General features: G+C 38.7%; 8 protein-coding genes, 1 long non-coding RNA gene, 1 other non-coding gene and 1 pseudogene across 11 annotated transcripts; 4 read left to right on the top strand and 7 right to left on the bottom strand.

Moving 5' to 3' along the window:
• Positions 1–694: 694 nt before the first annotated feature.
• TRNAD-GUC lies at positions 695–766 on the top strand. The gene has a single exon. It is a non-coding gene; the product is annotated as a tRNA-Asp (tRNA).
• Positions 767–839: 73 nt separating this feature from the next.
• On the top strand, positions 840–3,729 carry LOC121801390 (trafficking protein particle complex subunit 2-like). The gene is made up of 5 exons (XM_042200872.1): positions 840–1,062; positions 1,178–1,263; positions 1,401–1,462; positions 2,604–2,689; positions 3,279–3,729. The coding sequence occupies exons 1-5, from the start codon at positions 982–984 to the stop codon at positions 3,369–3,371; spliced, it is 408 nt and encodes a 135-aa protein (XP_042056806.1). The 5' UTR covers positions 840–981; the 3' UTR covers positions 3,372–3,729.
• A 23,600-nt stretch (positions 3,730–27,329) lies between these two features.
• LOC121798183 (MAPK kinase substrate protein At1g80180-like) lies at positions 27,330–28,088 on the bottom strand. Its single transcript, XM_042197055.1, has one exon. It carries the CDS (start codon positions 27,920–27,922, stop codon positions 27,557–27,559), a length of 366 nt encoding a protein of 121 aa, XP_042052989.1. The 5' UTR covers positions 27,923–28,088; the 3' UTR covers positions 27,330–27,556.
• A 7,072-nt stretch (positions 28,089–35,160) lies between these two features.
• Positions 35,161–35,944, bottom strand: LOC121797937. Its single transcript, XR_006049993.1, has 2 exons — positions 35,817–35,944; positions 35,161–35,369 (listed from the first exon to the last, which is right to left on the bottom strand). It is a non-coding gene; the product is annotated as an uncharacterized LOC121797937 (long non-coding RNA).
• LOC121797936 lies at positions 35,400–36,828 on the top strand. Its single transcript, XM_042196719.1, has 2 exons — positions 35,400–36,321; positions 36,391–36,828. Exons 1-2 carry the CDS (start codon positions 35,710–35,712, stop codon positions 36,673–36,675), a joined length of 897 nt encoding a protein of 298 aa, XP_042052653.1. The 5' UTR covers positions 35,400–35,709; the 3' UTR covers positions 36,676–36,828.
• A 1,383-nt stretch (positions 36,829–38,211) lies between these two features.
• LOC121797935 (lys-63-specific deubiquitinase BRCC36-like) lies at positions 38,212–43,696 on the top strand. The gene is made up of 10 exons (XM_042196718.1): positions 38,212–38,493; positions 40,221–40,346; positions 40,724–40,811; positions 41,488–41,573; positions 41,644–41,862; positions 42,118–42,284; positions 42,597–42,755; positions 42,844–42,924; positions 43,007–43,061; positions 43,287–43,696. The coding sequence occupies exons 1-10, from the start codon at positions 38,383–38,385 to the stop codon at positions 43,479–43,481; spliced, it is 1,287 nt and encodes a 428-aa protein (XP_042052652.1). The 5' UTR covers positions 38,212–38,382; the 3' UTR covers positions 43,482–43,696.
• Positions 43,697–43,776: 80 nt separating this feature from the next.
• LOC121800450 lies at positions 43,777–44,601 on the bottom strand. Its single transcript, XM_042200027.1, has 3 exons — positions 44,512–44,601; positions 44,325–44,378; positions 43,777–44,234 (listed from the first exon to the last, which is right to left on the bottom strand). Exons 1-3 carry the CDS (start codon positions 44,548–44,550, stop codon positions 43,974–43,976), a joined length of 354 nt encoding a protein of 117 aa, XP_042055961.1. The 5' UTR covers positions 44,551–44,601; the 3' UTR covers positions 43,777–43,973.
• Positions 44,602–45,653: 1,052 nt separating this feature from the next.
• LOC121800285 (acyl-protein thioesterase 2-like) lies at positions 45,654–47,235 on the bottom strand. Its single transcript, XM_042199859.1, has 7 exons — positions 47,205–47,235; positions 46,974–47,061; positions 46,532–46,568; positions 46,388–46,457; positions 46,197–46,313; positions 45,957–46,110; positions 45,654–45,705 (listed from the first exon to the last, which is right to left on the bottom strand). Exons 1-7 carry the CDS (start codon positions 47,233–47,235, stop codon positions 45,654–45,656), a joined length of 549 nt encoding a protein of 182 aa, XP_042055793.1.
• A 3,493-nt stretch (positions 47,236–50,728) lies between these two features.
• On the bottom strand, positions 50,729–52,644 carry LOC121798273 (acyl-protein thioesterase 1 homolog 1-like). Of its 2 annotated transcripts, none has more exons than XM_042197190.1 (9): positions 52,560–52,644; positions 52,356–52,458; positions 52,022–52,058; positions 51,862–51,931; positions 51,676–51,780; positions 51,428–51,578; positions 51,252–51,334; positions 51,075–51,168; positions 50,729–50,981 (listed from the first exon to the last, which is right to left on the bottom strand). In XM_042197190.1, the coding sequence occupies exons 1-9, from the start codon at positions 52,588–52,590 to the stop codon at positions 50,909–50,911; spliced, it is 747 nt and encodes a 248-aa protein (XP_042053124.1). In that variant the 5' UTR covers positions 52,591–52,644; the 3' UTR covers positions 50,729–50,908. The 2 variants fall into 2 exon arrangements, with proteins under 2 accessions (XP_042053124.1, XP_042053125.1); XM_042197191.1 differs by having other exon boundaries at positions 51,319–51,334.
• A 3,135-nt stretch (positions 52,645–55,779) lies between these two features.
• LOC121801654 (putative cytochrome c oxidase subunit 5b-like) lies at positions 55,780–58,369 on the bottom strand. Its single transcript, XM_042201191.1, has 6 exons — positions 58,030–58,369; positions 57,737–57,819; positions 57,590–57,640; positions 57,255–57,321; positions 57,087–57,166; positions 55,780–56,197 (listed from the first exon to the last, which is right to left on the bottom strand). Exons 1-6 carry the CDS (start codon positions 58,175–58,177, stop codon positions 56,126–56,128), a joined length of 501 nt encoding a protein of 166 aa, XP_042057125.1. The 5' UTR covers positions 58,178–58,369; the 3' UTR covers positions 55,780–56,125.
• Positions 58,370–58,978: 609 nt separating this feature from the next.
• On the bottom strand, positions 58,979–69,098 carry LOC121800283 (annotated as a pseudogene).
• Positions 69,099–69,942: the final 844 nt, after the last annotated feature.

Below are 69,942 nucleotides of genomic sequence, written 5' to 3'. Positions count from 1 at the left end.
AAATAGACAAATAGACAAGGTTATAAATGATAGTCCATACTCCCTCCGTCTCTCATAATCCTACTTTTAAAGGATTACTTTTATAATAAAATGTACTCCGTCTCCCATAATCCTACTTTTAAAGGATTAGTTTTATAATAAAATGTGAGTGAGAATAAGTTTGTGGAATGTAAGGTCCATTACAAAAATGGTAAAAAGTAAAATGTGACAAATTTTGTGGGACGGACGCAAATGGAAAAATGTGACAAAATTTCAAGGACATATGGAGTATTTTAATGTATATTTGGCCACGTAGGACACCAAAAATAGACAAAGCTTTAATGTATAATTGGCTAAGTAAGACACCGAAAATATACAAAGTTATAAATGACACGTGTTTTAATGTATAATTAGTAAAATAAGAGAGATAGGAAAAAGTAAGAACGATTGAGGAAAAAGATATTGGAATGAGTGTTAGTGGATTGTGGGTCTGTATTATAAATGATGTGTAGAATTATTATTTGTTGAAAACTTTCTAATTTTAAACTTAGTCTAATATTGATGGATATTCCAAAATGGTAAAATTAGTCTATTTTTTTTTGGGACAGATGGAGTAATCCAAGTGACAATACTACAATAGTTAATAGAATGAGCCATAGTTACTAAATTACAAGTTACCGGTTTTAACATAAACAATTGAAACATAACAAGCAAAGTCGTTGTAGTATAGTGGTAAGTATTCCCGCCTGTCACGCGGGTGACCCGGGTTCGATCCCCGGCAACGGCGCCTTTTTTTGTTTTCCTTCTTATTTCTTCCTTCTTTTGTTCAAATGACTAAAACACCCTTCCCATTACGAAAATCAGAAATGGACCCAATTCAAATTAGGGTTTAATCGATCTAAATGCCAGCAAAAGTTTCAAAATTTCTAGCAACGCTTTCAAATTATACGATCGATCGCGACGCACTGAGGAATTATACCGAATAGGAGGAGTGGGGGATCGATGGCGAGTACTGCGTGCTTTATGATTGTCAGCAAAAATGACATTCCGATTTACGAAGCTGAAGTTGGTACCGTACCCAAAGTATGTGTTCCTCTATGTGTCTGTTTATGTCCTTAGATTTGATCGTTCCTCATCTGTTTACCTAAATTGAGTGTAATTAGGGTACTGATCACCAATCTGCGATGAATTATTGTAGAAAGAGGATGCTGCTCATCAGCATCAGTTCATTTTGCATGCCGCGTTAGATATTGTTCAGGACACGGCGTGGACTACGAGTGCAATGTGAGATCTACACTCCACTCACTGAGTATTTTGATGCATTCTTGGTTTGGTTATGAGTGATCACATTTTTGTGTTTAATTGTATGTTTTGTAGTTTTTGGCATTGATTTAGCACTTTCTGTATGCTTTGCGAATCAGGTTTCTAAAAGCAATTGACAGATTCAATGACTTGGTGGTGTCCGTTTACGTGACTGCTGGTCATATCCTTTCATTTGTTATGTCTGATTGTTTTGCATATCATTTTTAGGGAATACTTAGATAGAAATAAGATGATGATGATGGTGGTGGTGGTGGTGATTAATGCCCACTATTATGCTCCAATGTGTATTTCAAAGTGTAACTTGTTTTGGATCTAATAAAAAGGTCAATTTTTCTGTATCTGTGTATACCTTCAAAATCATTCCTCCTCCCTGATTGTAACATTAAATGTGAAATGAGGTGATTAAATTGTTTAGTGTTCCGATCCTTTGTTATAAATAGAAATGCTTTTGTTTTGCATAGTGAGATTAAATTGTTTAGTGTTCCGATCCTGTGTTATAAATAGAAATGCTTTTGTTTTGCATAGTGTTTTCCTAGCTTTTCCCTGACGTTAGATGTTTTGATGAATAAAATGGATATGATATGATTGGGCGTTGAATACTGATTTTAAAACCTTTGTAGCATAGAATGTGATTCCAAATATTCCATTGAATTTTATAATTTTAAATAATAAGCTTCATTAATGAAAATGGAGATTCGGTATGGTACTAAGGTTGGAATCATCAGCTCCTATTACAGAAATGTGTTTGATGTAATTGATGTGGGTGACAGTGTGTTTCACTTGATATTATGATCTTAAACTGATTAGCCTTAGCTCTTCTTACACCAGTTTCTACATCTGGAACCTTATTTTCTTATGCATATTGAGTTTAGCCGTTTAGGGATAACTTCTTTATCCTACATTGAGATCAAATGATTTTTTGCTCCAACCTTAGATGGCTGTAAGCTTTCTTTTGGGGTATTAGAATATTTTTTTAGCTATGCATACTTTGTTATTTTGGATTCCTTCATCTAGGTTCCAAATCTATCCATTTTTCTGTTACTGCTTCAATGTTTGTTACTTGCTGCGCCACATGGAGAGTTTTGCTGATTATGATCTGTCCTGATTGTATCTTAACTCCATGTATCTATTTCATTTACATTTGACGTTTTCCACCTTTTCTCTCTGGCTTCTTTTGAGCAAGTTCCCAATGATCTATCTTGCATATCATCATTTGTGATGGGAACTACCACATCCTACCTTGGTGACCTTTATATAACAATTCAGTATGTATTTGGTTCCTTAACCTTTAGTCATTATACATACTCGACTGATGCTGCTTCATGATTCTCGTAATGAGGATGGAATCAAGAGTTTCTTCCAAGAGGTTCATGAGCTATATATTAAGGCAAGTTCTGTTATGTTCTATAATCTGATATGATAAATTATGTTGGATTTTTGTTCTCTTGTTGGTGCATTCTGCTTATAAGATTTGTCAACTAGTTTTCCCTTAAGTAAAGCAGCCTAGTTCCACTTTAAATGTACATTCTGGCTTCCCTACATATGTTTCACATCATACACCTGTTATAATATTGTCACCTTTTATTCCATGGTGTATGGAGGAAATGTACCTTGATTTTTCATTGGTAGCGCAAATGATTTCCTCGTGTGAATAAACTGTTTTCATCTTCCCTATCCTTTATACTAAACGCAAAAAAGAAAGAAATTGAACAGAAAACATGTGATTTTTGTGTGTCTCAAATTTGAGACACTTGATCGTGGACGGAGGGAGTATAATTTGTTTTCTTTCTCTTCATCTCTCATACTTTATTCTCCCTCCACCCAACATATTACATATTTTTTTCCATGTTTTACATCTTACATATTCTACAATCATTGATGGATTAGTAAAGCAGACCTCAGTGATTAAAGACTAAAGAGACCTCAATTTATTCGTTTCATATATATGGTTGACAAACTGCATTTAATGTTTTCAGACTCTTCTTAATCCTCTCTACCTTCCTGGAAGCCGCGTCACCTCATCGCATTTTGATACAAAAGTCCGAGCCCTTGCTAGGAAATATTTGTGAAGCCGCCTGCTCTTAGTACCTGCTTTCAGGTCTGTTGTTGCACAAAAGGTATTTCTGGGAACTTCTGTTTCAATACGACAATGAGAGAATTTACATCAGATGTAATTTTATTTGAAGAGTAGTTATTAGCGCCTTTTGTAATATCTATTTTGTTAAATCAAATGCTGATCTTTTGGTCCTTCGTCGTCACTTTTATCAGTTTGTGTTGTATGCACTTCAAATTCCCAGTTAGCTCTCTCTCTCTCTCTCTTTAAACTCATTGTTGCTCCGATACATGTGTTGTTTAATGCTCCTCCATCCATGTAATTAATCACTCTCTCTTCTTTGTTTTCGGGTTGCTACGGTGCATGCTTTGTTTGTTGCTTTTGTTCTCTTTAATCCCTTTGCTTTGGTTGGTTGGTGTTTGTTGTGTCGCAGAAGGTCATTTTTCCTTTATCGGGTGCTTTTTTTGTTTTGCCTTTGAACCTTGTCGTGTTATGCTCAACGCGGTATTTGGTATTCATGACGGTAAACAAGATCGTACTTTTTTTCTCACAACCAATGGTTATTGCAATGCTACAACAATAGTGAATTGAAAGAAGAGTTTAAGCAAAGAGTTGCTGAGATTAGATAGGTTTGGTAGTAATCAATCTCACAATCTGTAATAGTGAATGTTATTTCGGTAAGTATTTTGCTGTAATATAGCAAACAAATTAAATTGATAAATGGAGCAATGGTCTAATCCATTTCTGTATCTGTGCCCAATTAACATATCACTGGCTTGATATCGCCCATGTATAATACTGTATATTGGCTTTGAAGATGTCATATTTATAATTCTTTTGGACTTTGTTCCTAAGATTACATGTGATTAATTTTGTTAAGATGGGATGATCAAGACTCATGAGTAAATAATCTTATTTGTCATCATCCCAAGATTAAATACTGTCATTATGGACCCTATTTAACTAAAAGATCAATATTCATAAAACTCAATATTTTTAATCCATCAAAACAAACACAGTCCAAAGAAATCTTGACAACTCGGTCGGCAATTATGGTAACATTATAGTCCAAAGCCTTTGTCCTAATGGCAAGGAGCTTAGATATCATTGCATGAGGTGCTTGAGTTAGAGCCCTTTTGACATCCGTTATAATTTTCTCCTTTCGGCACATATAGTAGTAGTATATTTGAAGAGTTTATCTGTTTATAAATATGATTATGATGGGGTGCGTACTAAACAAGCCCAACAGCAATGACGGCCCATCAGCCCAAAGCCCAAGGAAGAGTATGAGTTCGGCATTACCAAAGAGTTCGGCCTCAGCCTACAGCTCGGTAAAAGCCAACCTATCAAGCTCTGCTCTCAGGTCGGCATCAAGCTCTACTCTCAGATCGGCAACCAAAGCAGGAGTATGAGTTCGGCATTACCAAAGAGTTCGGCCTCAGCCTACAGCTCGGTAAAAGCCAACCAATCAAGCTCTGCTCTCAGGTCGGCATCAAGCTCTACTCTCAGATCGGCAACCAAAGCAGTTCGGTCTCAGTATTCGACCGAACAAGGAGTTAGTGGACCCATACAGGATGTCCAACACACCCACTACCACGTGGTGTCAACTCAGGCCACGATCGTAGGCCATGACCTACGCTACATCCACGATCTTAGGCCATGACCTACACGACATCCACGACTTAGGGTGGTGATGCAAGCCACGATCTTAGTCCAAGATATAAATGGAACTTAGATCTGATATGAGGGGGTTAAGCTCTCTAGAGATAAAACACCATATAGCAAATAGCAAGTTTGTATTTGTAAGCTGTAGAAAACAGATCAAGCAATACAATCTTGCCCTCCCTTTTTCCCGTGGACGTAGATTTACTTCAGTAAATCGAACCACGTAAATTCTTTGTGTCTGTATTTTCATTCTCTACCAGCATTTGCTAACATCAAAAATTCGCGGATCCATCACTGGCGCCGTCTGTGGGAAACAGAGAACAAAATTTGTGATAAAGCGAATTTTTGATCCATTTTTTTCCACCCAAAAAATGCATACCAGATCGCAGAGTACCCGTATTCCTGCCCGTGAGAACCAGGAGGAAGCCAATCCATCCCATAGGTCTGGAAAACAGCCTAGGGATAAATCCACCACCAGTTCTCATGGCGAAGGAACAGGCCGCTCCAAAAATCGTCCCACTGAGTCTTCCCAGCAGCCTGATTTGAATGAGGCTGTCAAGCTGTTCTTGGCTGAGAAGCAGGATGAGTTCTTAGCCTTCCTGCAAAAGAGCCAAGAGCCGAAGACGAAAGCGGAGGATTCTCCTTCCTCATCCAGACATGAAAGTCACTACCGCAGTAGTGCCGTGTCTTCCAGGAAGAAGAATCCTCAACCCCGACATATTCCTGCTCTTCCTCGGTACCGGAATCACAGGAGAACTCAATCTCCTCCATACCGACGAGATATCGGATTCGCCGTGTACGGAGCACTGAAGACTCCGTTCTCGGACGACATCACCCGAACTCCCCTACCGCAGAACTACCGAACTCCGTCGATGACTTACGACGGGCTCGTGGACCCTCACGATTTCTTGGGGCGCTATCAGTATAACATGGCGAACCAGGGTCTCAACGAGGTCCACATGTGCAAGCTGTTTCCCGAGCTGCTCATCGGGAACGCGAGAAGGTGGTTCGATAGCCTCCCCCAGGGCAGCATCAGATCTTACCGAGATCTAATGGATGCCTTCCACAGGAGGTTCTTTCAGAAAGCGGAAGCCCGAATCACTTCGGCTCAGCTGCTTTCCATTCGTCAAGGTCGCGACGAAAAAATCAGCGACTTTATGACAAGATTCCACAAGGAATGCCTGCAAGTAGACGATCTCAACGATCTGCTTGTCATCTCGGCATTCCAAAATGGAATCCTGCCCGGAGCTCTCTACAGGAAGCTCGTTGAGTGCGGTCCGCAGACAGCTCAGGAAATGTGGGACATTGCGGACCAGTACTCCCGGGCCGATGAGGCAGACCGTCGCAAACGGTCGTTAGACAGCTCATCGTCCCGAGGAGACAGGAGGAAGCCCGATCATAGCGATCAGGGACATCCTCGCCGAACTCCTTTTGGCGATCAGGGACATCCTCGCCGAACTCCTTTTGAAAGGATTCAAAGGACTCCGGTGCAAGACAGATTGGGACCCCGTCTCAATCCCGAGAAGCCGCCCGCTCAGTTCGTACCGCTGAACAAGCCGAGAGCGGAAATTTTCGAACTACACTCCGACCTGTTCGAAAAGCCAAAGCGGATGACGAAATCTGCCGCGCGCCGACCCCAGGATAACTACTGCTCCTACCATCAAGACCACGGTCACGATACCGAGGAGTGCAGAAACTTGGCTGCAGGTATCGATGTTCTTGTGAGGGCAGGGACATTGAAAAAATACCAAAGCAAGCAGTCAAAGAAGAATAAGAAGCAGAGAGGTGCGAACTGCGCTCCTCAGGATCCGAAAAGGCAGCCGGATCCCGAAGACGATGACGAGCCGCAATATGATGGAGTAATCCTGACTATTGACGCTCTCCCTGCCGGGAAGACCAAGTCGTCCCTGAAGTCAGAGCGCAGGGGCTCCAATCGAGAGGAGCCAACGCATAAAAGGCTGAAGCAGGACGAAGTGATTACGTTCTCGGATGCTGATCCCGTCCCGGCCATCTCTCCTCACCAAGACGCCATTGTCATCCAAGCCGGAGTGGCAAACAAACTGATCCACAGGGTGTTTGTGGATACAGGAGCGTCAGTCAGCATTCTTTTTAAAGAGTGCTTCGACAAACTAGAAGTGGACCCAGCTCGGCTCAGCCCGGCTCCGCTTCCCCTGAAGAGCTTCGCCCAGGAGGACACCCGCCCTGAAGGTATTATCAGCCTTCCGATCACGGTGGGGAAAGCGCCTACTAGCTCCAGTACGATGATTGAGTTTTTCGTGGTAAAAGCTCGGTCCCCGTACAACGTCATCCTGGGAAGAGACTGGCTCAACACAGTTCGGGCCGTTTGCTCCACCTATCACCTCACCATCAAGATCCCTACTAAAGGAGGGATAGCGGTCATCCGAGGTGACCAAAAAAGAGCAAAGGAATGCCTGCAAATTGCGCTTAGAAGTGCCGAGCAGTCAGATCGGCACCACCAAGCATAGCAATCACAGCAGCCGGAGTCAGAGGCGATGACCGAAGTCATACCGGAGCCGAACTCGATGACAGTTCAGCTGTACGAAGACGATCCATCCAGAACGGTTAAGATCGGCTTCGCGGGAACGCCTCTACTTCGGGAAAAAACCATCCAGCTCCTCAAGGAGTACAAAGACGTCTTTGCATGGTCTCCGTTGGACATGACCGGAGTGCCCCCCGAGGTAATCACTCATCGTTTAAATATTGATCCTTCGGTCCGGCCGATAAAACAGAAGCAAAGACTCTTTGCGGCAGAACGAAGTCAAGTCATCCATGACGAAGTCCGTCAATTATTGAAGGCGGATGTGTTATTCGAAGTGAAGTATCCTTCGTGGGTGGCCAATCCTGTCATGATCAAGAAAAAGGAAGGAGGATGGCGGATGTGCATAGATTTCACCGATCTAAATAAGCACTGTCCCAAAGATTGCTATCCCCTTCCGAACATAGATAAAAAAGTAGAAGCTCTGATAGGCTTTGAAATTTTTTGTTTTCTTGATCTATACAAAGGATACCATCAGGTTTTAATGGATGAGATTGACGCTTCAAAAACGGCCTTCATTACTGATTTCGGCATTTTCGCTTATAAAAAGATGCCATTCGGTTTAAAGAATGCCGGAGCCACTTATCAAAGGATGGTAGACAAGCTTTTTCGGCACCTGATTGGAAAGGAAGTCGAAGTATATGTTGACGATATAGTCGTCAAGAGCAAAAGCACCTCGGAGTACGAGCACAACCTCAAGTCCACTCTCAACGTGCTCAAGAAAGCCAACCTCAAACTTAATCCCCAAAAGTGTACCTTTTTGGTAGATTCGGGAAAGTTTCTGGGTTGTTGGGTTTCAAAAGACGGACTCAAGGCAAACCCCTCAAAAGTTCAAGTCGTTCAGAACATGGCAATGCCGAAGTCCATACATGACGTGCAAAGGCTAACCGGATGTCTAGCCGCACTGAGTCGATTCCTTTCCCAAGCAGCCGAAAAGCAACTGCCGTTCTTCAAGGTGTTGAAAAAGGCACCAAAGTTCGAGTGGGGAGCCGAGCAGAAAAAGGCCTTTGACGAGCTCAAAAGTTATCTAGCCGAGCTTCCTATTCTCTCTGCTCCAGCCGAAGCCGAAGTACTATTCTTATACTTAGCGGCATCGGATCAAACCATCAGCGCGGTGCTTGTACGAGAAGAAGGCCTAAAGCAGTTTCCCATCTACTTTACAAGCCGAGCATTAAGAGGTCCAGAAACAAGGTATCAACCTCTGGAAAAAATTGCTCTGGCGTTAGTAAATGCAGCAAGGAGACTGCGGCCATACTTCTATGCTCACAAGGTATGCGTCTTAACCGATCTACCTCTTCGGCAAGTTTTGACCAAGCCAGAAGCATCGGGCAGAATCGCCAAGTGGGCTATAGAGTTGGGAGAGCACACAATTGAATATCTACCTCGGAAAGCCATCAAGGGACAAGCCTTGGCAGATTTTCTTGCAGAAGCGAAGTTCGATCAAGCAATTCCTATTATTGCCGAACAGAAGAATTCTGCCAATGCCGAACTAGCACAACCCTTGGAATCCGAAGTAGAGCCGCCGGACTGCTGGAGCGGATTCGTAGATGGAGCTTCAAACAAGATGGGAAGTGGAGCTGGTATTTTACTTGTCGCTCCCGACGGACACGAGGTAACCTACTCACTTCGTTTCCTATTCCCCACTACTAATAATGAAGCCGAGTACGAAGCCCTCCTGGCCGGACTCCAGTTAGCGCAAAGTCTACTCGTCAAATCTCTCAAAGTCCATTGTGATTCACAAGTCATAGTAAATCACATGTTGGGTACAAGTGAAGCCCGTGACGAGAGAATGAAGAAGTATTTGGACAAAGCGCAAAGCATCAGCCGAAGTTTCTCCTATTTTCGGATAATCCGCATTCCCAGAGCGGAAAATAGCCGAGCAGATACCTTAAGTAAGTTGGCCTCAGATCCGAGCTCAAAGGCGGAAGAATTAATGCATCGAAGCATTGATGAAGCCGAGGTACATTCTGTATCCAGCTCGCCGAACTGGATGACGCCGATCTTGCAGTATCTGGATCAAGGACAATTGCCCGAGGATAAGAGAGAAGCTCGGAAGATCACGTGCCGAGCTCTTCGGTACGAACTTCATGAAGGAGTCCTCTTTAGAAAGTCTTACCTCCAGCCGTTATTGCGGTGCGTAGGACCAGAAGAGACGGACTACATCCTCAGAGAAGTTCATGAAGGATCGTGCGGTAGCCACATCGGAGCCAGAGCTTTAGCTAAAAAAGTTCTGAGATGGGGATATTATTGGCCAACCATGGTACAAGAGGCAGTGCAGCTCGTCAAGAAGTGTACGAAGTGCCAAATTCATGCAAATGTCCCAAGGATGCCGCAGACCGATCTATACACTATGCAAAGCCCTTGGCCTTTCATGCAATGGGGCATAGACATAGTGGGACCACTTCCTCAAGCTCCTCGGCAAATGAAATTCCTTATCGTTGCCGTGGACTACTTCACGAAGTGGGTGGAGGCTGAACCATTAGCTACGATAACGAGCTCAAAGGCATTGGACTTCGTCTGGAAGAACATAGTGTGCCGATTTGGCATACCCCACATCCTCATCTCGGATAATGGGACTCAGTTCACCGACAAGACGTTCAAGAATTGGTGCCAAGAGCTGAACATACAACAGCGGTTCACTTCGGTCTCCCATCCCCAAGCAAACGGACAAACGGAAGTAACGAACCGGATTCTGGTGAAAGGGTTAAAAGCTCGGTTAGAACAAGCCAAAGGACAATGGGTAGAAAATCTCCCTCAAGTCCTATGGTCCTACCGAACTACACCCAAAACCTCCAACGGTGAAACTCCGTATAGCCTGGTGTACGGCACTGAAGCCGTAATTCCGGTGGAGATCGGCGTACCCAGTCCCCGAACCCTAAATTTCTCCTCAGAAATGAATGACGACGGACTGAGAGCAGAACTAGATCTCGCCGAAGAAAGAAGAGAATTGGCGTGCATAAAAGCCTCCAAGTATAAGGAGCAAGTAGCCCGGTATTATAACCAAAGGGTGAAAAAGCTTCAATTTCAAGTGGGAGATCTCGTCTTGAGAAACAACGAAGTAAGCCGAGCAGAAAAGCTGGGCAAACTCGAACCCACATGGGAGGGTCCATATCGGGTGTCCGAAGTCCTCGGCAAAGGGTCTTATAAATTGACTCACATGTCAGGAGAACAAGTACCCCGAACATGGCACGTCTCCAACCTCAAGAAGTTCCACTTGTAAGAGACAAAGTCCGGTCAGTCCGTCTCGTGTCTAGTTCGGTCATAGGGGTATGTGTTTTTTTGTTTTTTACTTGTACCTTTTACTTGTCGTTTTAAAAAAAAAAAAAAAAAGGTTTAAAGTTTTTTTTCCTTCGTCTTTTTCATTTTTTCCCTATGTGTTTTGTCTCTATGTGCTTGTCGTCTCTTACAAATGGTACCAAGGTATATCGTTCTTTAAAGACTGATCCCCTTTTTAGATCGATTATTAAAGACTATTGTGAGTCCAAGCTTCTAAGGAGGATATAAGACCACAATTCAGCTTAACAAGCAGTCCGTCTGAAACGAACTGCAATAAGCCAACGATTGTGAGTCCAAGCTTCCAAGGAGGATACAAGACCGCAATTCAGCTTAATAAGCACTTCGTCTGAAACGAACTGCAATTAGGGAAAGTCCGATCCACGCGATAAACCTCGCCGAATTAGGACGACCAAGTTCGGTCAAAGAAGTTTACCTCATAAGACCGGGGACGACCATGTCTAGTCAAAGAGGTTTACTGCATAAGACCACTTCGGTTAACTGGGAAAGTCCGATCCACGCGATAAAACTCGCCGAATTAGGACAAGGGAAAGTTCGATCCCGGCGACAAAAATCGCCAAATTAGAACACAAACCAAGTCCGGTCAAAGATGTTTATTTCATCAGACCAAAGACGAGTCCGGTCGAAGATGTTTATTTCATCAGACCAAAGACGAGTCCGGTCAAAGATGTTTATTTCATCAGACCAAGGACCAAGTCCGGTCAAAGAAATTTACTTCATAAGACCGAGGACAAGTACGATGAAATTTTTTCGCTAAGCTGTAAATACAGTGTTAGAAGCGAAAACAAAATTTCATTTATCAAATCTTGTTCAGCATACAACTCCGCTACCCTACAAAATGGCGTTACGCTATTACAAAGGACTATTCTACTGTCCAGGGTTGCTGAAGTTAAGCCACCTATCTGCAAAATCCTCTGGAAGCCGAGTTCGGTTGTTCCGAGCAGATGAAGAATAAGCAGGTCGACGAGATGCTATCCTCGACCCAACGCCTCTTCCCCGAGCCCGAGAAGTCCTAACACCTCGGCGATGAAGAGTCTCTGCAATAAGCATCTGCTGATCTTGCTCGCTCATAGTCACAACTCCTCGGCGAATTTCAGTCCGTCCCCGTCTTGACGATTCCGGTTGCTCCTGAGCCCGTTCTCGTCTTGACGTTTCCGGCTGTTCCGGAGTTCGTTGTTGGCTGGGAGTAGGATTTTGAACAAGGGAACCAGAGGTTTGATCTGGAGTGCGAGCATCTGTTGGCGCGATATGCCGGAGGAATCTCTCAATTGAGGGACGCCGGGCAAGAACAATGTCGTACCGAGAAACCCAGCGCCGCAATGATTTCACGACTTGTTGGCAAGCCGAGCTCTCCAGCGCATTGTTCCTCCGGAGTACATTATACTCCTCCCACAGTTCGTCAACTCGTTCCTGAACTTCTGATATGGTCATCCCCCCGCGCACACGGATGTAATCCTCATACGCAGTCCTCTCAGCAATGGCCGTATTCAGCTCGGCCTCCAGATCTTTCTTATCGGACTCTAAGTCCTTGATATCGGCCTCCAGCTTCACTAAACGAGCCAGAAGCTCGTCATTCTTCGTCTGATCGGCTATAGCTCTTCTCTCAGCTTCGTCCAAAGCCGAAGAGTACAGCCGTTTCCAGTGAAGTATCTCCATCTCCTTGGGTACAAAGCAGCTATATTAGTTCGGCAGCTATACCGAGCAGATAGTAAAATACAACAGGAATAAAGGCGAGTACGAAAAGCTATACGAAGACAAATGTAGAGAATTTTTCATTCACAAGGAAAATTTTTTACACTAGGGCTTCAAGGCCATTTTACAAGGAAGAAACTAGACTAAGAGAAGGGAGACGAAATCATACTCCGCCTGCTTCGTCTCCGGCTCCTCGGTCTGGTACAGCTTCCTTCTCCTGGGCTACCTCAGCCTCGGCCTCGCCTCCTGCCGGCCTCGCCTCCGCCTCCTGATCGGCCTCCTTCTCCGGATGCCCGGCCTGATCGACTTCGGCCTCCCGCTCCAGCGGCTCGGCCTCACCCTCTCCGTTGTAAGTCGAAGCGGGTGAAACGGGTCCCACGGAGGCAAAGATAGCCTCCAGGTTCTCGTCCCGATCAGCTCGACAACTCCGGACTCGGTCTGCAGAAAGCAGGACCGAAGATGAAGCGAGCTCCTCAAGGAGCGGCAGATTCTGAAGCCGAGCTGCTATCTCTCGGCTGTACAGAGGCAGCACGACGTCGGCCCCCTGCTCGCCCTTATCGGCAATTAGCCTTACCAGGCTACCGACAAAGGCCGAGAACTGGCTGCTCAAAAAGAGTTTCTCCGTGTAAACACGGAGAGCCTCCCCTTGGGCAACCACGGCAGCAGCATCGCTCCGCTTCGCCTGCTCTCGCTGGATGACGAGCTGGTTTTTGGCAAACTGAGCTTCATCCTGGGCCGAAATCCTAGCAGCTCTGGCCTTCTCAAAGTTAGCCTCAGCCTGTTCGGCCCGATGACAAGCAGCTGCCAACTTCCTCTGCATCTCGGCATAGTCATTGGACGCTTTGGAGAGTTCGACGGCGACGAGCTTGGAGAGCATATCGTTCCTCTGAAAATGAATAAAGAAAAAAGTCAACAAAGGGACCACAAAAAATACAGAAAAAAAAAAAAAAGCAAGGCCAGAAAATCAAGAAGAGAATTCACCTCGGCGAAGTCCGTGGGCCATAAAAACGGCTCACAGATATGTTCCGAAGGAGGCGCCAAGACCACGTCTTTCTCTGGCGCTCTCGGGGGCTTCTGGGCCTTCCCCCTCCCCTTTGCCGAAGTTGACTCCGGCTTCTTCGGATCCGAAGAGGTTTTTTGCCTTTTCGGAGTCCTCTCGGCATCAGACGCCGAGCTGGTGGTTTTCGGCCTCTCCGGCTCCTTGGACTCCGAAGATTTTCGGGTAGCCTTGTTCAGCATGTACACTGCCAAAAAGCAAGAAAGCAAGGTTAGTTTTCTTCGTTAAAGCAGTAGAACATAAAGGTAAAGAGAAATCCTCACCCTCGGCCTCTTCGTCCGAAGACGAGATGTCGAACACGACGTCGCCCTTGACGAGCTCAGACTCCGTGTATTGTTTCCTAACTATGGGAATCTTGTTGAGCTCGTCATCGAGCTCGGCCAATGGTTCTAACCGAGGGTGAGGAATCACGGACTTCGGCCCTCTCCAGGGGAAGCCCGGAGCCGCTGTCCTATTATAAAAAAAGAAGCGGTTTTGCCATTTCGGCCACTTGGTTTTGCAGAATGCCCTAAAAGGCTGTAAGGGGATCAAGTAAAACCAAGATCCCTTCCTTTTAAATTGGAAAAAATTAAGGATTGCCCGCAGAGACAGATCCTTATCTAACCTACGGAGTTCGGCAGCAAAAGCCGACAAGTGCCTCCAAGAATTCGGAGTCACCTGACCTAAAGGGAGTTGAAAAAAATCAAGAAACTCTACAAAAGGTGGGGGAAGAGGGAAACGAAGCCCGCATTCTAAGCAGGCTTCGTAAACGGTGGCATAACCCTCCGGCGGATCGTTAGCCCTATGATCATCGTCGGGAACCACCGCCTTCCCCCCAGGAAAAGAGTATTTTTCGTAAAGGGATATCACAGTATCCTTACTCAAGATACTGTGAAAATACTCTACGGTCTTCTCCCCGGATTCTTTCCGGCTAGAAGACCCCTTACCCCCTTTTCTACCGCTACCAGACTCAGACGAAGAAGAAGCAGACATGGTTCTTACTCTTTGAAAGTTTGAAGAAATCCTGAGGAAATTTTTGAAAGCGGAAGGAAATTTTTCACGCAAAAGATAGAGAGTGCAGAAGAAGCCAATAGCAAAGGTGTTCAAATGATGAAGAAAGGCGGTATTTATCAGATTTGGAAAAGATTTCAAATCATCGCACCGTTTCATATCCCACCTTTTCAGGATTCGACGGCCAGATTTTACTGTCGCATTTAATGCCGCATTTAATGCAGTCACGCGCAGGGCACGTCCCCCGACTTCAGCCTCCCCCCGTATTCCAGAATGCCGAAGTGACTCGCTTCGCCGAAGTGATTCACTTCGCTTTTCGGGGGGGGGGGTAGTGATGGGGTGCGTACTAAACAAGCCCAACAGCAATGACGGCCCATCAGCCCAAAGCCCAAGGAAGAGTATGAGTTCGGCATTACCAAAGAGTTCGGCCTCAGCCTACAGCTCGGTAAAAGCCAACCTATCAAGCTCTGCTCTCAGGTCGGCATCAAGCTCTACTCTCAGATCGGCAACCAAAGCAGGAGTATGAGTTCGGCATTACCAAAGAGTTCGGCCTCAGCCTACAGCTCGGTAAAAGCCAACCAATCAAGCTCTGCTCTCAGGTCGGCATCAAGCTCTACTCTCAGATCGGCAACCAAAGCAGTTCGGTCTCAGTATTCGACCGAACAAGGAGTTAGTGGACCCATACAGGATGTCCAACACACCCACTACCACGTGGTGTCAACTCAGGCCACGATCGTAGGCCATGACCTACGCTACATCCACGATCTTAGGCCATGACCTACACGACATCCACGACTTAGGGTGGTGATGCAAGCCACGATCTTAGTCCAAGATATAAATGGAACTTAGATCTGATATGAGGGGGTTAAGCTCTCTAGAGATAAAACACCATATAGCAAATAGCAAGTTTGTATTTGTAAGCTGTAGAAAACAGATCAAGCAATACAATCTTGCCCTCCCTTTTTCCCGTGGACGTAGATTTACTTCAGTAAATCGAACCACGTAAATTCTTTGTGTCTGTATTTTCATTCTCTACCAGCATTTGCTAACATCAAAAATTCGCGGATCCATCAGATTACGTGGATTGATTTTAGAGTCCCCCACAAGATCCTATTGTCGCAATTAATGTATCATTCCCATTCCTTTTTCCTTTTCTTGAAATAATTGGATGTAAATAATTCATTGTATTATGAATCAGTGACTCGTCCATAATTCCACCAGATTTCACTTTGCAAGGTAAATATTACTAGATTTCACTTTGCAAGGTAAATATTACTAACTACAAAAGCATTTTTGTTGTTTCCAAAAAGAATATCAAGAATATATGTCTAAGCTTTAATTGATTTAGACACCAAACAAGTTGAAAAACTTATAACCAAGTTGCACATATTTTTGTCATGGAAATGAAGCTTGACTCGAGATTAAATAATTAAAGATGTACCACATTTTATTGAAAAATAAGCCACCGATTCCAAATCATAAAGTTGTGATAAGATTAATAATTTTCCACTATCAAGTCCCATAATGGTAGGTTTTTGGACAGAGACTTTTAGTTCTGGACCCTTCTCGAATTCTTACTTTCTCAATTAGATGTGTGATTATAGTTTTGTTATATGTTTTTGGTCGAGTTGATCGGGTTAATCTCATTTGTTAATAATAGTTTAGTAAAAGTCAAATACTTAATTCCTATATTGTTTTAGTATACCATAAAGTAATACTCACTTAAAATATCGTAGCTTCAAATTCGTAGGAAATATTGAATTTCAATAGGTATGAAAATATTTCTTTTTTTTTTCAAACAAAAAAAAACATATTTCTTTTTTTTGTTGTGAATAAGATATACGTGGACCTCCATTCTCAGTCACCTCCTAACTCTACTATATATGCGCATGTTAATTTTGTTGGGGAAAATAATATATTATGTGGATTAAGAATTTAAGAGGGACAAATCATATATTTCTCTACTTCATAAATAATAATCTATGTTCTCTCTTAAAATAGTTATTCTTTATGGCCAACCAAAAAATATTACGTCAATAAATTTCAAGAATGTTGGGATTGGTATGTATATCCAAATCATAACTCCCCCACCAACACATACGTACACGAAATTAAACAGTATCAATTTAATTTATATTGCTTATACATGAATTACATTTTTATCGTTAATAATCTTATTTGATGAAAAACTAAAATTATACTGTATTTGATGAAAGACTAAAATTATACAACATTTGATGAAGGACAAAAATTGTACAGTATTTGACGAAGGACTAAAATTATTTTATTGGTTTAGTAAATGTAGTAAAAAATAATAAAACCAAACTTTCTTGGAGCTTTTTTTGGCATTTTCCGAAAAGATAAGAAGGAATAGAGAAAAAGAGGATGATTCCGGGGGAGGATCCTCTGCTGTGTTGAAAAACACAGCAGGGTCTGCTGTGCTTAAAACGCAGCATCTTCCAAATGAAACGCATCCAATTTTAGAGAGACATATTGAAGGATGAAAATAATATTAAAACCACTCGCTTCTTATTCTCTTTTCTTTGTTTTTTCACATTTCCCTTATTATTAAGGGAAAAATGCGTACTGTTTTATAAAAGAAATTTTGCATAATAAAAAAATTGCGTACTGTTTTTTAATAGCTTGAGAAAAATGAGTATGATTTACTGAAAAAGTAATTAATAATTACATAAATGAAGTTAACGGTCTTATTAAATAGTATGTGTAATTATTAATTAGTTTTTGAGTGTGTTATTTCTTTAATAGCTATGTAAAAGTGGCTTGGCCCACCTGATACTAATAATAAGGAAAATGTGAAAAAACAAAGAAAAGAGAATAAGAAGCGAGTGGTTTTAATATTATTTCCATCCTTCAATATGTCTCTCTAAAATTGGATGCGTTTCATTTGGAAGATGCTGCGTTTTATGATTCCTCAAACATGATGATGGGGTACGGACTAAACAAGCCCAACAGCAGTGACGGCCCATCAGCCCAAAGCCCAAGGAAGAGTATCAGTTCGGCATTACCAAAGAGTTCGGCCCTAGCCTACAGCTCGGTAAAAGCCGACCAGTCAAGCTCTACTCTCAGATCGGCTAAAGCTGCTCGGCAATAGTTCAGCAGTTCGGTCTCAGTATTCGACCGAACTGGAAGATAGTCAACTCATGCAGGATAGTGGACCAAGTACAGAGATAGTGGACTCATGCAGGATCTCATGCAAGATAGTGGACCCATGCAGGATCTCCATGACCTCCACGACATCCACAACCATCATTAGTGGTGATGCAAGCCACGATCTTAGTTCAAGGTATAAATAGAACTCAGATCAGATAAAGAAGGTTAAGTTCTAAAGAAGCTCTCTAGAGATAAAATATCAAATAGCAAGTCTGTATTGTAAGCTGTAGAAAACAGATCAAGCAATACAACTCTGCCCTCTTTTCTTCCCGTGGACGTAGATTTACCTCAGTAAATCGAACCACGTAAATCTTTGTGTCGTGATCTGTATTTTCCTGCATTCATCACCATCAAAAATTCGCCAAACCATCACTGGCGCCGTCTGTGGGAAACAGAGAACCAAATTTGTGATAAAGCGAATTTTTGACCCTCTTTCCACCCCAAAAAAATGCATACCAGATCACACACTACCCGTAATACCGTTCGTGAAAACCATGAGGAAGCTAGTCCAGCCCGCAGGTCCGGAAAACAGCCTCGGGAGACAGCTACTTCCAGTTTTCACGATGAAGGAACAAGCCGCTCCAAAGGTCCACACACCGAGTCTTCCCAGCAGCCTGATTTGAATGAGGCTGTCAAGCTGTTCTTGGCTGAGAAGCAGGATGAGTTCTTAGCCTTCCTGCAAAAGAGCCAACAGCCGAAGACGAAAACGGTGGATTCTCCCTCCTCCTCCAGACATGAAAGTCACTACCGCAGTAGTGCCGTGTCTTCCAGGAAGAAGAATCCTCAACCCCGACATGTTCCTGTTCCTCCTCGGTACCGGAATCACAGGAGATCTCCATCTCCTCCATACCGAAGAGATGTCGGGTTCGCCATGTACGGAGCATTGAAGACTCCGTTCTCGGACGATATCACCCGAACTCCCTTGCCACAAAACTACCGAACTCCGTCGATGACTTACGACGGGTTGGTGGATCCTCATGACTTCCTGGGACGCTATCAGTATAATATGGCGAACCAGGGTCTCAATGAGGTCCATATGTGCAAGCTGTTCCCCGAGCTGCTTATCGGGAACGCGAGAAGGTGGTTCGATAGCCTCCCCCAAGGCAGCATTAGATCTTACCGAGATCTAATGGATGCTTTCCACAGGAGGTTCTTTCAGAAAGCGGAAGCCCGAAGCACTTCGGCTCAGCTGCTTTCTATACGTCAAGGTCGTGACGAAAAGATCAGCGACTTCATGACGAGGTTCCACAAGGAATGCCTACAAGTAGATTATCTCAATGATCTACTTGTCATTTCGGCATTCCAAAATGGAATCCTGCCCGGAGCTCTCTACAGAAAGCTCGTGGAATGCAGTCCGCAAACAGCTCAAGAGATGTGGGACATTGCGGACCAGTTTTCTCGTGCCGATGAGGCAGACCGTCGAAAACGGTCTTTAGACAGCTCATCTAGAGAAGACAAAAAGAAGCCCGGTCATAGCGATCAGAGGCATCCTCGCCGAACACCTTCCCCACTAAAGGAGGGATAGCGGTCATCCGAGGTGATCAAAAAAGAGCAAGAGTTTGCAGTTTGCGCTTAAAAGTGCCGAGCAATCAGCTCGGCACCATTAAGCTATCACAGCAGCCGGAGTCAGAGGCAGGCGAAATGACCGAAGTCACACCGGAGCCGAACTCGATGGTGTACGGCACTGAAGCCGTGATTCCGGTTGAGATCGGCGTACCCAGTCCCCGAACTCTAAATTTCTCCTCAGAAATGAATGATGACGGACTGAGAGCCGAACTAGATCTGGCCGAAGAAAGAAGAGAATTGGCCTGCATAAAAGCAGCCAAGTACAAGGAGCAAGTAGCCCGGTATTATAACCAAAGGGTGAAAAAGCTGCAATTTCAAGTGGGAGATCTCGTCTTGAGAAACAACGAAGTAAGCCGAGCAGAAAAGCTGGGCGAACTCGAACCCACATGGGAAGGTCCATATCGGGTGTCAGAAGTCCTCGGCAAAGGGTCTTACAAATTGACTCACGTGTCAGGAGCACAAGTACCCCGAACATGGCACATTTCCAACCTCAAGAAGTTCCATTTGTAAGAGACAGTCCGGTCAGTCAGTCTTGAGTCCTGTTCGGTCAATGTGCTTTCTTTGGTTTGCTTGGTCTTTGTTTGTCTCTGTGCGTTTTGTCTGTGTGTTTTGTCTCTCTGTGCGTGTCGTCTCTTACAAATGTTACTGAGGTATCTTGTTCTTCGAAGGCTGATCCCCTTCTTAGAACATATACAAGCCAACGATTGTGAGTCAAAGCTTCTAAAGAGGATACAAGACCACAATTCAGCTTAAACAAGCAGTTCGTCTGAAACGAACTGCAATAAGCCAACGATTGTGAAGTCCAAGCTTCTAAAAGAGGATACAAGACCACAATTCAGCTTAAGAATCAAGCACGTCGTCTGAAACGAACTGCAACAAAAGTCCGATTCACGCGATAAAACTTGCCTGAATTAGGACAAGGGAAAGTCCGATCCACGCGATAAAACTCGCCGAATTAGGACAAGGGAAAGTCCGATCCCCAAATTAGGACAACGGAAAGTCCGATCCGAGCGATAAAACTCGCCAAATTAGGACACAAGCTTAGTCCGGTCAAAGATGTTTATTTCATCAGACCAAAGACGAGTCCGGTCAAAGATGTTTATTTCATCAGACCAAAGACGAGTCCGGTCAAAGATGTTTATTTCATCAGACCAAAGACGAGTCCGGTCAAAGATGTTTATTTCATCAGACCAAAGACGAGTCCGGTCAAAGATGTTTATTTCATCAGACCAAAGACGAGTCCGGTCAAAGATGTTTATTTCATCAGACCAAAGACGAGTCCGGTCAAAGATGTTTATTTCATCAGACCAAAGACGAGTCCGGTCAAAGATGTTTATTTCATCAGACCAAAGACGAGTCCGGTCAAAGATGTTTATTTCATCAGACCAAAGACGAGTCCGGTCAAAGATGTTTATTTCATCAGACCAAAGACGAATCCGGTCAAAGATGTTTATTTCATCAGACCAAGGACCAAGTCCGGTCAAAGAAGTTTACTTCATAAGACCAAGGACCAAGTCCGGTCAAAGAAGTTTACTTCATAAGACCGAGGACAAGTACGATGAAATTTTTTCGCTAAGCTGTAAATACACAGTGTTAGAAGCGAAAACAAAATTTCATTTTTCAAATCTTGTTCGGCATACAACTCCGCTACCCTACAAAATGGCGTTACGCTATTACAAAGGACTATTCTACTGTCCGGGGTTGCTAAAGTTGAGCCACCTATTCACAAAATCCTCGTGAAGCCGAGTTCGGGCGTTCTCGGCAGCTGAAGAATAAGCAGGTCGACGAGATGCTCTAATCGACCTACCACCTCTTCCCTGAGCCCGGGAAGCTCTAGCACCTCGGCGGCGAAGAGTCTCTTCACGAAGCATTTGTTGATCTTGCTCACTCATAATCACAGCTCCTCTACGAACTTCAGTCCGTCCTTGTCTTGACGTTTCCGGCTGTTCCTGAGTTCGTTGCTGACTTGGAGTAAGGTTTTGAGCAAGTGAATCAGGGGTTTGAGCTGGAGTGTGACCATCTGTTGACAGGAAATGCCTAAGGAATCTCTCGATTGAGGGACGCCGGGAAAGAATGATGTCGTACCGAGAAGCCCAGCGCCGCAATGACTTCACGACTTGTTGGCAAGCCGAGCTCTCCAGCGCATTGTTCCTCCGGAGTACATGATATTCCTCCCACAGTTCGTCAACTCGTTCCTGAACTTCAGAGATGGTCATTCCCCCACGCCTGCAGATGAAATCCTCATACGCAGTCCTCTCAGCGACGGCAGTGTTCAGCTCGGCCTCCAGATCCTTCTTTTCGGACTCTAAGTCCTTATTATCGGCCTCCAGCTTCATTGAACGAGCCAAGAGTTCGTCATTCTTCATCTGGTCAGCTATAGCTCTTTTCTCAGCTTCGTCTAAAGCCGAAGAGTACAGCCGCTTCCAGTGAAGTACCTCCAGCTCCTTGAGAGTTAAGAATACAAAGCAGCTACGTCAGTTCGGCATTTCAGCTTACCGAGCAGGTAGTAAACCACAACAGGAGTAAGAGAGTACGAAAGGCTATACGAAGACACAAGAGCAGAAAGAAGAATTTTTTCATTCATAAGAAAAAATTTTTTCTACACAAAGGCTTCAAGGCCGTTTTACAAGAAGGAAGAAACTAAACTAAGAGAAGGAAGATGAAATCATACTCCGCTAGCTTCGTCTCCGCCTTCTCGGTGAGGTTCAGCTTCCTTCTCCTTGTCTGCTTCAGCTTCAGCCTCGGCCTCCCTGCTCTCCCCAGCCTGCTCGGCGCCACCGTAGCCGATCTGCTGCGCCTCCTGCTCGGCCTGCTCATCGCCGGTCTGCCGCTCATGCTGCTCGGTCTCACCCTCTCCATGGAAAATTGGAGCGGGTGAAACTGACCCTATGGAGGCAAAGATAGCCTCCATGTTCTCATCGCGGTCAGCTCGGCAACTACGAACTTGGTCTGCAGAAAGCAGGACCGAGGACGAAGCAAGCTCCTCAAGCACCGGCAGACTCTGAAGCCGAGCTGCTATCTCTCGGCCGTACAGCGGCAGGATGACTTCGGGACCCTGCTCGGCTTTATCGGTCATCAGTTTCAGCAGATCACCGACAAAGGCTGAAAATTGGTTGCTCAGAAAGAGTTTCTCCGCGAAAGCACGGAGAGCCTCCCCTTGGGCAACCACGGCAGCAGCATCCCTCCGTTTCGTCTGCTCTCGCTGGATGACGAGCTGGTTTTTGGCAAACTGAGCTTCATCCTGGGCCGAAATCCTAGCAGCTCTGGCCTTCTCAAAGTTAGCCTCAGCCTGTTCGGCCCGATGACAAGCAGCCGCCAACCTCCTCTGCATCTCAGCATAGTCATTGGACGCTTTGGAGAGTTCGACGGCGACGAGCTTGGAGAGCATATCGTTCCTCTGAAAATGGATAAAGAAAAAAGTCAACAAAGGGGCCACAAAAAATACAGGAAAAAAGCAAGGCCAGAAAATCAAGAAGAGAATTCACCTCGGCGAAGTCCGTGGGCCATAAAAACGGCTCACAGATATGTTCCGAAGGAGGCGCCAAGACCACGTCTTTCTCTGGCGCTCTCGGGGGCTTCTGGGCCTTCCCCTTCCCCTTTGCCGAAGTCGACTCCGGCTTCTTCGGATCCGAAGAGGTTTTTTGCCTTTTCGGAGTCCTCTCGGCATCAGACACCGAGCTGGTGGTTTTCGGCCTCTCCGGCTCCTTGGACTCCGAAGATTTGCGGCTCAGCTTATTCAATATGTTCACTACCGAAAAACAAGGAAACAAGGTTAGTTTTCGCCGCTAAAGCAGTAAGGCATAAAAAAGAAATCCTCACCCTCAGTCTCTTCGTCCGAAGACGAGATATTGAACACGAGGTCGCCCTTGACGAGCTCAGTTTCCGAGTATTGTTTCCTAATCATAGGAATCTTATTGAGCTCGCCCTCGAGCTCGGCCAACGGTTCTAACCGAGGATGGGGAATCACGGACTTCGGCCCTCTCCAAGGAAAGCCCGGAGCCGAAGTCCTATTATAAAAAAAGAAACGGTTTTGCCATTTCGGCCACTTGGTTTTGCAGAAGGCCCTAAAAGGCTGTAAGGGGATCAAGTAAAACCAAGATCCCTTCCTTTTAAACTGGAAAAAATTAAGGATTGCCCGCAGAGACAGATCCTTATCTAGCCTACGGAGTTCGGCACCAAAAGCCGACAAGTGCCTCCAAGAATTCGGAGTCACCTGACCTAAAGGGAGTTGAAAAAAATCAAGAAGCTCTACAAAAGGTGGGGGAAGAGGGAAACGAAGCCCGCATTCTAAGCAGGCTTCGTAAACGGTGGCATAACCCTCCGGCGGGTCGTTAGCCCTATGATCATCGTCGGGAACCACCGCCTTCCCCCCGGGAAGAAGATATTTTTCGTGTAGAGATATCACGGTGTCCTTACTCAAGACGCTGTGAAAGTATTCTACAGTCTTCTCCCCGGACTCTTTCCGGCTAGAAGACCCCTTGCCCCCTTTCCTACCGCTACCTAACTCGGAAGAAGAAGAAGAAGACATGGTTCTTACTCTTTGCAAATTCTGAAGAAATTCTTGAAACCGGAAGGAAATTTTTACGCAAAGGAGATAGAGTGCAGAAGAAGCTATAGCAAAAGTGTTCAACTGATGAAGAAAGGACGTATTTATCAGATTCGGAGAAGATTTCAAAATCATCGCACCGTTTCGAATCCCACCTTTTTAGGATTCAACGGCCGGATTTTACTGTCGCATTTAATGCAGTCACGCGCAAGGCACGTCCCCTGACGTCAGCCTCCCCCGTACCTTTATCCAGAATGCCGAAGTGACTCGCTTCGCCGAAGTGATTCACTTCGTCTTTCGGGGGGGGGTAGTGATGGGGTACGGACTAAACAAGCCCAACAGCAGTGACGGCCCATCAGCCCAAAGCCCAAGGAAGAGTATCAGTTCGGCATTACCAAAGAGTTCGGCCCTAGCCTACAGCTCGGTAAAAGCCGACCAGTCAAGCTCTACTCTCAGATCGGCTAAAGCTGCTCGGCAATAGTTCAGCAGTTCGGTCTCAGTATTCGACCGAACTGGAAGATAGTCAACTCATGCAGGATAGTGGACCAAGTACAGAGATAGTGGACTCATGCAGGATCTCATGCAAGATAGTGGACCCATGCAGGATCTCCATGACCTCCACGACATCCACAACCATCATTAGTGGTGATGCAAGCCACGATCTTAGTTCAAGGTATAAATAGAACTCAGATCAGATAAAGAAGGTTAAGTTCTAAAGAAGCTCTCTAGAGATAAAATATCAAATAGCAAGTCTGTATTGTAAGCTGTAGAAAACAGATCAAGCAATACAACTCTGCCCTCTTTTCTTCCCGTGGACGTAGATTTACCTCAGTAAATCGAACCACGTAAATCTTTGTGTCGTGATCTGTATTTTCCTGCATTCATCACCATCAAAAATTCGCCAAACCATCAGATGACTGCTATAATTTTTCAAAATAATGCTACTTGAACACTACTAATAATTAGCGAGTCTTAAATGTTTTCTTGCGACATGAAACTCTATTATTCAGCTCAAACATTCAATAAAATACAACTATATGTATTAAAATCATTTAAACAAATCGATTAGTCAAATCTGATACCTAACTACCGGTTTGGCTAATCCATAAAAAAGAATTATTAAGGCTTCCACGCGTTATGAAGAAAGAGACATTAAATGAATACTGTCATTATTTACTTTCATTTCATTGTCATTTTTAATGGTATAAATATGTCAAGCTATAGCTGATCATAGACACAGGGATTTGAATTATGCCCCTTAAATTACATGGTAGGAGTAATAGCATCCGATGGGGCAGAAGATAGGCTGCCCGATGCCTCGGGCGCGCAATCGTCCGCCCACTGTGGGTGCATGGACGATACCCGATGTATCGTCCACGTCCTACAGATCGTCCACGGACGATAGGGCATCGTCCGCGCCATCGTCCGCCCATTGTGGGCGACGCGGACGATGCAACGCGTTTTTGTTTTTTATTTTTAATTTCAAAAATTTTATTTATATGAATACCCCTACCCCACCTTCATTTGTAACATTTCCATTAACTTTTCCACACTCAAATTACACTATAAAATGGATTCCGGTGAATACCCAAGTCCGAATAGTCCGATGTTTGGGGGTGGTGCGCGTTGGCCGGGTACAAACCCTGACGAATATCGGCCGTTCGACTCCAACACACAGTACGATCCCGAATTCAATACGGATTCGTACGGTCTGTCTGACATGGAGCCGTCTCCAACTCGCCCCGCCGAGCCGCCGCCCCAGCCAGAAAGAAGCGGAACCGGCACCGGGCGTACAAGGTGCCACCTCCGGAAAGAAATGAAGAGTACGCCCCCGGGAGGACAAACTACCAACCGGATGAAACCCTCGTCTTGACGAGGTGTTGGGTGGATATTTCGGAGGACCCGGTATTCGCGAACAACCAAAAGCAAGTTGCGTACTGGGAGCGCATCGTCGAGCGCTACAATGAGGCGAAGCCGCCGAGCACGTACAAGCGCCATAGGGAGCAGCTCCGCAAGCACTGGGATCAGGTGAAGAAGTAAGTCAACCTGTTCTCGGCGGAGTACGAGAAGTGCTCGAGTGAGCAGGGAAGCGGCCAGAGCTTAAGCGATGTGCGCGATAGAACGTTGTTGTCGTACCAGTCAATGTACGACGACTTCAAGCATTTCAATATTTGGGCGCTTTTGAAGGACAAACAGAAGTTCCAGGGCGGGATTCTGCCATCGGCTGCGCTAAAGAGGCCGAGGACCACCGAAGCCGGTGCTTACACAAGCAGCGAAAGAGGCGCATATCCGGTGGACCTCAACCGGACGATGTACGAGGAGGAGGAGAGTTCCGGCACAACGGTGTCTTCCCGACGTCCCATTGGCGTCAAGGCTGCGAAGAACAAGGGGAAGGCGAAGGCGACGTCCTCCTCGCAAGTCGCGGCCGCCAACCGGAAGACGTTGTTGGACACGTACAACGCCCTCATGCAATGTCACCCGGCCAAAGCCGAATACCTCCAGGGGATGATCGATGAGCTGCGCCGTAAGTTAGGACTTTTGTAGAGTAGTCAACTTTTTTTCATTTCTAACTCGTGTAAAACTTTTTTTAATCAATGTAGGATTTGCCGTTTTTAATTAATCGTGATATTTTTTAATTATTTTGCATTGACATATTTGAAAACATTTAAATTAATTAATAAAACAATAGTGAAACCTATAGGGCGGCCTTTAGGGCGCCCCACTGCAGGTGGAAAGAGTAGGATGATAAAATGCTGATGTGGTGGTGCATAAGGCGGGCTTTAAGGCGCCACGCTACTAATGCTATGATATTTTTAAACAGATGTTACTCTTTAAAATTTAAATGTTCCAAAAGTTTTGTTTGCCTGGCTAGTCATGCTCCATTTACATTAATTTTAAAAAAAATCCTTTTATTTATGATTATATCAAAGCTCAAATTTATCAAAATACCATCATTTTTCCGACCTAACTCATTCATCATTTGTGTACTCCACCGATAACAAGAATATATTACTTATTTAATATGAAAACCAACACTGTATTTACAAGTCGTTGAAGCTTTTTTTTTTTTTTTATAAAAATTGGGTTCTTTAAAAAAATAAAAAAATTGACATCCATTGCTGAAGGATAAGCAAAACAAAAGGATAATGCGGTTTTAAAACAATTATCTAATTTAGAATATCCAAATATTCGAAACCCCCACAAATTTCATATACCTACCTTTACAGAAACGAAAACAAAAATGTGATAGAAATGTGAATTGGCTGGAGATCACACAGAATTCGGTAATTAGTTTGAATATGAAGAAAAAATCGGTGTAATAATCTTAAATAATCGATTTAGTTCAAATCTCAAAATCGCATTTTTTTTATTAAAAGATGCTTCATATCGTATTGGATTTGTATGTGTATATAGACAGAGAGAAAGAGATGGAGGATTAAGCATCAACAATTTCCACTGATATCTAAGATCCACACACATATACTATTATACAAAAAGTCAAAAAGTAAAAATTGAAGTAAAAAAGAAAAACGAACTATCGATCTCTAAAACCTAAAATTTAACGGATCAAATCCAGGGGGAAAAAAGCAGAAGAGAGAAACAGATTTAACAGCAACATCATCGGAATTTAATCGATTCACAATTCCAACAAGGAAGGAATCCTCACATCACGCGCTTACCGGACTTCGGCGGCCGGCGGCGCGTCTTCTCGCCCTTACCGAACGCCCCGCAGCATCCGAAAGCCGAAACCCTAGGCGAAGGCGGCTCGACCGCCGGCGACACCTTTCCGGTACGGAATCCCCTCCCGCCGTTGGATCGGCTCCTATCGATGACCAATCCGGCGGGATGCGGAGGCGGCGGCGATTTCTTCACCGCCGGATCCTCCTTGCTGCCGCTGCTGCTCTCCTCCTTCTCCTTCCGCTCGTTCGCGACCTTATTGAACTCGCCGGCGAGGAATTTGTCGTCCCACACGAATCCGGAGGAGCCTTGTCGCCGGAACGATATGGCAGATCTCTGCAAGCTCTCCATATAAGAGAAGCAGCGCTAGATTTATGTGTGTTGGGGTGAAAACTGGAGGTAGAGATTTCGTTGGAGGATGGCTCCGAAATCGGAAATGCTTTAGTGTGTGTTGTGCGTGTGTGGATTCGGTGATATATGGCGAATAAAACAATAGTAGTTAGTATTTAGACCCCTTCAATCTTCATATAGTGTATATATATTTGTAAGTAAGTTCTCAAAAATTCTCGAATATTGATTTGTTTTGCATTTTAATTTATTATTATACATATTCAGTTAAGATATACACTCTATACGCTACAAAAATTAATAAAAATAGAAATAGGTTAATTAGAAATTGCACTAATTTTAACACATAATTGGTAAAGTAATACTCCATTTGTTTCTTCATAGTTGAGTCATTTTTTCATTTTGGGAAGTTTCCTCGTAGTTGAGTCATTTCCATATATAGTAGTAACTTTTTTCTCTTTTACTTTATTCTCTCAACTTTATTCACTTTCTACTTTATTCTTCCTACTTTTTTTCCTCTCTTACTTTTTTATCTATTTATTTAACATATTCAACATCCATTTCTTAAACTCCGTGCCGAAAAGTTTTGCCTCAACTATGAAGAAACGGAGGGAGTAGATGATAAGAAAAAAATAGGTGAAATATATGTCTAGTCATGTCGCCGTTTAATAAATTGTAAATTTCCTTACATTCCCGATATTAATGGATCTGATGTTGTCACCGGTTGAATAAGTAAATTCACAGCATTCTTTTGGAATTTTGATTGTGTTTTTTTTCAATTTTCTAGGGTCATCCCAGTTTTTTTACGATTATTGTGTTGTTTTCAGTTTTGTATCATGATCGGTAAACTATTATGTTCATTCTGGTTTAAATGGTGAAAAGAGGATACAGTTCTAAAATGAAAACCATCAATCCAATTTTAAGCTGGTATATGCAATCCAAAATGTTGATAATCTCTACGTAATATATGTAACATATCTATGTAACTATGTTAATATGTTTATAAGGAGATGATATGCTACATATGAATTTCGAATATTATATCAAAACATATTTTAGTTAATTTAAAATTTTGACATTTTATAGAACTTAAAAATACTACCTCCGTCCTACATTAGATGTCCACATTTGCCATTTTAGTCCATCCCACAATAAGAGTCCACTTTCACTTATTTATAGTAAGCAGACCTCACATTCCACTAACTCAATCCACACACATTTTATTATAAAATTAATATATAAAGTGAGACCCTTTACTTTACTAACTTTTTCAACCAATTTTCCTTTACATTTCTTAAAATCCGTGCCGAGTCAAATATGGACACTTAATGTGGGACGGATACCGCGCCATCCAGGAGGTCTTGAGTTCGAATCCTGGATGACGCAACTTGGGATTAATTTCCCCTATGGGCCTTTACAAGGCTGGTTGCCTTGGGGCTTTGCAAGCTTACGAGTCTGGACCCGTCTGATGGTGCCTCACTTACGTGCTTGACCCGTCTAGGGGTGGATAACTTACATGCTTAGTACCAGCTGCGAGAGGCTAGTTCTTTTGGGGACCACGAGGTTGTATATAGCTTACATGCTTAGTACCGGCTGGGAGAGGCTAGTTCGTTGGGGCCACGAAGGACTGGGAAGAGAGCTAGTTCGTGCGGCCACGAAGGAATGGGGGAGGCTAGTTCGCTTGCCAATGTATCTCGAACTCCGATGTGTGTGTGTGAAAAAAAAAATGTGGGACGGACGTAGTATTATCTTTATTTTGAAATGTGTAAAAATCTTTATTGTTTTTGTCCCATTGTTTTGCCTTATTAGTTTCCGAGGATGTATTTTGGGACCATTGGGGTATATATTATCTTAAATTATTGGGAAGGAAATTATAAATAGAAAGGAATATGTGGATTTAATCCTTGCATCTTAAACTTAAACATTAACATAATTCCTTTACCAAATGTTATAAATATAAAACAATAAATATAAATCCCAATCCCTTTGTGTTGGGGTTTCTACCTTTTTGTATGAATAAATATAAAACAATAGAAAACGTAAAACATAGTAAATGAGTTTCAGCCTAATACTAGTCCACAATCCAATAAATAAATTAAACTCCGTATTATTAGGTAATCAATAAAAACGTTTGGTTTAATATCTTCTACATGTATGTTAATGGTTGACTGATTAATATATAAAGTCAACTTTTAGGTTTGAATTCATCGTGATGAACTTTTAACTTTTTTTTTAATTAGATTCTTTTTTCCTATTTATGTGAGCGATCTGCTTAGGATGTAATCCAGGTGAGTTTTGATCAATAATCTCCTGTTATGCATTAGGCTTTATTGAGGATGTGTTTTAATGATCTAGAAGATAATAATACCAAGATAGAGAATAGACATTTTATATATAGACATTTTTAATTGTTTGATATTGTATATAAGTTTAACTCAAAGCTCAATATAAAACAAAGTTCACCTCAATCTTGTCAAAATTATAACTCTAACCATGTTTATGTAACTCATCAATTTAAGTTAAGCCACACAAATTTAGATAATTTTTTTTACCAAACAACAACGAAAAAATTTTATCTACGCATACTTTGACACAAAAGCCTGCATTTCGTATTTTGTTTTAGATATCTTTTATATCTCATCTTTCTTGTGAGACAGAGATTCCCGAAAATTTTCGAATCTCTCAACCAAAAATTCAAACCATAAATGTAATTAGTTTAAAATATAAAAAATCGACATGTTTCGCTGCAAAAGATCCTCTATTATGGTTTATAGTGAAATATTTTTGAGATACTAGTACTATTTGTTACAAGAATAATTGAATGAATTATTGCTTACCACATGACAAAATAATAGTATTCTCCCACTTTTTGTAACGCTTGTACACTTTGACCAAGTTATCTGACCGTTATGCTCTAGCCTGCAAAATAATACTACTCCTGTAGGAGTAAGTCATAAAAAGCTGACATTTCAAAGTTTTCAATCTTGACATATTAACCAGGAGTACTATAAAACAAAATGCTTAAGGGCATCAGTAACCCCGTCCCCATTTCCGGCCCCAAGTCCCCTCCACGTCATCATTCCTCTACAGTTGCGGCCCAGGCCCAACTACTGTAACCCTGCAGGTTGCGGCCCGGGCCGCAACTAATAAATGACACTATTCACAACTCCAACCTATTTTGAAAGTAAAATAAAAAACGCTGTAAATTTATAACACGAAAAATTTAATTTCATCGAATACTGCAAAATTACAACATATAAATTTTCAAACTGAAAATAAAATACATGAAAACATAACGTCAATGCTGGAAAACGTTGTTGCGAGTCCAAATTTCTTCGATTAGATCGGCTTGGAGGCGAGTGTGTTGTTCCTCTTTGAAGTAGAATGTGAAGTTGAATGTGTATGAAAATGGTGTAGTATTTATAGAAAAAAATTTCGAATTTAAAATATATATAAAAAAAATTGGTTGCGGCCCGGCCCGTCACCGTGCAACGCTGGGCCGGGACGCGGGACTTGCGGCCCGTCTCCGTGCAACCCCGTCCCGGGCCGGGACTCGGGACGCTCCCCAGGCCGGTCACGCGTCACCGGGACGGGCCTGAGCCGTGCCGCCCTTCCGTGTAATGCATGGGACGGGCCGGGACTCGCAATTTGCGGCCCGGTCCCAAGGGTTACAGATGCTCTAATCGATGGAACATCATTTTAGGTCCACGAACTTTATCAAATTCCCATTTTGAATTCGTGAACTCTAAAAATATTATTTGAGATTCGTCAACTATGAGTTAATATCAATCGAAATACTTTTTTACTATTTCCAATTTTTTCCGGACGAAAATACCCTCAATACCTTGAAGTGTATATATTTTAATAAACTTATCACATACTCATATTTCATTATAAATATCTTTATTATATATTTTTGACCAATTTTTAAATGTAATTTGACATTCAATATTATCACTTAATTTTAAAATTTTTAAGATATGAATACTCGTAAAAATGAATGTCACAGTCAATAGACGATACTTGAATATTGTTATATTAATATTATTTAATTTTTTAAATAAAATAGTATCAATATTCAAATATCTTCTATTGATTGTAACATGAACTTTTACGAGCATCCATACCTCAAAAATATTTTTAAATTATTTAATTATAAAAAGTTGAAGAAGAAACTTTTCTTGCATGTCACAAAATTAAATGATATTGAAGGTTAAATTATATTTAGAAATTAGGAAAAATATATAGTAAAGATATTTATAAAAAATATGAGTATGTGATAAGTTTATTAAAAATGTATATCCTTCAAGGTATTGATGGTATTTTCTTCCGAAAAAACTTGGAAATAGTAAAAAGTACTTCAATTGATATTAACTCATATTTGACGAACCTCAAATGATATTTTCAAAATTCACGGACCTAAAATGAGAGTTTAACAAAGTTCGTGGACAAAAAAAATGTTCCCTCATTTTAATAAGTTCAATAGTACTACTAGTACTACTTTTGTTCGTTATATTCTTCGCATGATCATTTAAATTCTGATTTATATAGAATTTCAATCAACATTTTGACCATGGCCTCCACATCATCATGCTCTCGGTACTCCTCCATCAACTCGGCCACCGTGGACTAGCCATAAAGCAACTTCATCCCCATGATGGGCTCCACGAGCAAGACCCCAAAGTCGTGGACGTTGCTCTTGGAGGGCATTATCACATTGTATTTGAAAACAATGACAATGTAAGTAGCCCAAGGAGTCATCGGCACTATCAAGACGTGTACTCTTAGATGGCTGCCGAGCTAGTAGAGGTTAGAAGTCTGCGAGCTTGGCATCGTTATCAATGAAGAGGAGAATGTTGGTGACTAGACGTCACATCGTACGATTGGAGTATCAACTACCAAGTTAAGATAATTGAGAGTGTATATGATATCGCTATATGATTGGGATTATTTTAGACTTTTTTTAAGAGGGAACATCTTTGTTAGTACATCAACTATCTCAAATGAGCAAATTTAGTCCGTAACATTTCATAATATCTTTTGAGGTCCATTAACTATAAGTTAATATCAATTCAACTACTTTTTGGCTATTTCCAATATTTTCATTACCAAAGTACCCTTAAGGCCATGAATGACAATTCAATCTATTTATTCATCCACTTTTTTCTTTCTTCTAATTTATTTGGGATTAAATTGAATAGATCTTATACTATTATTATTAATATATACCATACCTTATTTGAATATTATAATATTACTTTCTAGTGCTAGTTAATACTTTTATATGGTTTCATTCTCAATTATTTATATTAAACTAAGATAAATGTTTTATTTTAATAAATCTCGTAATTTTATTAAACTGAAAATTTAAGTTAATCATAATATATAATATATACTCCTACTACATTGAAATAAAAATTTAATAAAGTAAAAAAATATGATTTACGTATAGTCAAGAGAATAGATATGAGAACTATGAACAGTTTTCATGATGTTGTAAATGACCTAATGATAATATTAAGACGCGACATTGTGATATTAAACAATTGATAGCAACTATTGATTTTTTATTTAATTAAACAATCATAGATTTAAATTAATCATATATTCAACTAAAAATGTCATTGTCTTTTTTATTAAATTGATTATTGACAATTTCAACTAATTTTTTTAGACTACAATTACTACATAATAGTAGATAAAATAAAACTTAACTCTTTGAATTATTTAAGATTCTATGTATGTTAATAAAATTTAATTTATTTTTAACAATCAATTTTGTATTGCACTTAAAAATAACATATTCTATGTATAGCTTTAAGATTGAAAAATTAATATTCCATCTAATAAATTGAACTACTTTTATATACAAATATTGTATAAGTATAATGTTTACATATATTTATATTTAAGTTATTTCACTATTAATATTGAATATAGTACAATAATTTAAAATATTATAAATAAATAAAACTAAACATAAATAATTAATAGTAATATAATATTAATATCATTAAGATATTTTTATTTTGAAATTAAAATTAGAAGGAACATTTTTTTGGGTACATCAACTATCTCAAATTATATACTTTAATGAAAATGAGAGGGTAAATAGATTGAATTGCTCTAATCGGCCATAAGTGTACTTTGGTCATGAAAAATATTGGATTTAGCCAAAAGTAGTTGAATTGATATTAACTTATAGTTAATGGACCTTAAAGATATTATGAAATGTTACGGACCAAATTTGCTCATTTGGGATAGTTGATGTATTAAAAAGACGTTCCCTCTTTTTTTAAAGATAAATGCATGTGGAATATTAAAATTAGGTAAATAATTTGATTCAAACATTTACTTTGGTATCACTATATAAAATTAATCCTATTATCTAGTAGTACTAGTATAGTATATCAGGATGAAAATTCCACTTAAGAGAAACAAAATGGAGACTTTTTTAAAGGGAAACATGAATAGGAACACAACACTAACAATAGTGGAACTTTTACAAAAATGGTAAATTTATGTCAAGGTAAGTAGATAACGATTCCAAGTCATTCATGTTTAGATAGTGATAGGCAGCTCGAATATACATGAGATAGAAGTCGAGGTTCCTTGATACAAGAAATTACTTTTAATCATCTGAAAATACTACTGTGATATGATATAAATTTATAATGATGAAGTGTAATAATACAAAAAAATCAAGATCATCTAGTATTTTAGTGGGTCTGAATGAATTTTGTGGGCGTGTCGATCTATGATTGGAAAAACCCATTACCATCGCTGGTTGGACAGCGGCAGGTGTTGTTTGGCTCCATTTCATGGCAAACAGGAGTATACATAATACAATAAGGTGGTGTTGAGAGATTATTTTAGTCATAAGGGGTTAGCTATGACTAATTATTCCATGATTATTCATTTAGGATTGAGTTGTGGGGTTGAATCTCATGAACCAAACACACTACTAATTTAATCCTGGATACAATCTTGCAAACCGAACACCCCCTAAGTATATATTAGGTTTACTATTTTATACTACTAGGCTACTACTAATAATTCACCTCTTATTCTCAATTAAAATTCTTTCATTGTTAAATGTTTCATTTCAATTATTAAGGAAAATAAGAGTATTAAGTTATTTTCTTTCGATTCGATCTTTTAACATAGAGGGCACTTAAACATTCTCACAAAACAAACATTTATCTTTGAAGCAAGAATCATGGTTGAATCATTGCATCAAATGAGGGAGACACAACTGCTTTTGATTATTGAATCTAGTTTCAATCTCGTATTTTAGTTCGTCAACAAAAATAAACATACTTTATTAGCACACGATACATATCAAATAAAAGAGCAAGAGGACCACAATTTTTTTATTTGGTGTAGCCTTTAATGTAAACGAGGTTTCTTTCACTTCTCCTGTGATATTATGATTGGCCAAGACCTTACCCTGCAATCACGAATCACAATGAAACATCTATACAAGACTTAGTGCATAACTTTTGTTTCCTAGTTCTTCATTTACAATAATTGCACCACCCTTTCATGTTTCCAACAAATGACAAAATGTGATTGAGTCATCCACGGCTAAGATAGATTCTCTATTGGTAGTCTATTTGCTATATATTGATGTGTAGTGAGAAAGTGAGAGACAGAGTTGTTTTCATGTTGGGAATTCTTGAGAAAGTTTTAGTAACACTTTTTAAGGGTGATTTCTAACATTCAAGAAAAACTAACTTCTCTAAGTTGAACTGCAATGCTAAACTGCAGATATAACAGTTAAACCAAGCATGTTGTTTTTCCAGTCGTTCGTTTGTTCACCTTGCAACCGCTGTTTTATATCTAGAGACATGATGCAGAGGAAAGGGCAAAGAAATCGAGCAACAGTGAGACTTACAGCGTCGGTCATCCACCATGGTAGAGCTCTCAGTGATCCGGCCAACGTTGTGGGGATACTTGGAGGTGATTACAGTCTGATTTTCGCAAAGAAACTAATCGATCATGAAAGAGAGCTGCCATTCGTCCTCTGCATGGAACCAGCGTTGGTCAACCAGCTATTATCGCTTCAAAAAGGTTCGTTACATTGCCTTTCTGGTGAACCAGAAGAAGTATGTATTGACGACCACTGGTTGATAGTTGAGAAGTTGAGGCGTAAACGAGTGATTCTTGAAAAATGTGGAGTTTGCTGCATTGTGATGCCCTGTCATTTACTGCAATGCTGGCACGATGAAATCGAAGAGGGATGCTCCGTACCTTTTATTCATATGGGTGAATCTGTAGCTGAGGAGCTGAAGGAGGCGAAGATGAGGCCGATTGAAGCTGGCAGCGCTCTCACCATTGGTCTTCTTGCCACCAGCAACTTGTTGGTGACTAGGATGTATCAGCAGAAACTTGAAAACGAGGTATTTATCGCCTGCCCCTTCGTTTCTTGATGATTCTTGCAATACTACCTGAGACTGCTACATCTGCAGGGTTTTGAGGTTTTAATACCAGATACAAACACCTTGAAACATATAGTCATACCTGCGGTTCAAGCGTTGAGCCAAAAAGACTTTGTAGGAGCAACGAATTTGCTTAGAATCTCTCCTCATATTCTGCTGGTAAGAGCTGTGAACAGAGTGGTTCTTGCTTCTGATGAGTTTCGTGAACTTTTGCCTTCGGATGATCCCTTGTGGAGAAAATGCATAGATCCAATGGATGCTTTGGCCTTCTCGACTGTCAAGTATGCTCAATCTGTGGAAAGAAGAATTAAATAGAGAAAGCTAGCAAGTTCATGTGAATGTTAATATATATGTGTGAATGTAACATTTATTAAAATTATCCGTACATGTACGTTGTAAGCCTGTAAATTTACATTCAAACGGGCTATATAAGCAATACCGGTCCTTCAAATGGCAGGTTGCACTATATATGTAGAGTTCATGAGTTTGGAATCAAGAATTATAGCAAGGCTAAGTGAGAACGAACACTCACCAAGAACTGGAACAAAGCTAATATAATGACAAAATTTGAATCATGGAATGCATTTCGATAAAAATGTAGCAATTTTATAGAGTCAGTACAACAGAAGGATCCACACAACATTGGACAAATCACATAGAATGTACAGCAATAACTAGATTTCTATTTATAGGAAAGAAATACATAATAATACTCATACGCTTATCCATTCGTTTAGTCAATTTATTGGTGTTTGCACAGTAATATCCGTAGAAGAACGAAACAACTGAAGCTAGGAGCAGCAAGGTATTAATGAGGGGAGGATCTACTGAAGCTTCATTATGCCAGGACAGGAAGGAAGGACGACGATAAGAGCATCACCATATCGAACAGGATTTGTGAACATAGCAGCAAACATGAAGCTTACCAGTGATGCAAAACAAGAAAGTTTTGAGTAACAAAGGACGCTGCTAATCACCATCTTTTTTTAAGTATCTTAACGACCTCACCAGAAACGTCGGACTGGCAAAAACAAGTAAATGGAACGAATGTATAATTCCAATTTGCATAATTAACAAAAAAATTGCATGTGCTATACAAGGATAGTAGTTTTATGCAGTGGATATCCTTGTTTATTTGATATCAAAATGATGGTGCAATTTATAGTATCGTGTGAATATTAGCTCAACAACAAACGATGGTGATTGAAGCCAGGTGACCAAAATCAGCACTCACAAAAGTGACATGAAACAGATACCTCTTTGCAAGATGGACTCACCTGTTTCCCTTTAACCGTCCTAACTATCCAACCTACATCAAGATATCAAAAGCTATATTCATGGACTATAAAAATAGCAGCTATGCATTGATTTAAGTACTCCCATACCTTCATCCCACTGCCTTATCAAGCGAGGTCTGAAGTCTTCCAGAAAAATTTGATGATTTTCCTCCTAAAACCAATCAAAGAATGCTAACAAAATCAGCACTCCTAATTTTGCTTCTAAAACCAATCTCACTAAACAAATTCTCAATTTTCTTAAATAATGCTATAACAAAATTAGCACTCACAATCGCCGCCCAGCCTCGGAATTCGAATTCCGGCACCCAATCCATCATCACAGCTTTCTTTGATTGGTATGACAATGCCCTGATAATCAAATCGGACATACAAGTCTGCAAATTGCTCAATTTGGGTGTAAAAGTGCCCAGCTCAAGTTTTGTATATAGGTATTTTGGTAAATATTTGCTTGATTATAATCAACGGCTAGGTAACGCGGGTGCAGCGGGGGAATGCTACGACCCACCACACGGCGCACTGTATAAGAACCCACAAATTTATGCATTTTCCCAAAACCCCAAACCAGACCAAACCCAATACGAGCTAGAATTCGAAGATTTCAACACATTTTTAGAAGAAAATAAGCAAAATTGTTCGGGAAAAAGGTGTCTATACGTTGGAAGATAGAGATTGAGAACTTTCTGATCGATATTCATAGAGAGAGTGTGGGAGTAAGAGAGAAGGGATGTCTCTAACGAGTGTGAAGATGTCGGAGGATGTGTGGTTGACGTGCCTCACCCATGCATTGTCCACTGAGACTGAGGAGATCATGGGCCTTCTTCTTGGTGATATTCAGGTTCATTAAGTTTCATTTTCTTTTAATTATTGTTCTTCATGTTTGCAATTTTTATGGGTTTTAGCTTTTGCGTCTCTGTTTTGTTCCAATTTGGTTTTGGAAGGAGTGTTGCGTTTGTAGGTTTTTAGTTTTTTTATACCTAACGCGTCGCAAACCTGCACATTTCTGGTATTTGGTTACAGAGCTAGCTTGAGAAATTTTGAGGACATTCATGAACTTGAATTTTTTTTTGTTTTATCTTATTGGCTTCATTTGTGAGTTGGCTTTGTAAATTTCACGGTTTGATCCTCGTTCGAGAGGATTTTGTCCTTAGAGATTATGGTTTTACTGATTCATTGATGTTTCCACCCAATGGTTCCGCAAATTTTGCCTTATTGACTTACTGATTGCAACAATTAAGTTTCTACGATGTTGCTGCCCCCATAGCTTGGAACAAAAAGAGAGTTAGTGTCTAGTTGCACAACTGGTTAGATTAGGATTGGTAGATGTGAAATTCTGTAGGAAGTTTGGATTTAATTTAGCAACAATAAGGTCTTGTGGATCCTGTCTTGGAGAAATTTTATTCTAAAGGACTTGTTTCTGAGGATATGTTGCAGCTAAGCAGTTTCTTGCCTTTCTTGAAAGAGTGCCTATAATTTGTTTTTTTTTCACATTTTCTAAGTTTGGATGATACACTTACTGATTTGGAGGATTTGAGAACCAAAAGAAGAAAAAAGTTGTTAGGATGCAATGGTCGAATTTGACTGTGGATTGTTGTAGGGTGTTGTGGATCAAGGTAATGACAAACCAGGAACTTGTGAAGTATTTCACATGAAAAAGTCAATTTTATAAAACCTTTGTCCTAGATTTATGGCCTCTTTCCCAAATGGGGGTTTTCAAATTGTTTTGACTCGAGCTCCATGTGCAAGGGAACTTATGCCTGAAAATTCTAAAGCTTCCGTGATTAGGTTATTCCGAGGAACATTTAATCAAGTGCACTGACATATGCAAACCTGAACCTGAAGATTACAGATATTAAAGTTCTGAAACATATCAAATAATAATAATATTATCTTTTTATGAGTACATTAATTATGTTTTGGGAAAATTTTAGCCGTATAAATCCACAAGTTCAGTAGTAGTATAAAATATTGCATTTCAAGTGATTTTGTTGTATCGAGGAACATTTTGCTATAGTAATCAATAATAATGCTATTCGAAATGTTCGCGTAGCATGGATTCCAACTGAATTTAGTGTATATTGCTCATAAAATTAATCATATGTAATTGGTTGCTATTTTGTATTGCACACTTATGATAGTACTATTTTATTTAACTTTTCTGTTAAAAATCACATTACTAAATTTTGATGTATTCAAGTTGGTTTTTATAAAAATAGAAAGTAATCTCGATGATTATCTTGTATCCCTTTTCTGTTTTACTTCTACTTTTAGAAAAATAACGGTAATTTATTATCTATTAGTTGTAGCAATGATGGAATTGCTGATTTGAAGAGAGCAGCTTTTTGGGTGTTAAATTATTTAATTTATAATTGATGCTTAGAGGCATGTCGGTTAGGTCAAGCCATTACTTATAGACAATTAACTGATCTTCAAAGTATGATGGTCTACTGAATCAATGCACTACTAGTGAATCATATAGATGTAGGCACTTTTTGAAGAATTTCCTACTTTATCTGATGACGTGTGTGTGTGCGCGTGCGCATGTTTTTTCTTTCTTTCTTTCAGACTTCTAAGAATGGTAATGTTACTGCATTGATTTGGGGAGCACTTCCACAACCACGTTCTGATCGACAGAAGGATAGAGTAGAGACTAACCCAGAGCAGCTGACTGCTGCATCAGTTCATGCTGAGATATCCTTTTACAACATCTTCATCTTATTGAACTTCTACGGATCTTTCTGAAAAAAAATAAAAAACAGATTGTAAAGTGGGTTATTGGTAGAATATTTGTGTGCTTTGGATTCTGAAGTACCCAAATTTTGGCTTATTGAACTTTTAAAATATTTTATATACTGCTATACAAGTTTTTTTAAATTATAAATTAGACAAGCATGAATATCGAATATTCGAATGAGAAAAATCTTTAAAGCTGCTATATTAATTTTCATATTTCCCTTTATGGCCACATATACCCAGAAAACTTGTTGGAGAGTTCGGTTAATAAAATATGCTTATGTGTTATTCTCCCGGTAACTGTTGATGACTTTGTCCAATTAACCTTATAACACAGAATGACGATGGAAACAGGAACTACAACTAGAGTGATTGGCTGGTATCATTCACACCCTCATATCACAGTCCTACCATCTCATGTTGGTGAGTTTTTTAATGACTCAAAATGTTCCTGGGGAAATAATTTGGGCTGTGTTGGCAGTTTTGATTTACCTTATGTTAAAGTGCAACATTTAAAAAGGAAAGCATGAAATATATAGCAATCTTGGTAGCACCCCATTTTCTAAACCCATTTCTTGCCTGACTTGGTTTTGGCTAAATTGGTATTATGACATTTTTAAGTCCATTGATAAAACCCTGGATTTTGGGGTTCTGTTCCCAGCAAATTCAAAATTTACTTTCACAGATCGACTTGTATGCCTTACTCTAGGCTAGCTACCTCACACTCTGAGATAGTTTTCCTATGAATACTGTTTAGAAGGTGATGAAATCTAAGAAAATTTATGCAGTTGGTATATATTACTCCTAGTATACTTCAAAACTGTCATTATGTAATAAAAGTCATTTTACAAAATTGGAGTGACCTTAGGCCCTTCTTAGTATGATGGAATGGAATGTGATTCCTACTTCCATTCTATTCATTTGCTTGGTACAATGGAATGAATGAGGGGGAATGGAATGAAAATGAAAAGAAATTGTCATTTCATTCCTACCTCCATTCCATTCCATCATACCAAGAAGGGCCTTAGTTCTTCTCTTCTGCTTGCCCTCTTCCTCATTTGCTATGCTATATGGTTCCATCTTTCTGGGATTTCTGCAGATGTGCGAACTCAAGCAATGTATCAGCTATTGGATTCTGGGTTTATTGGTTTGATATTTTCCTGTTTCAGTGAAGATGCTCAAAAGGTTAGTTCTAACTAATACAATTGTCTGTGACATAATCAGATTTCTTTGCAGCTGATATAGATCATTATAGGTCGGAAGGATTCAAGTCATTGCATTTCAGTCTATGGATGGGAAGCAGGGTCACATGATGAAACCTCTTTCTCTCACTCCTGTTCAAAAAAGTTCTGTTATAGATTTAGATTCTTCCATGAGTTCTTCAGACAATGCAATTGCCTTGTTTGGTTCTTCCAAAGGAGAAACCATGGAACAAGACACTGGAGATTCAGAGGCAGCCAGTAGGGCTTCTACGGTATGCTTGAATTGAATCAAGATAGACTTGAGTTTTGTGCATGTTCTGTCTTTGAAGTCTATGATGGCTTGCTATCATAATTCGTTGTAGCTAATCTGTTGAATATTGGACATGGGTTTTTCATAAGTTTCCTTAAGAGTCAAATATTTTGGGCTATTGAAATAGTGATATGGATTGAAATTGCATTCTTTTCCACAAGTGGGTTCGAATGTTTACTTGATTGGTCATATATAGTAACTCAACTTGTCTTGCTAGGGCTCGGGGAAATCACCACGTTTGGGAGGTTTTTTTGCTAATGCTAATGCTAAAACAGGAAACAATAGTCATGCTAACAGTTTGAATGATGCAATTCATGATTTTGATCCCATGGATATGTCTGAGGGTATGCAAGAAGCAATGCATTTGTCAAATTTGGAGATGAGGTAATGTGAGTACGAACTCTTATCTCTTCAATATTTCATTTCCCGAACTCATTGTGAAATGATGATTTTAAATCAGTAAAAGAATATATCTATGGCATTAAGAAAAATGAACTTTATCTGTGGAAAGTGAAATTTTATGTTGTCATTTCAAGAATTAGATAGAATAAGATGTTGGAATATTTTTATCTTTAATTGCTTAACTCGAGACTTCAATGTGTTCATGAAATAACAAACATTTAACTTCACCTACCAAAAGTATGTCTGTCGATTTTTTATTTGTTCTTAGAAGATATTTTGTTTGCTGGCTGGCAGTGGCGCAGAATATATCAGAAAGGAAATTCTTCTTCATGTTCTCCCTACACCATCCCTTCTGAGTCTTGATTCTCCTTTGTCATCATTTACAAATCTCCAACGGGTGCTGTATGAAGAGGAGAAGACTGCGTACAATCAAGCAATGGCACAAAACACGAGGTGACATTAAGTGACTGCCATTACTCCCATTTTCTTTCTGACATTTTATTTTTCTTATCATAACCACCCTTATTTGATGCATCTCCAGGGATGGAAAAATTCACCCCCTCTCTTTCATTCATCACACCTCCACGTACAAGTCTTCCATGTGTAAAATGATCGAATACTGGTATTGGATCATCAAACCTTTTCGACTTTGATACTTTTGCTCAATATTACTGATGTTTCATATGTTGCTCTACTCTTTGCAGCTTGAGTCCCGCCATGACTGTTCTTCAAGATCGATTGAGAGAAAATGAAATTCAGGTGAGGCATACATTGCCCTAGATGCCCTTAAAGATGTGGAGTTTGTTAGTTTGTACTAGTTTTTATATCACCCTTGTGTTGGTAACCTTGTATGTATGATTTTGGCTCTTCCTGATTCGTCTTGCCTACTTTATCCCCTTTCAGACCCCTTTCCATTTATGCTCACACTCTGTCGATTGAAAGAAGCTGAAGTTTCATTTGACCCTGAAACTTTTCTTGAAACAGTTAAATCTGCTTACGGAAGAAGCCAACCAACTGGAATCAGAGGTTGCTAGAGGGAGTCCCTCAAATTCATCCCCCCGCTCTCCATCTCAAGGGCACAGGAGTAGTTCCTCAGGTCACAGGGACCTGTATCCGACGGACTTTAGCCACCTAAAAAATGTCAGTGGTAGCCGGAGCCGAAGAGGGTCCCAGTCGTGAGAGCTGAGCTTCCCCTTTTGCCTAAATCTTGCAAGTGTTTATGCCTTTTCTCTATCTTCTATCTCTGCTTTTCTAATATCATTTTGTCTTGGGAAGAAACAACTTTGAATATGGCATATGATTAAGTTTATATCGAAGTTTCATCACCCTTTTTAGATATACTGGTGAATTTGGAACCTCCTTTGTTTCCATTTATATCAACCTCTCTTTCTCAAGGTGATTCTATTGATGAGAAAATCTCTTTAGCAACCTCCATTGTTGATTAAATGCATATTTTGAGAAACTCAACTGCTGCTTTTAGGGTAATAATAGTATTATTTATTTATTATGATCACTGAAATAGAATGAGGGGAACGATATCAAATCATCGCCATCCTACAAATCAAATAAAATCCTAAATTATTTTTCAATCACTAGCCACCTTCGGTATGCACCAAAGAATTTATTTTAAACTAAATTAAAAAATATTGCATCTAAAAAGTGCAGATGGGTTTAGTTAGGGTTGTGTGGATGAGTCGAGGCGTCCGAGCTAGCATTGCTGTAGTGATGGCTTTCAGGGGCGTCCGAGCTAGCATTGCTGTAGTGATGGCTTTCAGGGGCGCCCGCGAAGGTGTTCCTGATAGCATCAGCTGCCCCCGTTGCCGCATTGGCAGCACCTGTGGCCACGCCACGGGCAAGGCTGGCTGCCCCGAGCACGGCTCCTTTGCCCACATCAGCCGCGCCTTGCGCCATGTTCTTGGCTTGTGTTCCAGTCTTTCATTTTAATTCAAAATTTGAAAAAGTTTAGGTCGTCGATTCTTCTCAGTAATGGAAAAGAAATACTAATAAAGTAAGAATTTTTACCTCTTGAAGGAAATTCTGGTTCTCACCTTGATCTTGCGGGCTATCTCTTCTCAGCTACAATGAAATCATTAAATAATTGCTCATGTTTTTGTCTTCTTATTAACGTTTCTTTGAGATAAAACTTAATTCATGATGAAAAAACATGAGTTTATGGAACAATTTGATATATAAATTACAAAGAAAATACCTGAGCTTGGCCTGAAAATGAGTTGTCTTGACCAGCCATTTCTGTGATTTTTCAAGGGAAATTAAGAATGGCTTAGAAACTTAATAAAGCTGTGATTTAATCACAATTTAGAGGTGAATATATTTATAGTTAAAAATATGTCTTATCCTTTGCTTTACTTATTAATTTGTGCCTAAATATATGCATCACTTAACACATGGAGGGGTATGCGTAGAACTTGGGCATGGGCAAACATCTCAAACCACTTTCTTTTATGTTTGTTGTATTGAATTTTTTTAAGAACCATTTTAATTTTAATTGAACATTAGTAACATGTTTTATTTTTGAGTGCATGTTTGGATTTAAATGGGTTTTTAATGTATGGAATTGAAATGTAACCAGACTTCATGAGTTGGGAAATCAAATAAATCGACCAAAAATATAAAAAAATTTATTTTTGATTTTTTTAGTTGTTAAAATTGTTAATTTATGGAGTATATAAATGTCATAGTTTGCCAAGCACGACTAGTATAAACAACTCCGAAAGTAAATTAAAGGAATGATCTTTGACTTCTCACGATTAATACCTAATTGATCTTCTATAGACCTGTTCTTTTGTACATGCTTAATATGACTTTGAATTTAATATTTCTAGAAAACCACCTACTTGAATTAAATACTCCATAACTTATATTGTGTCAACTCAAGACAATATACTTGAATGAATATACTTTAATTCATGTCACAGTTAATGTAGGTAGGGGGGTGGTGGTGGTGGTGGTGGTGGTGGTGGATTCCAATGGTATAACTAGTAAGTCACCCTCTACTTGGAGATTACATAAAAGAAATAGTAGTGCTCATTCTAAATCATAAGTATTGATATAGGAAATTAATAATCACTATGCATCAATCAATATGATGCTTTTAATGGGTCGAGAACTGCATATGTATCCATAAATCCTACTACAACTGAAAAACCGTATTTAGCCAATATATGATATGTGCTCTCTCGTCATCAGGCGAAAGATGGTGTCCGGTCCTACAACACGAAGACGAGCAAAATGAGTCCAAAGTCCTCGAGATGTCATTACTTGTATTTAGGATGATAAAGTTGCAAGTACCCTTCATATGCCTGGTAAAATATATATTGAAAGCCGGACGAGCTAAGAGACTGCTGGGCTCTGTCCATCTGGGTTTGATGAACGAAGACATCCGCTGTTCCAAAACATAAGTAGTGAATAGTAATTGGTAAACATGCTTTTGAAAGCAAAAAAGAGGTAGAGAGATATGTACAAAGTCCGTGAGCTAGGAAGATCGGGAGAGAGGCAGCTCTGTTTCGTGATGGACGATTATGAATGAGGTTGCGCATGCGGCTGCAAGGGCAAAATGGTCAACATTTTAGTAACACCACCGCACCACACCACACCACACCACACCAAATTGTTTGGACAAAAATTAAATCAAACCTAGCTTGGGGAAGCCAACCATTGAGGGCGAGAATGGCGGTCAAATTGATAGGAGGGTAAGCGCTGCCATTATGATATTGGCCGCGAGCAAAGCATGTTGCAGAGTGAAGAGCTATTGCGGCTCCAACGCCAATACCCCCAACACCAAGTTTTACTGCAACCAAACAAATCATCCCGGATGTCTAAAATCTAAATCACTCCAACATCAAGAAAACTAGATTAATTAGTAGACACTCTTACTGCCAGCAGGCTCAGTTGAGAGCAAGTTTGCTACGCGTGTTGCTGACGCATCTAAGCCTCCCAAGTCGTCGTATGGACTTTCTTCTGTACACACAACTCCCATATCGTAATCACACCCTGACACACCCCATATGCTTCATTTTTCAGTTTTAAGTTGCATCATGTAAAATTGATCTGTTTTTCGTCCTTACATGTTGCGGCATTAAAGCCAGCTACTCCGGGAATGGGGCGAGTTGGAGCAGTTGGGCATATCCATTTTATCTTCATCATAAAGTTCAATTTTTATTGAAAAACATGAAGCCTTAGAACAAATAGCAGTATAATTATGTGCTTACATTAGGAATATTGAGTTGTTCCAACTGTGATTTCCAACTGCAAAATAAGATATATGTATTACTTGCCTTATGTTTACTTTCAACAAAGACACAACGCATTGAATGATCAAACTACTAATGAAAATTATTAGAGAGTTCAGACTGTATTTGTGGATGAAGAACACATGCAAGAATTGTTGCGTTAACCTAAGAAACATGCAAGATTAATTAAGAAGGAAATTATACTAGATTTTTGTACAACCAGATACTAGTGTAGATTAGATGAGATGCATGCATGAGGTTTTGTGTATTGCTATGGAAATACACATAAAAAAACACACTTAATTTTAGATAATGCATTTTGCATTTTTATATGACTACATAGTAGTATTTCCTTGGTCTCATAATATGAGAATATGTTGTTCCCTCTATGTATAATGTAATCTTTTCATGTAATGTTTACATGGACCCGTCTTCGTTGAGACTGTGAAGCCAAACTATTGTGGCCTTGTGCTCTCCTATAGGATCAATCACAGATGTTGCATTTGTACCTGAATTTTCACACCCAAAACACTTCATTAAATTTGTACTCCATATAAGTACTAATAACTCATTGAAATACAAGGTTTGCAAAGAAATTATGAACACTTGGTGATTAAACAAAATGCAAACGAGGGAGAGAATTTGCACTAACCAGAGCCTAATCTTGCTGAACGCGGCGGCATTTTGGTTATCTTACTTAAGTTCTCAAGAATTGAAGAATTCCTTTGTGATCTGTGATGAAGATGAAACACCACACCCCTATTTATATCCTCAAATACTGGTGCAAATCATTGATATTTTATGATTTATTTCTAATTTATTGTTAGATTGCAATGGTCATTATTTTACGATCTTAAATCAATTTTTTTACGTAAATATATGATAAATGACAATATTACATAAATTTATGGTAAACCTGAAACCAATAAAAAAAAGTAGAGATTAAACCGGGGAACAACAAAAAATAAACAAGTGGAGAAAATTTAATTCTATTGATATTATATGATACTATATTCATACATTTATTGTTAGATTGCAATTATCATTAATTTACGATCTTAAATCGACATGTGGAGAATAAATTTATGGTAAATATATGGTCTATTACAATATTACATAAATTTATGTTGGTGCACACCATGCGAATTTCGCGCCATTCAGTTATCTTTTTTTGTTTCGCCAATTTTGTCATCAACGGCATCACCTACGTCGTCAACTAGATTTGCATCATAATGTGTAGAACGTTTCTGGCGCTAACGCAAGCATCGTGCAAATTTCAAGTTAGTATTGTGCAAATTTCAAGTCATTCTACTTGTATCAAAAAGTTATTCATTAGCAATGCCAGAAAATATATTGTCTTTAAATTCCAGAAAAAAAAGACAATGAAGAGGGAAGTCTTGGTAATTAATCAAAACTGATTAAAAGAAGAAGCAAGTTAACTAGCATAACAAAATCTTTTCATAATTATCTCGTTGGACATGCCCATATAAAAGACCAGACAAGGAATGAAGACTCCATAGCTTAAAATACGACGTTGAGAATTTATGACTTCTGGAATGATTTGTTTTTCCTACACGCATAAAAACTTCGATTTTCGAGTTTCTCTCAAGCCATCACTCAACAGATCATGCATTTTGCATGATTTAAGCTTCCCACAATGTCTACGTTCTTCAACTATAAACATATTTTTGTCAATAAATTCATCTATATACACTACTCTGCTATTGTCTTTTTGAAACACTTCCCATTAATTGATTTTACAAATCCCACATCAACTATAAATGGGATGAGGTAAGAGATTCGAATCACACAATCTTCATCATGAGATCTCATACAAAGAAAACATAATTTCAAGTGAACTGGCAAATTATTATAACTCAAATATAATATTGTAAGCATCTCTATTACCATCTTAATTCACAATTGAACTTAAATCTTTTGTATACAATCCCCAATTTTTTCTTGTCCGTTCAGATTTTGATAAGAGTCCACCTATTACAACAATTTCCAATGAAAGTCCTTTATAGGCTTCCACAATCTTCTTTCCAACGTCCTCCAACTCAAGAGGACAACTTTCGTCCCCGAACACGATCTTAGAAAATAGATTCCAACTAGCATACTCATCCAAAAATTTCATATCAAGACCACTCAAATAGTTAAATAGAGATGTTAAGTTTGATAGCCTTATAGTCACACTATTCTACTCCCATGTCTATTATCGGGGAAGAATCTCCTAACGCCATCCCATACCTCAATATCCCACATATCATCTATCACAATAATATACTTCATTCCTATCAAATATTGGTACAATTGTAATCCTAATTCATCTTTTACTCAAATCATATGTCTTCCCCTTGCCAACTTGACCAAGATCTTATATAAGAATTTCTCGTGCAATACACTCTTAGCTTGAGAAATTGTAGACCATGCAAGAACATCAAAATGATGGTGGACAAGTGGGCTTGCATAGATATTTCTATCGAGAGTAGTATTGCCTACCCCACCCATTCCAACAATCAGAATAATTTGGAGATGAGGTTCTCCTCCAGTGATCATGTCTAGCATTCTCAACAACATCATCAAAACGTTATAGATCAGAATGACCTGAAATTCGCACGGTGCTTTTGAATCGAGCTGAGAAAACACCTTATGCAGACCTATTGAAAACAAATTATCAGTAGCAAGCAACAAAGAGATTTATAGTGTGTTCAATAAGTAATAAACAATTTTATTCTTTGTTGTAAATTACAAAAGACCTTGATAAAATTGAGTGGAGCGATTGTTTCTACTCAGTCTCTTGATCGAACATGAATCTATTCAACGATATAGGACTCGATCACATCTTCAGCATGGTAAGCTGCTTCTGCAATGCGACTCACCCAACTTCTTCTTTAGTACAGACACGGTGGAGAGAATATCTTTCAAGAAATTTTTGAAGGGAAACAATTAGTTGAGTGAAAGATTCAAACTGTTTTTGGTGGATGGAAATAGGAGGGTGTGGATGTGTTTGAAATTGATCTATAATTTACATAACAGAAACTAAAGATCCATATATAGACAATCATTTCTTACAAACATAGCTTAACTAATATCCAACTTGAAGATGCAATGTGATGTAGTTCTAGCAGTAGATGAAGGCGGCGGTGAAAACGAGCCAAAAACGTTATGTGTCAGAATGACTTGAAATTTGCACGGTGATTGCGAATCAACACGACTACGATGATGTGCAATGGATTTTGGTCATCTGACATTGTTTAGATGGCGAAAAAGACAATTTAGTGTTTTTTCGAGTTTAATTTTAATTTCCTAGTTATGTTTTATTTTCTTTTCGGCACCTAGGATTTTCTAAACGGTTAAGAACGCAGTTTTTATAAATAAGAATAATTTTACTTTCAAGAAACTAGTATTTTATTAAAAAGACATAGACATTAATAGTCTTAGAGTTTAAAAAATTGAAAAAGGGTAGAAATGTCTAAAAGGACAAAAATGTGATTACCCTCATTGTCCAGATACTATTAGTGCTAATAAAATTTACTAGGTACTGCAAATGCAATTGTCCAATGACCATTTAGGCTCAAATATTTTTTAATTCGTCTCTCTTTATACTTCTTTGTTTTAACATTTGTATTCTTTAACATTTTGTTATTCTAGATGCTAAACGTAAAATTGAACTTTCTTCTTGGTCATCCTGAAAACGTCCAATACTCCTTTAATCAGCAAAGAAAACAATTTAGAGCATCAACATCAAATGAAGATTTGGGCTTTCAGCCTTTTAAAAAAACTGAATATAGTCTATTAAATTCTGAAAATGAGCACCTGAATATAAATTAAAATTATTTGAGTTATTTCATATTAGTGGAGATGGGGGAGGGGATGGGGAATTTTCTTGATTAACTTGTGGCTTTGATCATGATGTTTCTTTTTGGGACGGAGTGAATTGAATGGAGAGTGGAGAAAAATTAAAAGAGTAAGAAAAAAAAAGTAAAATCCTATAATTATTAGGTTGATAAACATTGTACACATGGTCGAATCTATTATGAATTTTAGTTACTTTACTAATTTTATCCAAACGAAATTTATATCTAACTTTTAATAATTTTATTCAACTACTAATAAAGTAAGGTACGGAATATTTTTTGAAAAAGTCTCTATTGTTATTGTGTACCCAAACACTCATATCAAAGCCAATGAAAGCATATATTATATTATAAGATAAAACCCTAATTACATTGCAAATTTGCAAGCCATGACTCTTACTACAAATCTACAATACCCTTTTATTTTCCCAATTTTAATGAGTCGAGTCGAGTAGAGTCGAATCGAGTAACCCTCACGAACCAATAACCCTAAATCCTAAAACCTCATGGCCATATTTAGCCAGTTGCTAACATCTTCCATCTCTTTAGGCACAGTATAATGTCCAATCCTACAACATCAACAAGACAAGAGCAAAATGACTCAAAAGCCCTTATAGATATCATTACTAGGAACAATATAGTAGTAATAAATTTAGAAGTACCCTTCATATGTCTTGTAAGATAGATTTCGAAAACCGGACGTGCGAAGAGATTGGTATGATATGTCGCCATGTTTGTGAGGAACAACTTCATCACCTATTAAAAAAAACAAATTAGTGAATAAACTTTTTTCTTGATAACATGATTTTGAAAGAAAAAAATAAAGTAGACTTATGTACAAAGTCCGTGAGATAGGAAGATCGGGAGAGAGGCAGCACGCATAGCTGCCTCGCCCGATTTATCAACCTTGCTAGCCATGCTCCTGCAAGGGCAAAATGGTCAACATTTTAGTAAAACTACTATATATTGTAGCAATTTTATTGAGTAATTTCTTTCTTGATCATAGAAACCAAACCTAGCTCCGGGAAGCCAACCACTGAGGCCGAGAATGGCCCTCAAAGTGATAGGGTAAGCGCGGCCATTCTCATATTTGCCACGAGCAAAGCAAGTTGCAGAGTAGAGAGCTGTTGCAGCTCCCATGCTAAAGCCTCCAACACCAAGCTTTACTGCAAACAGGCATAACAAGGTGAAGATCATCTCAAAACAACGCGCTTTTGGACGTCAAAATCACATGAAGAAAACTAGATTAGCAGAGACTCTTACTGCCAGCAGGCTCAGTTGAGAGTAAGTTAGCTATGTGTGCTGCTGAGGCATCTAATCCTTCCAAGTCATCGGAACTTTCTTCAGATAGCTCTCCCATATCGAACCCTGACACACCATAAAGCATGCTAGATTTTCAGTTTAAGTTGCATAATACAGTAATAAAATTGATCTGTTTTTTGCCCTTACATGCTGTGCAAGGAAATCCACCTAGTAAAGTAACGAGGCGAGTTGGAGCAGTGGGGCATATCCATTTTATCTTCATCATAAAGTTCAAAATTTAAAAGTTAGGACAATGTTTGGTAAGAAACATAACGCCTTAGAAGAGATAGGATGATTATGTGCTTACATTAGGAAGAGGGAGGCTTTCCAAGAGTTGTGACCAGCTGCAAGTAGATATACATAATGAAAATGAGTAGCAAGAGGCTTAAATTTTTTTCTGTACAACCATATAGTGTAGATTGGATGAAACGGTGCATGCATGAGGTTTTTGTGTATTGTGCTTTTGTTATGAAAACACCCACCCAAAAACAACTTTTAGATAATGCATATTCCAATTTTCAGACAAGAAATATGAAAAAAAATTCCTTTCTCATATCATGTCTATGAAGACATCACAAAGAAATGGCAATATGTTGTTCCCTTTATGAATAATGTAAGGTGGTCTAATTTTTAATCTTTACCTGGACCCGTTGTCACCGAGACCATGAAGCCAAACTATCGTAGCCTGGTGTTTACCTCTTGGCTTAACCACATATGTACCTCCAAATTCAAATGTTCTTCTACCTGAATTTGCACAACAAATTCGAGCCAAAACAGTTCATTGTGATGATAACACAAAATGCAGACATGAAATGAGTATAAAATGGTGGAAAATTTGCACTAACCAGAGCCTGTTGATGAATTTGAGAAGCTCATTTTGGCTATGAAACTTAAGTTCTCAATAGTTGAAGAACTCCCTTGTGATATATAATGAAGTTGAGGCACCACACCCCTATTTATACACTCAAAAAGTGGTGGAAAATGAAATTGAAATGTATGTGTGAACCAGCTATGCCCATTTCCTAAAATCTCAAAAAATAGAGGGAGTAGGGTAGGGTAGGGGGGAGGTATCTAATCCTATGAGTGGTAAGGACAAGGACCAAATGAATGGAATCTTTAAGCAGCAAAGAGCAATGAGTTAATTAATCAAAACAACAAAAGCTAAAAAGAAAAATAACACATCTTAATAACATACAATATGCTACTTCCTCTATTACAAATAGTAGTTCAACTTACTGTCACATACATACATGTGGCATGTTGTTTGTATAAGAGTTTGTAATAGAAAAATCTTGAGATTAATTAGGTTTGGAGGGAGGGTTGTAGATGTACACATTTGAAAAGAATCTGTGCTTCTTGGCAGTGGCTTGATATAAAGCAGATCTACTACTACTATTACTTGTATACAACTTCAAGAATTTTACTCTAAACAACAAAGGAATAATTCAATTTGTGGCAAGAAGATAAAACACATATCTCTATGATCATTTGTTTATATATTTTTGATGACTGATGGATGCCCATTTTCTTGAATGTCAGGTTTAACTGTCCAAGCTATCAACAGATGCAAATAAATATTGTAGGGGTGTCTGCTGTTTTCCTAAATAAGATTGGTTTTTTAAATACAACATGCAAAAGAATATGGAATTTTGAGGTACATAATCTAAGTAAAGATTGTTGGTTAGGCTAGCTAGTAGATTTCAATGGCTGTAATGAAAACTGGGAAGTAATAGAAAAAAGCTTGAAAACTTTTCATTTCCAAACCAACTTTTCATCTCAGTGTTCCTTCCCTTGTTTGCCACTTTTCACTTGGTATATTTTGTCTAAATATTCATTATAGATTTTGTATTCTTCAAGGACAATAGGTGTACAAGTTTTGTATTTGGTTCTGTTGATACGAAATCTCCAAATATTGGATTTCAGTGCAAGACAACTTGTCTCCAAAATCAACAGGACACCTCTCTATTGTTGATAGTGTAGCATCTTCATGATATAATCATTGAACATATATATATATATATATATATATATATATATATATATGTGCATGCATATTGATACTAATTTCAACGAGTATTCTTGCTTGTGAAGATATTATTGGAAATTGAAGTAAAATATCAACTTTTAAATGAAAAAAAATTGTGCAACACAATCTGGTTAGGTCATTGAGAAAGAATATTTGCAAGGGACAAAGCTAATTTATGTTAGGCCTAGGCATTAAGAATAGATGTTGAAAACTAGTTTAATGATATGAAAAGCTAGTTTATGTTTTCAATGATAGCCTATTCTTGTATTGTTTTCCTCAGAACTATTCACAAAATACAAGTATACATAGAGGTGTGTACACAGATATTTATTTTAGAAATATTTATTTTAGAAATATTTATTTTAGAGGTGTACACAGATATTTTGTACATGAGGCTTTTTGCAAGCAAATTTCTCACTCGTCTTAGGGGACTATATTTTAGTATTGTCAACTCCACTATTACCCACTACCATCCAAGCACAAAGTAGAATCCACATAATTTAGGACAAATATTTATTTTCAATTTAGAAAATATACTAGAGAAAGACTCATCACCCTTTTAAAGCCTTCGCAGCGGTGCTCGCTGGCAAGGACGGATTCCGGGCCGCTGGCGCGGCTGACCCCTGCTCGCCGCTATGCTCTTGCAGCTGGCACGGCGCTGCTCGATGCATCGAGCACGTCCGTGCCGCTGAGCAGCTGACGTGGCAGCGCCTGATTGGCCAACGGCAATGCCGTTGCCAATTTTGTTTTTTCTTTTTAAAAAAAAAATCGGATTTAATTTAAAAAATCCGAATTAAATAAAAATATATATTTTCCACTTCCCAATAAATTATATCCGTTTTCTCCCCACTTTTAATTTATTTTTTAATTTTTTTCCCCAAAATTCACATTTTCATCTATAAATACCCTCACTTCTACACCAAAAATTTCACACACACACTACACAATTCTCATCTAAATTCTCTCATCTTCTCTTATCAATTCTCAATCTTTCACTCTTACTTACAAAAAAAAATGTCCGGCTCCGGCGATCACCCCTCCAACTCGTTGTGGACCCTTTTGGCTCAACTCAATTTGGCTGATAGGTCAAATATGACCCCCGATCAACTTGATTCACATTTGGCAATGATACGGGGTCTCCGAAGAACATTGGGGATAGGGCCAGAGGAATAGTCTTCCACATGGGGTATTTTTTAGCCTTTAATTATGTATTTTTTATTTTTTAAGATTTTAATTATGTAATTTTAAAATTTTAGTATTTTAATTATGTAATTTTAAATTTTTAGTATTTTAATTATATAATTTTTTTTTTAATTTGTAATAGTATTTCGAATATTTTTAATGAGTTTTAATATTGTGAAAATGTTTTTATTTAAATTGAATAATAGAATGGTGGGACCCTTGAGCATGTCTTTGCAGAAGAGCATGAATGTGGATGTTGTGCTCTTGCCTAAGAGCATGGAGTAAAAAAGTAATAAAAGTGGATTCGGGCCTACATCCGTGCTCTTGCCAAAAGTGGCTCCTGGCCCACATCCGTGCTCTTTGGCAAGAGCACGGATGGAGATGCTCTTAATAACAAGATCAACATTTGAACGATATTTACCGACTAATGAAAGGTGGAGAATATAAAAGAAAGTAGGTACAGAATGAAAAGAGTTAAATAAGGATTAAGTGGGATTATATTAGCAAAATAAATTCTCCATTAAACCATCTATCCTTATTATACAACCAAAGAATAAATTAACGTCTTCTCCCTTTTGAATCGATTCCAGTTGTATGATCCCATTATGCAATTCAGTATTACAATGATCAATTTCTTGTTGTCAAAGTAACCCAATCACGATCCCTAAGAAAACAAAATTCAACTTTCAGAACATTGTTTAGTTGCAATCATATTAATTAATTTACTGAGCATAAAAACATCACTTCAAATATAGGCCAAAATGCGCTATTGAATTTATAGTAGTAGTACTACTTTCATAAAGCACATATATGACTAGGCAGCATAACCAGCTATGGAATTTTAAAAAATAAACCAATTTAGGAAAGGAAATAAAAACAAATTTGCCAAAATATTTTTGTAATCCGTCTGAAAGTTCTGCCCAATAGCAGAACAATAAAATGTAACACAGTGAACTAAATGTTGTCAGCAATTATTGTATCCTCAATGGTTTGAAATCCATAATTTATATGGATCACCTTCCCATGTTTTATATTCCAAAAAAGAAAGGTGAGGAGAAATAGGTTCAATTGTTGCCAAAGCAACAAGGCCATAGTGAAAGCAGTTCGTTTCGAAAACCAATGAGCTTCAAAACCTGAAGAATATTACAAAACTCCTCATCCTGTCACCAGATCTTATTCTGGCAGCAAACATGCCGACTATCTTTAGTGGTGGTGATCGTGATCATCTTCGTCTCCATGTCCATCAGGTGGTCCACCCGGGCCCACCACTTCCAACTGTGGACAAGGAAAATTTGTGAACATTTTGATGGAAATAAAGCATTTAAAACATGGATGTTCAAATGCTAAAGGTGATACAAATTAACATAACAAGACTTGACTTGTTGAAGTAAAGCCTATCTATTGTTCAGGAGTTCATGATTATAAATAAGCTGAGCTAAATCTAAACTGAATCTCTAAGCACACACAGCAAAGCAATAGGTTTATCATCTAGTCCATCCCACACCTTGGCAGCAAACAAAGATTCATGGGCAAGAAGAAGATGCTAAAGAAACTAAGTTAAACAAGTGGCTTTCACTAGAAATGAGCAAACTTCTTAATACAAGAAAATACTTACAAAAATTCTTCTTTATAATTTATTTGGTTTAATAAATTTTTTTATTGTAATGCATGATGCATTTCAACCGTGAACAAAGAAAAAATACAATCCAAAAGATGTCCAAAGATGTGTAAAGCTTAGGTAAGTTGATGTTGTCAACCATCCATCTAGAATCATCTAAAGACAAGACAATATGTAATTTATATACATGAATAAACTGGTACCAGCTGCCTATCCCTCATTAGTCATTTCCACCCAATCATTTGCATCTTGTTCCAGTGTAAAGCAACTGAAGCAAAGGTATATTTGTGCTTTCAAAATATTTTCCTTTAATGAGTCTATCTAGACAAGTTCAAATTTGCATTTAGCAATTTCTATGCAAGAAGTATCAACATGGTTATAGAAATGTGAATAGTCTTAGAATCACAATAAGGACAGAGGACCATATGTAGTTATAACTGATCTGTCAAGCTTTCTTGAATCAGGTGTTATGAGATTAAAAAGGACACCAAAACAATTTAGCATCTTTAACAATAAACATTATTTGGTGAAGCTAACCAGACTTACCGTAAAATACTGTGAGCATACTGGGCATTCATGTGGCTTGCCCTTCTCTAGCCAAAACCAAACAACATCATGCTCATCCTCTGTAGAGTTTTGGGGATAGAATAGATTATCACTATCCATAAACAGAGGAACAAAACAAAAGGTGAAAACACATAACAAAAGACTTACCGCCTTCACCACCAGGGCATCCCACAATTCTTTTGCTGTAATAAGACTTAATCACGGCAGGGGCTTCCTGCAGGACAGGAAAAGGTAGATATAATGACTCTTCATTAGGCACATTTCACAATAAGGCAGGAAACATAATAGACATTCTTTAAGAAGACAAATGAGTGAGCAATTGAGCATACACAAGCAATCAATTCTATACTAGAGAGGCAGAATCTCAAAAGATAATAGTAGCTACAATATCATAGTTCTGAATTCTGATAGCTAAGGTAAAATAATTCCAACATAGAACATGAAACGAATTTGAAAGGAAATTCATACGAAACAATGCTGACCTTCGTTCCAAAAGGACCCGATGGGTGGTTGATTTCGAGAATGTCCTTTCCCTAGTTAAAAAGGATTCAATACAAATTGTGAGAAAATTATCACTCCATATGTTATTGCTAAAAGCAAAAACATGTAGCCAGAGATAAAATACTAACTTGAAGCTCAGCTTCCAACTCCTCTCGCTCATGACCAGTAGCGATGGGCACTACATCTTCCACTCTTAATGCAGAAGCATTCCCTATTCATTTATGAAAAATTAATCACCCAAAAATCGAATTTCATAATAATCGCGGAATCACAATCATATGCACCAATCTAATTCGACAGAGCTATAAAATTTCATATGTACCAATCTAACTCTACATCGCTATAGAATTTCATATGTACCAATCAAAATCGACAGAACTACTATAAAATTTAAAATTTAGGGTTAGGCGGAGGCACCAACCAGATGCAGAGAAATGTCGATAGGAGGCGGCGGATGATCGGAGGACATTCATTGGCGCGGCCGAAGATGCGGCGGCGCATCGGACAGGCCTTGATGCGAATCGGCCTGGTTCGAGCGATCGTAGCTGAATCGCGAGCCTTCTCCACATGATTCAGGTTTGAATGTGGTATTGAAAGGTGGCCCTTGGATCAACAACAACAAGATAGAATCACTCTCTTTGATTTCTCCAAGGGAGACGACAGTAGAATCGAATGGGATGGGGATGGGGATGGGGATGGGGATGGAGATGGCACTTCGGCCGAGTAGGGTAGCTTTGTTTAGCGACTGTAGAGAGAGAATACTATTTTATTTTTATTTTTATTTTTATTTTCATTTTCATTTTCGAAATGGAAAATAAAAAGAGAAATTTTATTATTTATGTTTTGACTCCGTGTTTTTGCAATTGGGCCGTCGGATTCTTTATTCAGCGAATTCGCAAAATTATAATTATGTGTTAATTAAGGAAGTTCATTAGGTACATAAAATCACTATTATTATTATTTTTATTTATTTTTAAATGATTGTTCATGATATGACCTTATTATTAAAAAAATATATGGAGGTTGAAAAGTAGCTTTAACCATTAAATTAAAATAAATTAATTTTTAAAAATGAAGCATGCGAATACCATGACAAGTTTACGGATTGAGACCAAGTGATTTGAATCTTTGTTTCACCTATAACATGTGGAATAACTTTACTAATTTAGTTCATTCAAGCCCAAAATATTAATATACAATGTACGTATTTGATCATCAATCCATAGAAAAGTCATCATTTTACACAATTAATTAGTTTTCAAGAAACACACATACCGACAATTAATATGGCATATGAAAGGAGAAGCAAATCAAATTCTTTTCGGGTTTGGAAATTAGGAAGTTGAAAAAATTTATAGTTTTTGGTTTGATTAATATATCACACTACCACTAAATTTAATCTGATTAACCTAATTCAATAAGCTTGTAAATACAATAGGTGCACCATGTTGTGGATGGAGGAGCGTCAGCACCGAAGGGGTGTGCTGATACTTGGGCGCCAGCTTAAGAGAGAAACGCTGAAGAATCATTGCAATAGCTAACTTGGCCTCTAGAATGGCTAGGTTTTGACCGACGCATCGCCGAGCACCCGACCCGAAAGGGAGGTAAGCCAGTGGGTGGCTCACACCTTCAGCAAATCTGCTTGGGTTAAAATCTGGTACATCGTCACCCCATAGTGTTGAATCGTGATGAACGGCTATGGTTGGGATAAGAAGCTCAGTATCCTTTGGAATGAGGATTCCGCTTATACAAACATCTTCTTTAGCCCGTCTAATCATCGCAACAACCGGTGGGTATAGCTGAAAGGATATGGGCTAGATTAGATTAATATGGATTGAATAATTGTAGTTGGGCTACAATTATAATTAGTCTATAAGCCCAACAATCATGAAACCCTAATGACTCTTTGTCTATATAATGGTTATTTATTCTCCATTGTGGGAGATGAGAAATATCGTAACATTAGAAAGAAAATACGTAAAGCTTTGTAGAGAATTCCTAGCTTTCTCTATAGAGCGATTGTATCGAGGAATTGTTCCTGCATCGGATCAAAATACACGTGGACCTCGATAGTAGTGGATTCAACTTGCAGGACACAATCGTAGAAGAAAACAACACAACAAGTAAGATTTAGTTCCGTTGTGTATTACGTGCTCAACTTGCAATATGATTATGAATCTAGATCTGTTATTCTTGTATGCAATTTCCGCTGCGCTCATTAGATGAATACAAGAATTACTAACAAGTGGTATCAGAGCCCAGGTGGCTATGGGTTGTGCCTGGATGAGCCCCGGTTAGGGTCGGGCCCTGAAGGACTCGGGTTAGAGTCGGGCCCAGGATGACCCCAGGGGCCAGGGCTGGAACGACCCATGTTCGTGTCAACTGCGTTTCCTATGTGGTCTCGGTTTGAGGGGAGGTTTGTTGGGTTACAAACCCGTCCCATATCGGATGAGTAAGGGAAGTTGGAAGGTGTATATAATTTCTGTCCAACCCCAATTAGTTTGAGGCCTTTTGGGAGTGACCCAAAAACAAATCCGTGCGGGCTTGACCCAAAGCGGACAATATCAAACTAATGTTGCAGTCGACGATCCTAATAGTGGTATCAGAGCTCGGGGCTCGATTCATAATTAATTTTGTTTCCTAATTAATTTGTGGATGATTTTGGAAATCAAAATTGTGAAATTGGATTTCAAAATTCTTTCAACGTCGTGGTTCCGCAATTGGTTGGTTACGCTGCCTTGTTTGCAGTGCTGTCGCTCTTTTGCTTTGTCCATAACAACGTTAAATGGGGATTTGGAATGGGAATTCTATCCCTGTGATGAGAAGAAGTTGAGGCAGATACAGTTGCCTTGTGATGATGTTGTCGACAAGGTGTAGTAGTGGGATTCATGCCCTTGTGGATTAATTTTAGAAATTAGAATTACGTGACTGATATGCTTCGAAATTTGATATCAAACTTTTCAAGAAATTGGTTTCATAAGTTGAAATTAGATATCGATTCTTTTAACAATTTTTTTGTAAAAAATTACCGCAAATTGCCATCTGTTTTGGATTTTGACCTCAAATTTTTCGAAAAATTTGGAAAAGAGAATCATGCTTCCGCCGACAAATCCATGCCAAGAAATTATTATTTATTAATAGTGCATGTTTAGGGTATCTGTTTAGTTTAGAATTAATACCAAGTACCCTTTTAGTTTAGAATTAATATTAAATACCCTATATGTTCCTTTAATATTAGTTTAGAATTAATATTAAGTATCTGCTTATATTAATTTGGAATTGATATAGATTATATGATAAATTTATTAATTGGATTAATACATTTTGTTACAATAATTTTGAATTAATATAATTTTAACTCCACAACACAATATTAATTTGGAATTAATATTAAACATGTATAATTATATTAATTTAGAATTAATATAATTAAATCCACATTTAAATTAGAGAATAAAATTTGATTTTATTCATTGAGCATTATTTGATATCCTAAGTGATAAGCATGCTATTTGATTTTATGCTTATTTATTTAACTATAGTAGTTAGAGACCGTTTTATTGTCTGGGTAGGCGGCGCCCAGTATGTGTAGTCCGTGTTATACTATGTCTGGGTAGACGGCGCCCAGTATTTGTAGTCCGTGTTATACTATGTCTGGGTAGGCGGCGCCCAGTAATTGTTTAAGATTTTAATATTAGATATTAAATTGACAATTAGTATCACAAAATTATTCCCCACAAAATATAAGTCTCGTTTTGAAACAAACGCGTCGTCCATCACAATTGTTTGATGCTCCTAGCCTTTTCGACCACGAGTTTTACGCCCTCGTGTTTACTCTAAATCTACAAGGTTTAGGCTCATTCATAGATGCATGGTTGGCATCGTGTGATGGGGTTGACTTGCTTAAATTATTTTGAGTAGCCCTCGCAACCAGAATAATTTATGGACGTATATTAATTAGATTAATAAACCAAGAATTGTAAAATTGTTGTTACAATTGGCTTAGAGGCCTACCTGGTGATATTATTGTAGTCATCAGCCCTCGCAGAGGCTGCAATAATATAGACTTGGATCTTGGACCACTAGAATTTATATTAGATATAAATTCGTATTTTATGTTTGGGGGACATAATATATGTTAAAATTAGTGGGAGCTAATCAATACAATAAACCCTTGTTTGATTAGTGATGCGATTGTGATCTTTGTATGCTTTTCTAATTTGCTTTTCGTTTTATTTTCTGTTCAGATAATATGTCAAACTTATCTTATGAGTGTATGATGGAAACAAACAAATTGACTAGGTCAAATTTCACGGAGTGGCAGAGAGACTGCCCAAAACTCAAGGCACAAGGTGCAATGAGTGGGAGCTCAGCTATGTTTGTCATTGAGATAAATATGTCTATGAATAACTCACAATCCTGGGTATTGGATACCGCTTGTGGTTCACACATTTGTAATAATGTGCAAGATTTAATTGACAGCGGGAAAGTGAGGCCTGGGGAAGTAGACCTGCGTGTTGGAAATGGAGCAAAAGTTGCTGCCGAACGCGTGGGAACTTATAGATTAGATCTTCCCTCAGGACATAGACTAGATTTACATAATTGTTATTTCGTTCCAGTTATTTCAAAGAATATTATTTCCATTCCGATGTTGGACATCGAAGGTTTTTCCTTCCATTTTGCAAACAGCAGGTGCTCGTTTTCTAATAATGGATTGTTTTATGGAAATGCCTCTTTAGAGAATGGATTATATATGCTTGAATGCAAACGGGATATTCTCAATGTGCAAAATAAAAGACTTAAGCTATGTAATACGGATAATGCTACTTATCTTTGGCATTGTAGACTTGGTCATATCAATGAGAAAAGGATAGCGAGATTGAGAAAGTTAGACTATCTAAATTCATTTGATTTTGAATCATATGGTGCTTGTGAATTCTGTCTCAAAGGAAAGATGACTAATAAGCCACTTTCTGGGAAAGGGGTGCGTGCTAATGATGTGCTAGAGTTGATCCACACAGATGTGTGCGGACCGTTTCCAACTCAAGCAAAAGGTGGTTATTCGTACTTCATTACTTTCACTGATGATTTGACAAGGTATGGATATGTGTATCTTATGAAACACAAATCTGAGGCCTTTGAGAAATTTATAGAGTTTAAGTGTGAAGTTGAGAAACAACTTGGGAAAAGTATAAAAACTCTTCGATCAGATCGAGGAGGGGAATACTTGAGCCGAGAATTTCTTGATTACTTGAAATCGCATGGAATTCAGTCGGACTGGACACCTCCTGGTACACCACAAATGAATGGAGTATCTGAAAGGAGAAACCGAACACTATTAGATATGGTTCGATCCATGATGAGTTTAGCTAGTTTTCCTTTATTTCTCTGGGGTCATGCTTTATTGACTGCTATTTACATTCTAAATAGAGTTCCATCTAAATCAGTTGAGAAAACACCATATGAGTTATGGTATGGCAAAAAGCCTTGTCTTAACTATATGCGGACCTGGGGTTGTCCAGCTTTTGTTAAGAAACAAATGACTGATAAGTTGGAATCTAAAAGTGAGAAGTGTTACTTTGTGGGATATCCTAAACAAACTAGGGGATACGATTTCTACTGTCCTGAAAATCACAAGGTGATAACATCAAGGAATGTGACGTTCCTTGAAGACAATTATGTCTGCAAGGAACAAGGTCAAAATACAGTAGATCTTGAAGAAATTCAAGAACCACAAGTTAACAATGAGGATGATGTATTGTCAAATGGTTTGAACAATAACTCAGTGGGAGTTTTTGATGATCTATTGGGAGGGGAAAATACTATTAGAGGAGACCTTAGAGGGACTCTCGAAGAACCTCCTCAAGACAATGAGATGCATCAAATACAAGATGATACAATAGTTGCATCACCTCTACCTCAAGAAGATCATAGTGATATTCCTGGGCCTACTCACAATCAGAATGAACAGCCCGAGCCAGAAGGAAACCAACTCAATAGGCCTAGAAGGATTCGTCGTGCACCTGAGAGACTGAATCTAATGGTTGAGAACCAAGATGATGAAGTTGATTTAGATGATGATGAGTCTAAGACCTATACCGAGGCGGTGTCGGACACCGATCGAGAGAAGTGGCTTGAAGCCTTGATATCTGAAATGGACTCGATGTACTTCAACTTAGTCTGGGAACTAGTTGACTTGCCAGATGGGGTTTACCCCATAGGTTGCAAATGGATCTTCAAAAAGAAGAGAGATACAGATGGCAAAGTACAAACCTACAAGGCTAGGTTAGTGGCAAAGGGTTATAGTCAGCGCGAAGGCATTGACTATGATGAAACCTTTTCGCCAGTTGCTAAGATCAAGTCCATTAGGATATTACTTGCAATTGCTGCATACTACAATTTCGACATTTGGCAAATGGATGTCAAAACCGCATTTCTCAATGGAGAATTAGAAGGCGATGTCTATATGACACAGCCAGAAGGTTTTGTATCGAAAGAAAGGCCGAATGCAGTGTGCAAGCTAAAGAAGTCCATCTATGGACTTAAGCAAGCTTCGAGGAGTTGGAATATTTGTTTTGACAGAACAATCAAATCGTTTGGTTTCGTCAGAAGCAAAGAGGATCCATGTGTTTATAGTAAACGCGAAAATGGAAACGTCGTATACCTTATCATATATGTTGATGACATCTTGATTATGGGAAGCGATCGTTCCATGATGCAATCCGTGAAAGAATGGTTGTCTAGTTCCTTTATGATGAAGGATCTGGGTGATGCTTCCTACATCCTTGGAATCAAGATCTATCGAGATAGACCGAATAGGATGTTGGGATTATCACAATCCACTTACATAGACAAGTTGCTAAGGCGCTTCTCAATGGAGAATTCTAAGAAAGGTTTTCTTCCTATGGGACATGGCATTGTATTGTCAAAGAAGGATTGTCCTTCTAATGACAAAGAAAGAGACAACATGAAAAGGATCCCGTATGCTTCGGCAATAGGATCTATTATGTATGCCATGATTTCTACTAGGCCAGATGTGGCCTATGCGCTTAGCATGACAGGCAGATTTCAGCAAAATCCCGGTGAAGAACATTGGAAAACTGTTAAGACTATTCTTAAGTACCTTAGAAGGACTAAAGAATATTTCTTAGTCTATGGTGGACAACCAGAGTTATCAGTTACTGGGTACACTGATGCTAGTTTCCAAACAGACCATGACGACTATAAGTCTCAGTCTGGATATGTTTTTGTCCTCAATGGTGGAGCAGTGAGTTGGAATAGTTTCAAACAAGGTACAACTGCCGATTCCACCACTGAAGCCGAGTATATTGCTGCATCTGAAGCTGCCAAAGAAGCTGTTGCTTTGTTAGAGTTCGTTAAAGAACTGGGTGTCATTCCGAGTGCCAATAGTGCAATACCTTTGTATTGTGACAACACTGGTGCTGTTGCGCAAGCAAAAGAACCTAGAGCTACGAACAGAAACAAGCATGTTCCTAGAAGATATCATCTGATCAGAGAAATAATTGAAAGAGGCGACATAAAATTAGAAAGAGTACCCACTGATGATAACTTGGCTGATCCTTTCACCAAACCGTTATGTATAGCAAAACACAACAAGCAGTTTGAGAGCTTAGGTGTTATGCATGTTGGTAGATGGCTTTGAATCAGTGGGAGTTACAGTTTTATATGTCTTAGAAACATTTTGTGTTGAGACAATATTACTTGATCACATTATATGAAAATTTTATTTCCTATGGGTTTTGTGCACTTATTGGAATAATTGTTTTAAATGTTTGATTTTATTCTAAATATTTGTTCCCTTGAATTATGACTGTCGTTAATGGTGTGAGACATTAATGATATAGTATAATTCTAAAATAGCCCTAACCAATGATCATCGAGAATGGGATATTGATGATATGTTATAGGTTAGCATGGGGTTTGCATCACATTCTTCGAGAATGTAGTTGTTCTCACAACTATGAGATATTAGATACTTGTGATGGACACATGGTATACTTTGGAGAGTATTGGTATACCCTACTATTAAACTGTTTTGTTAGGTGTCTATAGTTTATTAGTGCATGAAGTATGTAATAGTCCTTGGATCTGAGGTCATTACACATTTTGTTTGTTAAGTGGTGTGCTTTGATCTTGTCCTACACTTTGCCTCCCATCGGAGGATTAAGATACGGACTTGTGTTGGGTACATCATAAGATAAATGGAAATGGTAGTTGAGCCAAAAATGAGATTCATTCATCGATTAGAATTTCGAGAGAACACTCAAGTTCTCTATATTACTTGACCATTAAGTCATTGGCCAATGCAAAGATATATTCAATTAAAGTAATTGAGTATGATCGAATGGGTCATTTAATAAAGATGAGATAAAGTGATTGAGCTATTTGGATGACACATGACAAATCTTAGGCTCAATCGGGTGGTTCGTGAATGAAAGGATGTTACTATAAACTTTGTGTAAAGGCTTGTTTACCGAATTCACGTAAACGTCCGTCATATATCGAGCTACGCTGCCAACGCAGTCTAGGAGTTTTGTGCAGACTTTGATTAGATCGTCGTCGATAATGAGGGCCTAAAGGGTCACACTATATGTGTATTTTGATCCGCTCAAGGGTACAAAGTTGGAACTGCGTATTATATCTAATGCTAGTCCAAGTGGGAGATTGAAAGGATATGGGCTAGATTAGATTAATATGGATTGAATAATTGTAGTTGGGCTACAATTATAATTAGTCTATAAGCCCAACAATCATGAAACCCTAATGACTCTTTGTCTATATAATGGTTATTTATTCTCCATTGTGGGAGATGAGAAATATCGTAACATTAGAAAGAAAATACGTAAAGCTTTGTAGAGAATTCCTAGCTTTCTCTATAGAGCGATTGTATCGAGGAATTGTTCCTGCATCGGATCAAAATACACGTGGACCTCGATAGTAGTGGATTCAACTTGCAGGACACAATCGTAGAAGAAAACAACACAACAAGTAAGATTTAGTTCCGTTGTGTATTACGTGCTCAACTTGCAATATGATTATGAATCTAGATCTGTTATTCTTGTATGCAATTTCCGCTGCGCTCATTAGATGAATACAAGAATTACTAACAATAGCCTCACTGACTCGTTTATAATCATTCCCAGCTGCATATAAATTATACTAATATAGTCAGTGATTAAGGAAAAATTAAAATAATTATGAGGTTATTGTGACGTACTGTACCAATTTGAGGTTTGCAAGATCATCTTTGGTAGGAGGGGCATCACGTGCTCCGCACACCCTGAAAATCTCGTCACGTGCCTCATCCTGCCAATTGTTGTGCATGGCCAAGAGCACCGCCGTCCACGTCAGCATTGCTGACGTGGTGTGCGTGCCGGCGAAGAATATCGTTTTGCACTCCTCTACGACGTCTTCATCGGTAAAGGCCGTTGGATCATTCCGGCGATGTGATTTTCCGGCCGCATTCATCATCACCTCCAATAAATCGGCTGGCTGCCGATCATTTGGTGCCTCGTCGTAGCTCCGATCATCGCTTCTTCTTCGGCGATCGATGAGTTTCAGCAAATAATTCCTAATTTCTTTTGATATTCGCCGAGAAACTCTACTTGCTGATGTTGGCAAGAACCTTATTTAAAATCAATATAAAAATTAAACAAATAATTAATCATACCAGTTTATATTCTGTTTTGCTTAATATTTTGTACATCAGAAATTGTGTAACTGATATTTAGGTTATATCTGAACACAACAATTAAATTATTAAATTCACATTCTGCTTCAGGAGTTATGATTTCTGGTCAAAAGTCAACAATTCCATGGCATATTATGTTTGTAATGTAAGTAGAATCATGCAGGCATACGATAAAAATAATACTCCGTATTTAATTTTAAATATGCCAAGAATATAGTAGTATGAGATGTAACATCAATTGCAATAAAACTACATACCTATAACCAGGGATGAAAGCATTTTGATAAGCCTCAGTGGCATGGGCTGTTTGGTGTGCTTGGAGTTTAGAAATTACTAATCCTTCTTCATAGTTCCTCCCAAATGTTATTTTGGTAATTATGTCTTCCAACAAACTTTGAAACCAAACAGATACTTCAATCTCAATTTCCAAACTTCCAATTTTGTTCATGTTTTTAGACAATTTCACCAATGCTTCCTCCATGGTTTTAGCCATTATTGGGGTAATTAGCTACAAATAAATAATTACAAAAAAAGAGTTACTTAATGGTAATGCAATAGAAAATAGGGAGTAGTAATTAGAATAAATACCTTGAGATTTTCCATGCGAAAAAAGGGTTGCATAATCCTTCTGTGATGAGCCCATTTGTCTCCTTTGAGATTCAACAAACCATCACCTTCAATTCTTTTAACTTGCAATGGTGGATCATATTTCTCAAAATATTGTGATTTTGAGAAAAATATTTCTTTAATTATGGAAGGATCAGTTATTGTAAGACGAGGAGTCGGTCCGAACCATATCAGAAACATTTTACCTGAAAAAATATGTGATTAATTATGAAGAAAGCCGAAAATTAAATAAGGGTTTTGACAAATATAATTCAATATAATTAGCAATTAATATATTTGTAGATTAATTTTGTCTCACTATAACGTTAAATGAATTTGCCAGAAAAGGTCGCATCGCGTTGACATTAATTATTGATGTATACATCATGCAGATAAGAATGGTTTTATTTCTAACCGAAAAATATTAATTAAGTCGGCTACCATTAATGGAAAATACAGATAGAATTATGGAATAAAAATTGTAACCATTACACAATTTTATCACAAGTTTACATATCACAAAGATTATATATATAGCGTAAATCTAGTAAAAGAGATTTCTTGAGAAATGTAACAATCCAAGAAATCAGAATCAAATATGGAGAATGTACTATAATGAATATTGTGTTTCGGTTTTGAAAAGTGTTATTTGTAGATGGGGCGTGCGCACATACAGAAAGCAAAGCTACTAAAAATTGAAATAATACAATTTAAGATCAAATAAAAAAATTTTAACCCACTAAAAAGATCAAATCCAAACAAGAACACACAAGGCTACACACGATACACCAAAAGATGGCAAAAAAGTCAAGTAAACATTACGAAGCCTAACGAACAATCAAACAAAAGAAAAAATAAAAAATAAAAAATAAAAGAATGAATACATACCATATATCTTCTTCCAAAGATGAATGAAAGAGAGAGCTCTAGGGAAAATGTCATGAGAGAGAGGCATGGATTCGGAAGAAGCCTTCAAACTTAAGATGGAAATCTCTCTCAAATTGCCCAAGAAATACTCATATTTTGGGCTATTAATCCCTTGTTGCATGAAATGATTCTCAATTCTTGTGGGTATCCACCAAAAATCATGAACCACAACTTTCATCAAGAAAATCAGAAAAAAATGATGAAACTATAAAGTACAAAAAGGAATAGAAGAAACCATCTTCCATGCTTGAAACTTTATTTCTTCTTCTTCTTCTTTTTTTTAGGTGGGGATGGGGATGATATACACTTTCTTTTGTGGTTGGGTGAAATTGTGCAATTGTTTTATAGAATGGGGAGAGGAGAAGTCAATACTAGAGATGTTATAAATTTGGTCATGATTTAGGGGATGTGTTTATTTAATATTAAAGTAATTGACATATAGTTGAAAAGTTGAGAAAATTTAAAGGCGGGAATAAAGACAATTGAGTTCTAACTTACATGCAATTGGTGACGTCGTATTTAATTAAAGATGGAATTTTTTTATAAATATTGGGCTTAATTTAATAAATAGATGAAAAAAGATCACTTATTTTGAAAGAAAAAAAGCAAAAGAAATTCTTATTTTATTCGGCCACCAAAACAGTGTCATGTCGATTGCATTACCAAAAAAATTAAATATATTGACTGTCTACGACACGTTTAAAATCGTGTATAAAACTGATAATTAAACATTTAGTATTAGTTGACAACTAATACTAAACATTAAGAATGTTTCGTTGTGAACTTAATTATTGAATAAATATAAATGTACATAAATTTTACCTGTATATATAATGTTCTTAAATTTTAAATACAATTGAATAAAATTATAATTTAATTTTGTAATTAGTAATATTATTCTATAGTAATAAAAAAGAAATGATATGAACAATTTATAACAAATTCTCATATAATTTAATAGAAGTTATTATATATATATTCAATAAATTAAAGAATTAAATTTTTTTTAAATTTGAATATTTTTCTAAATTGTTGCCGACTGATTAGTACTCTCCGTCCACGAAAAATTGTATCATTTTGTCATTTTTG

The sequence above is a fragment of the Salvia splendens genome, chromosome 4 (assembly GCF_004379255.2).
Source record: "Salvia splendens isolate huo1 chromosome 4, SspV2, whole genome shotgun sequence".
NCBI lineage: Eukaryota > Viridiplantae > Streptophyta > Magnoliopsida > Lamiales > Lamiaceae > Salvia > Salvia splendens.
The sequence above is the reverse complement of the archived record's forward strand: the minus strand, read 5'-3'. Positions and strand labels throughout refer to the sequence as shown.

Bases quoted from the DNA above. Each gene is read 5' to 3' on its own strand.
- LOC121800450 (XM_042200027.1), bottom strand. From the start codon at position 44,550: ATGGCTGGTCAAGACAACTCATTTTCAGGCCAAGCTCAG. The intron at 44,379-44,511 runs GTATTTTCTTTG...ATTTCATTGTAG, and splicing joins CATTTTCAGGCCAAGCTCAG to CTGAGAAGAGATAGCCCGCA. The intron at 44,235-44,324 runs GTAAAAATTCTT...TTAAAATGAAAG, and splicing joins ACCAGAATTTCCTTCAAGAG to ACTGGAACACAAGCCAAGAA.
- LOC121801654 (XM_042201191.1), bottom strand. From the start codon at position 58,177: ATGTGGAGAAGGCTCGCGATTCAGCTACGATCGCTCGAACCAGGCCGA. The intron at 57,820-58,029 runs GTTGGTGCCTCC...ATAAATGAATAG, and splicing joins TCGACATTTCTCTGCATCTG to GGAATGCTTCTGCATTAAGA. The intron at 57,167-57,254 runs GTAAGTCTTTTG...AAAACTCTACAG, and splicing joins ATGCCCTGGTGGTGAAGGCG to AGGATGAGCATGATGTTGTT.
- LOC121800285 (XM_042199859.1), bottom strand. From the start codon at position 47,235: ATGCCGCCGCGTTCAGCAAGATTAGGCTCTG. The intron at 47,062-47,204 runs GTTAGTGCAAAT...GTGAAAATTCAG, and splicing joins TTCAGCAAGATTAGGCTCTG to GTACAAATGCAACATCTGTG. The intron at 45,706-45,956 runs GTTTGATTTAAT...GTTTTGGAACAG, and splicing joins GGTTGGCTTCCCCAAGCTAG to CGGATGTCTTCGTTCATCAA.
- LOC121798183 (XM_042197055.1), bottom strand. From the start codon at position 27,922: ATGGAGAGCTTGCAGAGATCTGCCATATCGTTCCGGCGACAAGGCTCC.
- LOC121798273 (XM_042197190.1), bottom strand. From the start codon at position 52,590: ATGAGCTTCTCAAATTCATCAACAGGCTCTG. The intron at 51,169-51,251 runs GTACATAAGTCT...TTTTTTTAATAG, and splicing joins CTTCCTATCTCACGGACTTT to GTGATGAAGTTGTTCCTCAC. The intron at 50,982-51,074 runs GTACTTCTAAAT...TTGATGTTGTAG, and splicing joins TCTTACAAGACATATGAAGG to GATTGGACATTATACTGTGC.
- LOC121801390 (XM_042200872.1), top strand. From the start codon at position 982: ATGGCGAGTACTGCGTGCTTTATGATTGTCAGCAAAAATGACATTCCG. The intron at 1,264-1,400 runs GTGAGATCTACA...TTTGCGAATCAG, and splicing joins GCGTGGACTACGAGTGCAAT to GTTTCTAAAAGCAATTGACA. The intron at 2,690-3,278 runs GCAAGTTCTGTT...TAATGTTTTCAG, and splicing joins TTCATGAGCTATATATTAAG to ACTCTTCTTAATCCTCTCTA.
- LOC121797935 (XM_042196718.1), top strand. From the start codon at position 38,383: ATGTCTCTAACGAGTGTGAAGATGTCGGAGGATGTGTGGTTGACGTGC. The intron at 41,863-42,117 runs GTATGCTTGAAT...TTGTCTTGCTAG, and splicing joins CAGCCAGTAGGGCTTCTACG to GGCTCGGGGAAATCACCACG. The intron at 42,925-43,006 runs GTATTGGATCAT...TACTCTTTGCAG, and splicing joins TGTAAAATGATCGAATACTG to CTTGAGTCCCGCCATGACTG.
- LOC121797936 (XM_042196719.1), top strand. From the start codon at position 35,710: ATGTTGTTTTTCCAGTCGTTCGTTTGTTCACCTTGCAACCGCTGTTTT. The intron at 36,322-36,390 runs GTATTTATCGCC...CTACATCTGCAG, and splicing joins AGCAGAAACTTGAAAACGAG to GGTTTTGAGGTTTTAATACC.